The sequence below is a fragment of the Coffea arabica genome, chromosome 7e (genome assembly GCF_036785885.1).
Source record: "Coffea arabica cultivar ET-39 chromosome 7e, Coffea Arabica ET-39 HiFi, whole genome shotgun sequence".
NCBI classification, from domain to species: Eukaryota; Viridiplantae; Streptophyta; class Magnoliopsida; order Gentianales; family Rubiaceae; genus Coffea; species Coffea arabica.
In genome coordinates this window covers 11,661,439-11,731,671 of record NC_092323.1, presented here as the reverse complement: position 1 = coordinate 11,731,671, position 70,233 = coordinate 11,661,439, and the positions used below count along the sequence as shown (strand labels likewise).

Genomic DNA, 70,233 nt, shown 5'->3' with positions numbered 1-70,233 from the left:
ATACTGTATATACTACAACACTTTATGACGTGATGTATGTGAGATAAAAAAATAATTAAAACTTGTAAAATAAATTATTTTATCTCAAATCATTTTCATCCGAGCACAACGACAGAACCCCTCACAAATCACGGTAAACCAGACGACTTGTGACGACGACGACTTGGAACGTAAAACCAGGTCATGTTGTTTATTAACGTGGAACAACGAGTGAGAGGTAAGTGTGACAAAGACCTGGAATATTAAACCACCAGATTCTTATTGTGGTGGGACAAGTGACTTTGGTTTAGTAGTACATGCAACCATTTTAGAAATCCATTCCTCACTAGGACCGGTAATGAATGATGACTTCGATGTAAATAACGTCTATTTTCTTTGCTACTTAAAAATCTTTCGTTGCGGATCTTTAAAACTCTATAGCAGCAGCATAGTGGACCAGGGGGGCAGTCTAGCAAGGCAATATGCTGGACTACCGATTTGTGAAAAAAACAAAATACCATCAATCAAATTGTTGTGAAAGTTTTTCAATTGTAAACAACAACTCAGCCTCTGGACCACTGCATGCCAAGACTGGATCAGCACAAGTGCTGCTCCAAATCGCTGGTAATCGACAATAGGCTGCAATTGCTATTCTACATGTGACAATTCAAAGGGTTGAACAGCAGCCACGCTATAAAGTATAGCCGATATTTCAATGATCTTGTGATTACCATTGAAAGGCCTTTATGAGGAGCATTTCACGTTGCGGGCAACTGATATGTACAGACAAAGCTAGGGTTAATAATATAAGAACGCCAGCACCTCCACATAGACATACCCTCCACTGCTACGTATCCCTCCCTCCTCGCAAATATAAAAAAAAAAAAATTGGAAGACTCTCACCAACTACAGGCAAACTTTTAAGGCAAATAAATTAACTTGTAGTCAAGCATCATCTAGGAAAGATCGAGGAGGAATGCATGAAAGATGAAGAACTCAAAGCTTCTTTTTATCTCACGACGGCTCATTGTCTGCATCCAGAAGATAGATAGGGAAGCAAAATTATTACCAATTTAGTTAGAATAAAAAAAATACAAATAATAGGATATTTATTCATCAGAACAATTGTTTGTCAAGAAGCTGAGAGTGGAAAAGTTCCTATCAAGAATGTGCGACTAAATGGCATGCGTCTTTATGGAATACGAAAACATTTTAGACAAGAAGCGAATCGACATGCAGGTAACTTAGCTGAATCAATAATGTATGCTTGAGGACATAGATCTAGGGTAAAAACACATACTACTATTTATTACCTGCTCCGAAGAAAGGAGTCCTCTGAGTACCTAAGAGAAGAGGCTACATGAATAGCACTTCCATCCGTATCAGGTAAATAGCCCTGGATATGGCACTGTCAACCAATCTTCATAACCACTTCTGCCCATTGTTTCAGCACAGTGCACCGCTCCATAAACTGTGGCGTACTCTTGGCTGGTGCAAGCAAAGCAAGTTGTTAATCCTCAATGTTGAAAGTTGAAGACCTTTCAACAGGCTTCTACCTGCTCCAAATTTAGCTGCTTGAGATCCAGTTGATTGCTGCATCTTTGAACGATACCAGAAACAGTACTCTGATCATAGGTGGTGTTGCTCTTGAACCTTTACACACACACACAAAAAAAAGCAGTCTAAAATCATCTATACATTCTGGTCATTAATAACCCAAAAAAAGGAAAAATTTAGAATTATTTATCAACTACAGGTTTAGGTGATTTATGTGATAAGAGTTTCTGTCTGTTCTAGTTTTAGCTCTTCATTACCATTTACTGACATCCGGACCCTCTCCAACTATGAACGTAGCTCTTCCAGTTTCTAAAAGAAAGTCTGTGGCGTCCTCCTTTTTCCTAAATCCAGACTTTTGCTAATCAAAATATTCTAATGATGGAATTCCTTTCTATGAAACTTTTTCCGATCTCATCAAAATTGTAAATTACCACAAGAAAGATTAAGTTCAATTCACAGCATTCATACCCCTACAACAAAAATTATCGGTGTCCTTATCATGTGTTCTTGTACTGGAAAGTTAAGATAACTTTTAGTCTCAGAATTCTAGAAGTTTAGCGTTTAAAAATTGTATTCTCAGAAGTCACTAATTGAAAACTGTATGCTAAAATATCCCACCAAAATGCACCAAACCCGAAGGAATGCGTGAAAATCAGAAATAGGACAGCAATCTTGCTTCAGCTGGGTACCCGAAACTTGATACATCTGCAGAGATTCCTTGCTCAGCTTCATGGCAAAAACCATAAGCTCAATATATGTCCAGCTTTTGTCTAACCACAGATCATATGAATATAGCCCAACACAGATCCACCAATTTTGACATTACATCCAGGAATCCCCATTCAACTACGTTGTTTCTCATGTCTTATTCAGCATCTCAAATCTCACTTTACCATACTATGTTTGCTATGGTCATTCCACGGTTCAAAACTTCAAGTTAATAGAATGATGAAAATATAATAATACGCACAGACAAAACCTGACGTGCCCTTTCTTTCAAAGAGAGGAGGACAGGTTATTCACATTTCATTCTATGGTCAAAGGCGAACTAAAAGCTAAGCAGTGGGAATTCTGAAGATTCCCACTGTTAGAAATATTTACTATTATTAGTTAATCATGTTTATTTGTTTTGTTCTACCAAATTAGTGGAATTAGTAGAATTAGTGGAGATATTGGAGTAGTTAGTGAAATTAGTAGAGTAACTAGTGAAGTTAGTAGGATAGTTAGTGAAATTATTTTGAATTTTATAAATAGAACAATTTCATATTATGAGTTGAGAATTAGCTTTACAAAGAAATAAACTCTTGTCCTTTGCTTCCCTTATTATTTTTCTCAGTCATTGTAACAGTGACATCAGAGTTTGATTCGTGAGTTAAAACAAAAGTAAGTTGTGAAAATTGTATTGGTAAGTCACGATAGTCACCGACAATTTTGTGTATCCAACAATTCCTCGTTTTGATAGTCACTATGATCATTGAAGTATTCTAATGGAAAACTTCTTGAGGTCCAAGGAGTATTGGTAGATTATCGAATTTGGAGTAATAGAGCTAATAGTTAAAGTAGTATTGTCAGAGGTGCAGAAAACGGAATTAGAAGCATTGAAATTGAAAGATCTTAAAGTCAAGAATTATCTTTATCAAGCTATTGATCAAGCCATCTTGGAGACAATTCTTAGCAAAAATACCTCCAAACAGATTTGGGACTCCATAAAGAAGAAATATCAAGAAAATACGAAGGCAAAACGGGTACAGTTTCAAACTCTTCAACCGAATTTGAGACTTTATGCATGAAGTCAAGCGAGTCGGTCACAAATTATTTCGCAAGAACAATGGCAATCGCTAACAAGATGAGGATCCATGGAGAGAATTTGGAGGACGTCACCATTGTCGAGAAAATCCTTCGATCAATAGCAGCTGAGGATGGTTATCTCGGGTTTCTCCCAACCCGAGGTTACATTACCTCGTCTGTCATGAGACCAAGATGAGGCCCGAAATCCAGGATCCCTAATGACCTCGGATAGACCTCATCTCAGACCCCGTATGACCTCAACCTATGTCCTTTAGGCAGCTCATCTCGGCTGCACGCGGATGATGTCAACCTGCCTGACACCCTATTGAGAGCCACTGCTTTATCTGAAAAGCTGCAGAGACTTTGTCGGGAATGCCCCCATACTTTCTGGGAAAAGGCCTAGGTTGTTACTACAGGAACAGAGCAGCGCCGTAATACATAGGTGGTGGGGCCCGGTGTTTAAACCTCTTGTCCTTCCCTCCAGACTCGCCCTATAAATACCCTTCGCTCTCCCACGCAAGTAAGCACACTGTTACATTGGTATTGATTATTACTCTCCATTTTCTCTCACTAAACTGACGTGATCGTCGGAGTGATCCCAGGGGACAGAGCCCCGCCTTTCACTTCGGACCAACGAACCTGTCTCCAAACTTCACTTCATCCGAGAGGTGACTGTCCTAGGTAATCTCAGCTATCTAGCCAGAAATCACCTCTTCAATTGGCGCCGTCTGTGGGAATCGAGATTACTCTCAAAATGAGACCTACGCGCTCCAGGAGTAGGAAGGTTCCCTCAACCGGAGCTGAGCCAAGCTCAAATGCTCAGTAGAATCATATCTCAGAGGAGCAAGGGTCCTCGAGTGCCCACCCCGCAAACGAAGATGCCATCGCCCGGATGGCCGAGTTTGTAGCAAACAACCTCAACATTTTTGAGGAACTCGAAACGTATTTCAAAAGGCAGGGCAAGGAAAAAGCCAAATCTTCTAAGAGAAGGTCTGCAAAATCCCTCGAGATGCCTTCCGGAGAAGATTTCGACGATGGGCACCTTTCCCGGAGCACCTCAAAACGAGCCTCCTCCAAGGCAACCTCCAAGATTATCTCAATTTTCAGGGTGTTTTCCCGGGGCTTACTGGGAAGATGGACGGAGGATGCACATCGGCGCCCTGAGGGGCTGGCAACCGATTACATGAGGGCTTCACCCTTCACTGACGACATAAATGGGGAGAGGGTTTCCCCCAACTTTAAGCTTCCGGTGCTGCCACCTTACGACGGACGAGGTGATCCCGATGATCACCTCCGAGCCTTCATCTCGGCATTTCGTCTGTATTGCATCCCCGACGCCGTAATCTGTCGAGCTTTCCCCATCTTCCTGCAAGGGACTGCCCTAAAATGGTTCTGGAATTTAGAATCTAGGAGTATCTACCGCTTTGTGTCGTCTCGGCCAGTGACGAAGACATCGGCCTACCTGCTAAACATATAGCAGACCTCGGAGGAGTCCCTGCGCTCGTACGTGCAGAGGTTCCATGAGGAGAACATGCAGATACCCGACCAGAATGAGTAGGTGACCGTAGCTGTCTTCACGAACGGGTTGATAGCGGGCACCTTCAACACGGAGATAAACCGGGAGTACCCACGATCACCTCGGGAACTCTGGGAAAGGGTTGACCGAGGAATCCAGAGTGGGAATTTAAACCGCATGAAGAGAGAAGCCCAAACAGCCCGCGCGGGGCAGGAGCTCCGAAAGAAGAAAGAGTCCGACCGAGGTGATCAGGGCCCCAGCGGCCCTTCAAATTAATTTCGAGATCGCCGCAGTGTATTTGAAAGAATCGCTAAGGGGAGACCGTTGGTCTCTGAGGCGGAGCTCACTCCCCTTAACACTATCAGGTCCCATATTCTAGCCGTCATGGAACAAAATCACCTCGGTCGTACCTCTCCACAAATGCTCGGGAGGAGGGAGAAAAGGAACTCCAACCTCTACTATGCCTACTATAGGGACGTCGGGCATGAGACCGAAGATTGTAGTGACTTGAAGAAGGAAATAAAGAACTTGATCAAACAAAAGTACCTGAGGTAGTTCATCCGCAAGGACGGAGGCTTCAACCGGAGCAACTTTCACCGCGACAACCGAGGTGAACCACTTCGAAATGACAGGCGGGAGCAGAAAGGCCAGGGCCGTGGTCTCGGTGACCACAGGGAATTCGGAAGACCCCCCAGAGATGGATCCCGAAATTACAGCCCGAACATAGTCGGGGTCATTAACACGATCGAAGGTGGTCCGACGGGAGGAGATAGTCAGAACTCCCAAAAGAGGACCTAGCGCCAAGCTAGCCTGGACCCTGCCGAGCCTAGCTCAAGACTCTCTGACGTGATCACCTATGGTCCCAACGACCCCGTCCCTGCCGGCGCCAGTAACCACGAAACTCTCGTGATTGAAGTCCTAACCAATAACTACCTTGTCAAAAAAGTCTATGTAGATCCCGGTAGCTCGGTAGATTTCCTATACTGCCGAACCTTTGAGAACCTGAAGCTGAAAAGAGAACAACTCACCCCTGTCAGGACTCCGCTGGTAGGGTTCGGGGGACATGTAGTCCACCCAGAGGGGATAGTCTCCCTGATGGTGACTATTGACCGTCATTCCCGCTGCCGGACTATTCCCGTTAGTTTTGCGGTTGTCAAAGTCGATTTCCCCTACAATATGTTAATAGGACAGCCCACACTCAACGCCCTGAGAGCCGTATACTCCACCTACCACCTGAACTTCAAGTTTCCGACACCAACTGGTGTGACCGAGGTGAGTAGCGATGTGAACGCGGCCAGAAAATGTTACCTCGCCACCATACAAGCTACAGTCGCCACCCGAGCCGAAGCAAAGGCTGAGGGGAAGAGGCCGAATGTCCTCTCCATAAACTGCATTGATCCTCAAAAAGCCGAGGAACCTAACAGGTTTGAACCTGGGGATGAGGTGGAAGAGGTAACCTTGGACGATGTGAGACCCGACCAAGTGGTACAAGTGGGGACAAGCCTTCCCTCCCTCCTCAAAGAAGAAATGATCAGCCTGATAAAGGAGCACCGAGATGTCTTTGCTTAGACTACAGATGAGATGATCGGAGTACCCCCCGAACTCATGATTCATCGACTTAACGTCGACCCACGGGCCCGTCCTGTGAAGTAAAAACGAAGGCACTTCGGCCCTGAACGCAGTCAAGCAGTTTCCGGAGAAGTGGACAAACTCTTGCCCGCCAAGATGATTCGGGTAGTCCAATACTCCACCTGACTGTCCAACCCAGTCATGGTCAAGAAGGACGCCGGTGGGTGGAGAATGTTTGTGGACTTCATCGATCTCAACAAATCCTGCCTTAAAGACTGTTACCCATTGCCGAGAATAGACATCCTCGTCGATTCGACCATGGGATATGAAATTCTCTACTTCCTAGACGCCTTCAAGGGATACCACCAAGTATGAATGAGTGAGGAGAACCAGGAGAACACTGCGTTTTACACTGACCAAGGCATTTATTGTTACACGACGATGCCCTTCGGATTAAAGAACGCTGGGGCAACCTACCAAAGGCTCGCCAACCGCATCTTTAAAGATCAGATTGGCTGCAATATAGAACTGTGACCGCAATATAGAGGTTTATGTGGATGATATCCTCCTGAAAAGGCAAACTACTTCGATCTGACTACCTGATATGAGGGAAGTGTTCAGCATTCTTCGAAATACCAAGATGATGTTAAATCCGAAAAAGTGCGTATTCGGTGTCATTTCGAAAAAATTCTTGGGATACCTAGTTTCATACCTAAGCATTGAGACTAACCCCGATAAAGTGAAAGCCATTCAAAACATGTCCCCACCTCGAAATGTCCCAGAAATTGAAAGATTAAACGGCCGTCTGGCCGCCCTAAACCGCTTTTTGTCTCAATCTGCCAAGAAGGCTTTACCCTTTTTTAAGGTGTTGAAGAAGGCCGACCACTTTACCAGCATCGAAGAATGCCAACAAGTCTTCGACCAGTTGAAAGAATACTTGCACCACCTTCCCACCCTCGCTTCATCTCGTCCTGAGGAAAGACTGTACATTTACCTGTCCGTGGTGGACGAAGCGGTTAGCTCAGTATTAATCCGAGATGGGAGGACTCAAATACCCGTTTATTAAGTCAGCCACGCATTTCGCGGACCGGAAATACGGTACACCTAGGTGGAGAAACTGGTGCTAAAGTTGGTACATGCAGCTAGGCGGTTAAATTCTTATTTCCTGACCCACCCCATCTCCGTCAGAACAGATCAACCTATTCGACAGATACTGGTGCGTTCCGAGACTTCCGGACGTCTTACCAAGTGGGCTGTCGAGTTGGGAGAGAATGATATGTCGTACGATCCCCGTACAGTTATCAAGGCTCAGGCACTGGTAGATTTTTTGGCCGAACTCACGTTTTCTGTGAGCCAAGACGCCACTATAAATGTGTCCGAGCCACAGCAATGGACGTTGTATGTGGACGGGTCCTCTAACGATGATGGCAGTGGAGCCGGGCTGTTCCGAGAAGATCCCCATGGAGAGGTGTACTCATACGCCCTTTGCTTTGATTTTTCTGCAACCAATAATGAAACCGAGTACGAGACCTTAATTGCGCGTCTTCGGCTAACCTGCAAACTTGGTGCTCGGCGGGTCCAAATCCGTAGTAACTCCCAACTCGTAGTACGCCAAGTTCTTAGTGAATATGAAGCCAAGGAGGAAACTATGCAACGGTACCTCTCTAAAGTTCACCAACTCACTACATATTTCGAGTTTTTCGAAATCCAAACAATACCCCGATCGCAGAATAGGCAAGCCAACGCATTATCCAGGCTAGCTTCCACTTTGTTTTCAAATCTCAGCAAGACCGTTCTCATAAAGATTTTGGCCGAACCGGGATACATGGAAGAGACGGCCTACCCTGTGCATTTGGGGGGCACATGGATGAGTTCACTTTTCTTATTTTTGAGCCAGGGAATCCTTCCCTAAAATCGAACCCAGGCACGAAAAATACAACGCAAAACTGCTCGATACGCTCTTCGAGAGGACGAGCTGTATAAACGGTCATATCTTGGCCCATGACTGCGATACATTACACTCGAAGAAGGCCATCGCATCCTCCAAGAAATACACGAAGGCCTGTGTGGGGCCCATGTCGGCCACTGGATATTGGTAAAAAAGGCTCTACTCCTCAAGTATTTATGGCCTACTGTCCGACAGGATGCTCAAGACCTCGTTCTCAGTTTCTCTTCATGCCAATGCTATGCTCCCGAGCATCACCAACTTGCCCACTTCATGGTCCCCACAACCTCACCCTGGCCCTTCGAGCAATGAAAAACATACATCATCGGTCCCTTCCCTAATGCTGCTGGAGGATATGCTTTCCTTGTAACAGCGGTGGACTACTTCTCGAAGTGGGTTGAGGCCGAACCTCTCAGGACCATCACAGGGCTAGCTGTTCAAAAATTTTTCTGAAAATGCGTCGTTTGCCTCTTCGGAATCTCTCGAGTAATCATCTTGGACAATGGGAAGCAGTTCGCTGACAAACCGTTCAAAGGATGGTGCAAGAACCTCGGCATCAAACAGCATTTTACCTCAGTAGGCCATCCTCAACCAAACGGTCAAACAGAAAACTTTAATCGAACTCTCTTGCTCGGCCTCAAGACCCGGTTACACCAAGTTGGATTATTCTGGGTAGATGAACTTCCCAACGTCTTGTGGTCCTATAGGACCACGCCGAGGTCGGCTACGCAGGAGACTCCCTTCTCCCTGACTTATGGGTCCAAAACGGTCATCCTGACTGAAATCCTTATACCCAGCTCTCGGATGGTAGCATACGCAGCCGAGATGAACGAGGAAGAAAGAAAGATGTACCTCGACCTCGTGGAAGAGAGAAGGGACACAGCCTCAGCTCGAGTAGCCTCGTACAAGCATACTCTGACTAGTTATTACAATACCCGTGTTAAACACCATCGATTCTAACCTGGAGACCTGGTCCTTAGGAAAAATTCTGGCAGTCGAGCTAAATCTCAAGGAAAACTAGCTCCGAAATGGAAGGGACCCTACCGGGTTGTAGATCTAGCTTAAGGGGGTATTGTAAGTTAGCCTACCGAGATAGGTCTCTCGTGCCAAGGACTTGGCACGCCAATAACCTAAGAATGTATTATCCTTGAGAATTTTAATGATTCGTCAGTTATTTCATCACTTAGTTATTTTTTAATGTCTTTCGGGTGCGAATTAAAAAATATGGGGGACAAACAAGAAGACGAAATAAAAGAACCGACGTGAGGAAAAGAAATTTCATTCATATTACGAAATAAAGTACAAGAACCGAGGTCAGGAATGCTCCTAAATATTTTCCACCTCAGTATTCCCATTACCCCCCACGACCTCCTCGGTCCTTCCGTGACCGGTCTTCCCCCCGCCTACTTCATTTCCGCCGACCTCGCCTTCTTTGCCAACCTCTTCCTCCTCAAACTCCAGGTCGAGCTCGGACAGTCATTTGTTGAACTCGTCTCGAACCTCGCCCAAATTCTTTCCAACTTGGATACCCTCGGCCATCCAATCACATAATTCCTTGGAGTTTTCGTTGTAATTGTCTTTGTTCTTAAAAGACTCCAAATCTTCGGCAAAAAGAAGAGAAGCCACCTCATTTATCACCGAGGTATAGCCGAACATGAAGCTCGGCAGGGTCAACTCACCGAGGTCCTTAGTAAATTTCTCGGACCTCTTAAAAGCCTCTACTACCGAGGCGCTGGCTCCCTCAAGCGCTTCCTGGTGTGCTTTCTTCTCCTCCTCACTTCATGTCTGCTCTTCCTCCAATGCCGACCTAAGGCTGTTGATGGTGGCCTCGCTCTCCTCTTCCTCGGCCGTGGGCTGATCGAATCGCTCTTGGTGTTGGGTCTTCTCGGACTCAGCCACGGCAACCTTCTTCTTCAACTTGGAGATCTTGTCTTGCAACTTGTTGGAGTCTTGCTCCTCGAGCGTGTCGCTGTACCGGCGTGCCATTTCGGCCACGTAAGCCATAAAAGAGGCCATGGACACCATGAGGCTCTGAATCACCTCGGGAGGAGTCAGTTTTCTTGTAAACTCCGCATCCCTCGACAAGGAGGAGAACATGATCAACTCTTGTGCCGCACGAGGGTGGGTGCACAGGTCGTTGACCGAGAGTTCCCAGTTTGGGCACCAATGCCCGCTGGGGTGCACCCTGTTGTCCCCGGCAAACTAAGGTGCGCTATGGAAGCAGTTCCACAACAAAGACCCCATTACCGGAGCAGCCGAAGACTTGATCTGCTTGTCTCAGCCATGTGAAAGGGCGGCGATGGTGACCCCTTGAATTGCCACTTCTTCTGGTACAGACGAGGTGGACTCTTTGGCAGTTGGGGCCGAGGTGCTCTTGGATGTCGAGGTCTTGACGACGGGGACTTGTGTTGTCTTCTTCTTCGGTGGCGGCGCCGATGTTTCCCCCGAAGCCTTTCTCTTCGGTCTCTTAACCACAGCTGCCGAACCCGAAGTGATGATATCAGAAACTCTCACCACTGCACAAAAAGTAAACATTATTATTTAGAATAACTGTGGCAAGGACTAAGGCTTTGAAAGAAAATTTACAAGGCTTTTTAAGTCTAGTGGAAAAGAACGGGGGTTTCTCAGGGTCAATAACAGCTCGGCTGATCCCCCCATCGACCAGCACCGTCTCGGGATAATCCCAACTGTTGATTCGGAGGCTTGATCCCATCAACGTCTGGAAGTCCTCCTAGTCCAGATCCCCTGGAGAGGGGTCCGGTTTCGCTTTAATGGGCCTCCACCAGAAGCCCCAGGGGAAGTTTCCGGCGGGGACGAAGGCAAAGTTGTGCTTCCAATTCTTTATCGAAGTGAGAGCATCAACTACGAGTTTCGGGATGGTGTTATTCCGATTACAGATGGAGAACCATTCCTTGTCTGTCCCATGAGCCTTGAGGGTGTAACATCGGCGGAAGAGGTTGATTGTTGGGGTCATCTCTTGGTTTCGGCATAACATTTCAAACCCCACCAAGATTCAAACCGCGTTAGGGACAAGTTGAGTGACCCGAACTCCAAAATGTTGCAGCACATCTCGGAAGAATCTTGTGGTGGGCATTCGCATCCGGCCTCTAGCTATTGCACGTAGACGGCCACAGTGCCCATTGGAGGCTGTTCAGCTGAATAGTTTGGTCCAGGCGTGTCGATGCCATACCCCCCTGAAGGGATACTTTCGTATTATCCTCTCAGCCTCGGCCATGCTGACCCAACTTCTAAAAGATGGCATTTGGCCGAAATCTATGGCAGAGAGATCCCTTGGGGCAACTGGCTCCAACACTCCCTCATCGCGGGGAATCTCTATTCCGAAATCATTGTTATACAAGATCTCGGAATCCCCCTGACTCGCCTCGGAAGACTCGTCTGCTTGGGAGGTCTCGGCAGTTTCCTCCCCTGAACTGGACGAGGTTCCCTCCTCTGATATGTTTGAACTTCCCTCTTCCGAGATGGAAGGCTCCTCCTCGGGCTGGTAGGTCGGTTTCACCGTCTTTTTGTGTATTTTAGCTACCCTAGCCATGTGTATAAGGACGAGATGAAGAGAAAAAGGTACTTACTATTTGTTAAAGTAAGCTGGGTTGGAGAAGAAAGGAAGTCTCATCTAATTTTGGATCTCGGCTAGGAATGTAATCAAGCTGAGCTGCTCGCGACCTCGGTCAAAACCTTGACTCGAACTCGGGTTGACCAAGTTCGAGTCGAGCTTGAGCGGCTCGATAAGCTAAACGAGTCGAGTTCGAGCATCCAAAAGCGATGCTCGAAGGTTCGTCGAGCCTTATCGAGCTTTTTAATTTTAATTATTTAATATATTATTATTATAAAATTACTCTTATACCTAAAAAAGTTGTTGAATTTACGAAATGTTTCAAATCGTATAAAAAATTTTAAAAGGGCAATAATATCTTTTCGCACAAAAATTATCAAGAAAATGAAATTTAGTAACTCGAATTCGACCAAACTCGATAAGGCTCGATTGATTTGAGCCCATGCGAGTCGAGGTCGAGTATTGCGAGCAAACTTCGACCTCGAGCTCGACCTCCAATAATACTATTCGCTCGAGCTCGAGTTCGAGCTCGAGTACCTTTCTTGTATGTCGAGTCGCCATACTCGAGCTCGACTCGACTCGATTACAGCCATAATCTCGATTACAGCCCTAAACTCGAGTTATAAAATTACTCTTATATCCAAAAGAGTTGTTAAATTTACTAAATGTTTCAAATCGTATAAAAATTTTAAAAGGGCAATAATGTCTTTTCGCACAAAAATTATCAAGAAAATGAAATTTAGTAACTCGAGTTCGACCGAGCTCGATAAGGCTCGATTGACTCGAGCCCATGCGAGTCGAGCTCAAGTATTGCGAGCAAGTTTCGAGCTCGAGCTCGACCTCCAATAATACTATTCGCTCGAACTCGAGTATCTTTCTTGTATGTCGAGTCGCCATACTCGAGTTCGATTCGACTCGATTACAGCCCTAATCTCGGCACCTGCTCCGAAATTTGCAATAGTTCGGCTGTAAAAAGGGAATTGGTGAAAAGTAATGCGGTGAAAAAGGCCCCTATTTATAGAGATTAGCGAGAATGCGAAGAGGCGGCAACAATAAAGTTAAAAAAAACGTGTCCCTCTCTCCTCATTAATGACTGCCTCTTCACTGACACATTACATGTATACACGTTTCCACTACTTCGCGTCGTTCCAGTCACCCATAACCGTCTTGTCACCCCACGTCCCTCCATTTGATCTGTCCACGTGTTATGCTCCGTGACAGCCCGGCACGATTTGCAATGACTCGCCCTTCTCACCTCAGGGTCTAAGCAATCACGGCATGAAGAAGCCTCGGAACCTTATGAAGCTCAGTGTTCCCGAGGCTTGGGGGGGCTTATTGAGGATGGTCATCTAGGGTTTCTCGCAACCCGAGGTTACATTACCTCATCTGTCATGAGACCAAGATGAGGCCCGAAATCCAGGATCCCTAATGACCTCGGATAGAGCTCATCTCAGACCCCATATGACCTCAACCTATGTCCTCTAGGCAGCTCATCTCAGTTCCACGTGGATGATGTCAACATGCCTGACACCCTATTGAGGGCCACTGCTTTATCTGAAAAATTGCGGAGACTCTGTCGGGAATGCCCCGTACTTTCTGGGAAAAGGCCTGGACTGTTACTACAGGACCAGAGCAGCGCCGTAATACACAAGTGGTGGGGCCTGGGTGTTTAAACCTCCTGTCCTTCCCTCCAGACTCACCCTATAAATACCCCTCTGCTCTCCCACGCAAATAAGCACACTGTTACATTGGTATTGATTATTACTCTCTATTTTCTCTCACTAAACTGACTTGATCGTCGGAGTGATTTCAGGGGACAGAGCCCCGCCTTTCACTTCGGACCAACGAACCTGTCTCCAAACTTCACTTCATCCGAGAGATGACTGTCCTAGGTAATCTCGGCTACCTAGCCAGAAATCACCTCTTCAGCAGTAAAATTTAATTTTGTTGCAGAGCTCTTTACTAATTCATGAGGAAAAAAATTAACCAATAAGAGAAAAAGAAGCAAGCATTGAAGATTTCAACAAAAAGTCACTCAACATGGAGAGGAGACAGAGGCAGAGACAGAAGCAGAGGTAGAGGAAACAATGATCGTGACAACTAACACAACAATACTAGTACTAAGAAAATCAATTTCAAAAAAGAAAATAAGAACGAGGAGGCCATACATTAACAATTCAAATGCTAAATCCAGCAGACAAGTATAATATTGAATGCTGCAAATGTCTAGGCATGGCTATTATCAATCAGAATGTCAAACTAATTTGAATAGGTAAAATGAAGAAATGACTAATTTTATAGAAAAAGAAGAAGAATTGTCTCTTTTGATGGTGTGTCACATGAGTGAAAAAATTCAACAATACATGTGGTATTTAGACACCGATTGCAGCAATCACATGTGTGGAGATAAGAAGGCATTTTCTGAGTTGGACGAGTCATTCCGTAATACTATCAAGTTTGGTGATAACTCAGCAATTTTCATTATGAAAAAAGGAAGGGTAACTATTCAAATTAAAGAAAATTCTAGTCATATTATTACTGATATTTTTTTTGTTCTAGACTTCAAGACAAATTTACTTAGTATGGGTCAGTTGCTAAAAAAGAGGTATGAGATTTCTATTAAAGATGGAGTATGTCGAGTTCGAAATGTAAAGTTGGATTTAATTACTCAAGTTAAGATGACGACAAATCGTATGTTTTCACTCTATTTGTAGAACTCGACTCATTCATATTTCTCAACAAAATCAAAAGATGTAACATGGTTATGCTATTTTTGTTATGGACACATAAATTTTAATGGATTAAAAACTTTATAGCAGAAAAATATGGTAGTTGATCTATTTTAAATTACAATTCCTTCAAAAGTTTGTGAAGAGTATCTCGCTGGTAAACAACATCGGGATAACTTTTCAAAAGAAAAATCGTGAAGAACAATGAACGTTTTGAAACTGGTTCACTCCAATTGATGCTGACCCATAAATCCACCATCTAATGATGAAAAATGTTATTTTATGACATTTATTGATGATTATAGTCAAAAAATTTGGATCTATTTTTTGCAGAAAAAATCTGAAACACTTCAGCTTTCAAAAATTTCATGACTCTTATCGAAAAGAAAGCAAGCAAATTCATAAAGATTCTTTGCAGTGGTCGTGGTGAAAAATATAACTCACAAGAATTTATGAATCTTTGTAAGGAACATGAAATTTAGAAATAGCTTACAGCAGCTTATATGTCACAGGAGAATGGTATTTCAGAGAGAAATAATCATACAATTTTGAATATGGTAAGAACTATTTTGACAAGAAGTGGTATTCCAAAAAGTTTTTGACCTGAACCTGTCAATTTGAACATTCATTTACTGAACAGAAGTCCCACACTTGCTGTTAAAAATATAACGCCTGAGGAAACATGAAGGGAATGAAAATCAACAGTGGATCATTTTATAATTTTTGATGCATTGTATGTGCTCATATTCCAGACTAAAAAAGAACAAAACTAGATAATAAAAAAGAGAAATGTATTTTTCTTGATGTTAATGTTAGTGATCAATCAAAGTCTATAAATTTTATAATCTTATCACTAAGAAAATTGTTATCAATCGGGATGTAATTTTTGATCATAGAGCAACAATGTTATTAAACAACAAATACCTGCTGATTTTGATAAAATTGATAAAGAGAATAGGCAACAGTTGACAGAATAAATTCCACCAAATGGTCTAAATGATGTACCAAGTTCCCAAACAGTAGCAAAAGATAAAGGACGGCCTCAACGTATTAGAAAAAGACCTGCATGGATGATCGATTATGAGGTAACTGGATTTGACCAATTTGAGGACCCACTTACATACTTTACTCTATTTTTTGATTATGATCCTACAATTTTTGAAGAGGCTATCAAAGATTTAAAGTGGCAAAAGGCAATGGATGAAAAAATTGCAACTATTGAAAGAAACAACACATGGGAGTTAATCAATTTTCTTAAAAGACAAAAGTCAATTGGTATCAAGTGGATCTACAAGACGGAATTAAAGAAGAATGGAGAAGTTGACAAATTTAAGGCACATTTAGTAGCTAAAAGTTATAAGCAAGAGTTTGGGGTAAATTATGGATAAGTCTTTGCTCCAATCGCAAGGCATGACACGATTAGAATAGTGATTGCATTGGCAGCACAACATTCATAGCCTATCATCCAGTTGGATGTGAAATTAGCATTTTTACATGGTGATCTACATGAATAGGTATTCATTGATCAATCTCCTGATTATGTAAAGGTTGGAAGTGAACATAAGATATATAAAATCAAAAAGGCATTATACGGGTTAAAATAAACCCCACGTGCTTAGTGTAGAGGTATAGATGCTTATTTTTCTAAGGAGAAATTTAAAAAGTGTCCATATGAGCATACATTTTTTATAAAGATTGAAAATTGAGGTAAATTGCTCTTTGTTTGTTTATATGTTGACGATCTTATTTTTACTGAAATGATAGTACTATGTTTGAGAAATTCAAGAAATCTATGATGGCTGAATTTGATATATCTAATCTTGAAAAGATGCATTATATTTTGGACACTGAAGTGGTGCAATCTGTTGATGGAATTTTTATCTCTCAAAGAAAATATATGTAAGAAATTCTAAACATGTTTCAAATGAAGAATTGTAATTCTGTTAGTATGCTAGTTGAAGTGAATTTAAAACTCATCAAAGAATCTGAAAGAAAGAGAGTTAGCAAATTATGGGAAGTCTCATGTATTTGATAACCACAATACCTGATTTTATGCATGCAGTAAGTTTTATTAGTAGATATATGAAAATTTCAAGGGAGGCATGTCTTCTAGTTGCCAAGAGGATTCTTCGATACTTGCAAGGAACCATTGAATATGAGTTGTTCTACAAGAATGGTGAAAAATTAGATTTATTTGATTTTACTGACAGTGATTATGCAGGCGATTTTGACGATAAAAAGAGTACATCTGGCTATATATTCATGATGGATTCAACAGCTATTTCATGGGGTTCAAAAAAAGACCAATTATTACTTTGTCAACAATTGAAGCACAGTACGTAACTGCAAGTTGCAACAGCATGTGCCCATCAAGCAATGGTTAAGGAATATTCTTGAAGAATTCCATTTTCAACAAGAAAGAGCTACTATAATTTATTATGACAATAGTTCTGCCATCAAACTCTTTAAAAATCCAATTCTACATGGAAGAACCAAGTACATAGACGTAAGATTTCACTTTCTAAGGGAGTTTCAAGGAATGGAATAATTGATTTTCTCTACTACAAAAGTAATGATCAGATTATTGACATAATGACCAAACTATTGAAGTTATCCACGTTTCAAAAATGAAGGAAGTTGCTTGGAGTCTGTGCAATTGATAAGTTCTATTAAACTGAATGTTTGAAAAACTTTCAATTTAAGAGAGAGATTGTTAGAAATATTTACTATTGTTAGTTAATCATATTTGTTTGTTTTGTTCTACTTAATTAGTGAAATTAATGAAGATAGTGGAGTTAGTGGAGTAATTAGTGAAATTAGTGGAGTAGTTAGTGAAATTAGTGGGATAGTTAGTGGAATTATTTTGAATTTTTATAAATAAAGCAATTTCATGTTATGATTTGAGAATCAGCTTTACAAAGAAATAAATTCTAATCCTTTGCTTCTCTTATTATTTTTCTCAGCCATTGTAACAATTCCCACGTCGGTGGTGAAGATGTACAGCATGTTTGGGGTTTCTGGTCTTTCTCGGTTATAAAACAATGACAATGAATTTTCTACACAACCTACCTCCCTTAAGTTTAAGGCGTCCATCTCTGCAGGTCCATCATCACGTTACTAGCTGAGACCATTTTACCATCCAGTCTTCAACTCATTTCTACCATTTCTTCACAAAACTGCTGGGCCCTGGTTTTGTTCCCCTTCTCCAGATGACTCGCAATCAATGTTTTATAAGTGTGTGATCCAGGGATAAGTGATCTAGCTTTCAACAAATTTAAAAACTCATCTGCTTCTCTTACCCTCCCATGTCGGCAAAGAGCAATTATTAGGGAATTTAAAAATGAAGAACATGGAGAAAGTGATCTATATTCCATCTCGTAATAAAGTTTCAGAATCCTCTCCACATCACCAAGTGTCATATAGCCATTAGCGAGATGAGAATATGTGTTTTCGTCGGGAACAAACCCCATTTCCAACAAAACAGTCAAAGCTTCATCAGCCCGCTTTGCCTCCCCATCTGAACAAAGCTTACCAACCATCATATTAAATGCCAAAGGACTTGGTAGAAGTCCCATCTTGACCATTCTCTCACAAAATTTCAAGCTTTCATCCAAATATCCTGTTCCCGAACAACCTTCAATTAGATGATTAAATGTTTCATCATACGGCTTCATCCCCAAATCATCCATTTCTCGCATCAACCTCATTGCTTCCTCAATCTTCCCCTGCTTACAGTAAGCACCAATAAACGAAGTACTTACAAAAGAGTTCCCTTCAAAACCCCTCTTACGCATTTCCTCATATACCTCCCATGCGGCATCCAGATCCCCCATCCTCACCTTGGCCATTATAACCAACGAAAATGAAATGGTATCAGGAATTATATTCTTCTGCAACATCTTCTTCAACAAATTCATCCCCTCTCCAACTTTACCCCTGTCTATCAAACCAAACACCAAACAAGTATTCACCACCATGCCCGGTAAAGAACATCTCTTGCCATGAATCCTCTCCACCACATCCAAAAACCTCTTTAGCCTCCCTTCTTTACCCAAAGCACGAACCAAAATCCTATAAGTAACTTCATTTGGGTACATTCTCTTGTCAATCATATGCTCATACAAACTCCAAACCAGAGAAGTCTTCTCAGACTTTTGCATAACATGAAGCAAAGTATTATAACTAATAACACTCAATCCAAACCCACGCTCATCCAAGACTTTACAACCATCAACAACACTATCAATAATCCTCAGCTTAGCGCAAGTTTGCATAAACAAATCAAAGACAAAAGGGGTCGAACCCACAACTTCATAAGAACCAAGCAGTGAATCCAGAACATTGTTAAGCATTTCAACAGGACCATCATGCATGGATTTTTTGTTGACTAAAATTGATTCAACCAATGCCTTGGCATCCTTAAAAAGCCTAGCTTTAACCAAAATGTGAATTGTAATGCAATAAGAAGACATCCCATGTTGCAAATTCATATTATGAGCTGACCAGTGGAAAAATTTCAATGCTTGCTTTGCATTAATGGGTTCTTTTAGTTGAATTAGTACCTTTTCGACTTGAGGGATGGTGAGATGAACTGAGCTGAACTTTTGGGTTAAAGAATCCCAACTCAGGCCATCTTTGCTTAAGGAGTCACATATGGACGTCAAGATTGCATCCTTATCATCTGCAGGCTCTGAACAACTGTGTGTAAATTGGTGAGCGTGAAGTAAAAGTTGGGCAGGTTTGATAATTGAGCGATAAATTGGAGTTTGAACTTTGGAAAGCAAGAGCTTTGCCATTCTCTTCCAGAAAACACCTGAGGCAAAAGAACAAGAGAAATTCAATATGATCCAACGACGAGAACAATATGAAATGCACAAAATCATGCCAAAAAATGAAATGCACAAAATAGATTCTAGGATTGTTAGCCCGGTGAAGCAGGGGTTTATTCCTCAGGGGGCGATTTCAAGATCAGTCAGTAAAAAGCCCACGTCGGAGCTTCTTTGAACAGGGGGCCTTCCAAGGGTCCATCTTAAAAATATCAGGCAGCATAAAGCCCAAGGCAATCAGGCCTTAGCAAGTTCATCACTTGAAAAGGCAGCATTGACAATCTCATCCTCAGCCCAAGGAAAATTCCTTTGGGCCTTTTTTTTTTTTTTTAAGATGTGCACCAATGATTCCCCTAGTGGTTCTCCACTTGCTCACTTTGATGACTCGAATCTATGATCTATCAATTGTAGCTGACTCGTTTTATCAACTATACTATGCTTCCTTGTCATCCCTTTGATCCTTGAATTACAAAGAACCAAAGGCATAAGCGTGGAAAGATATTTAAAAAGTCAGAGCATCCTTCAATTATCTCAAGTCGAGTTGTGGATAAGGGAAGGCGAGAACAAGAGCTATTGCAGACAATGGTGGATGGCAAGAACACCTGCAACAATATAAAAATTTAGTGAATGGCAAGGATTCTAGCTACACTACTAAAAAAATGGTAGTTCCAATGACTCTTGTGGGTGATCACACCCCTAGAGAATTTTCTATCTAATTCCCAATTGGGCGTAGACAAGATATGGTGTTTTAGGAGCTAATTTAAGTAATGGCATGTTAGGTTATGTTAATAATACAAGAGAAGAACAATTCTAAGAATGACTTCCCTCATTTATCTTCTCTATTTAGTTTGATGGCGAGTAGCTGGAGAGTGTTTGCTGAACCACTAGCTAAGATGAGATTAGAGTATTGATGGACTGTGATTGATCTAGTGCGTTTGGTTCAACAGAATTGGAATTGAATTGGAATTGAAATTCTATAGAATTAGAATTCTATGAATTGAAATTCCAAAACATTGGAATTCTTTTGTTTGGGAAATACATAGAATTGATAAAGAATTCATTTGGAATTCCAAATTCTTCGTTTGGATGGGAGAAGAATTCATTAAGAATTAGAATTGTTTCCAACTAACATTTCCTTACATAAAAAATTTCTTCTTTTTTACTATATAATAATTTTTTAACATTTAGCTAATTGTTACTAAAGCTTTAAGGAAAAAGCCAATTAGTGCCTTTAATAATTTATTTTTTTTCTTGCATTTAACTAATTGTTACTAATGCTTTAGAGAAAAAAAAAAAACAAATTAGTTCCTTTTCTACAAAAAAAAAATTGATCAGAAAGCCAGCAAATCAGCAATAAACAGCCAATCTAGCACTAATCAATATTCAGAGTGCCAATTTCTTATCGCACAGGTACAAATATACCAATATGATTGTGTTCCATTCTTATAATCTCAAAAATCAGATAGAAAATAGCTGAAATACTCCCTAGAATCTTTCTATAATCTTGTTTTGATCCATTACATAAAAAACAAAGAACTCATCAGAATTTAAAAAGTCATGGATACACGATGGAGTAGTAACAACTTCTACTTTCTCTACTTGGGCGTCCAGCAATCAGCTCAACTTCTTCTACAAAAACAACTTCAACTGAAGATTACCAAAAAAAAAAAATCAATTACCAATGTGGATCAGTAGCCAATCCTTTTTTAAGTCATCTCGGAGACCAGAAAAAGTGTCATACTTTGTCCTGTCATTCATAAGTAAATCAATACCCTTCAACAATTGAAATCTATCCAATTCAATTTTAGATAACTCATATCCTCATTGAGAATGAGGATACAACACAAATCTCACAGGTTCTTAATATCTTCACAACTCATAGCACTTCTCCTATTCAGTTATGAAAATGCATATCATAGAATCACATGAAGGAATTCAGTGGTGGAGGCCATCGGAATGCAAGTTCATTTATGTTAGCCTCTACCGAGTTTAAGAAGTGGAAGGTTCATGGTGATGCCTTGACCAATGCGGCAATTTAGAATATTTTGTGCATGTCATGTAGATGGTGTAAGATGCTCTAATCATTGTTTGGTCTCCTTACACAAGTCCTAACTCTAACCCCAACTCTGTATGGAGGAGCTTTGACCAGCAGCAGTAATGTTGAAAATCTACTACTAGTCTAACCTTGGATCAGTAAGAGCATAATCATTTATATCCATTTACAATGAAACCAATTGTAAAAAGCACTTATTGAATTAACTCTGCTAACTTGGTAGTGATTATAACCAATTACCAATCCAAAACTAGTAGCCGTAAAATACAAAATAATGTTATTAAACTAACAGGAACAGAGAGTGATTAAACTAGTAGTTCCAATAATGTTTGATTAGATAGAAACAGATGATTCTCTAATCATGCCAAAAATATGAAAAGCTATCTGACAGTTGAATTAAACGAGGAACAGAACCACAAGTACCTTACGTAGTTTGCAACTAAGATAGGATCAAGGTCACAGCGGGCATCCTTTACATCAGGTGACCATTTTTCCGTCAACACCCCAGTGACAATACATCATCTGAAATCAAACTTACGCAGATCATTTACATAATCACACCACAAATTCTCATATTCCTGTGACATATTTCTCTGGTATTAAAACTGCGTAGTCATCATATACTTGTAAGGAAAAAGCTCTAAGTCAAGATCAAAATATTTATGCTACTGATTTATTTTTCTTTCTTCCCTTTTGGCCTGACTTCTCTTAGGAAATTCTTGGAAAGTTGGGTGCTCCCCCAAAGAGTGACGTCCCTGTGATTACTCCCCATGAACTCCCTGAAGCTGATGCATTCATATTTGGCTTCCCAACTAGATTTGGGATGATGGCTGCCCAATTCAAGGCATTTATGGATTCAACTGGTTTCTTGTGGGGAGCTCAAAAGCTGGCTGGAAAGCCTGCTGGCATTTTCTACTCCACTGCATCTCAGGGAGGCGGCCAAGAAACCACCCCGTAAGTACACGAATTACGTGAAAAGAGTGCTCTCTGATCTCAGGGGCAACAGGAATTAGATGATTTCTGCAGAGTGCTCTCTGATCAATGGGGTACTCTGGACATAAGTACACTATCACCAAGAGTACCAATGGTGGAAGTGTGGAATGCAGTGAAAAACATACTAGAGCGACAGTGCAGATTATTGTGGATAACACAGAAATAAAGGCAAGAAAGGTGCTTCACTACTATTCTCGTCTTACTTGCCCGGCTTACTTTGATATAGTTGATAAACTTGGACTCGATTTAACTAACTGAATTCAAACCCACTCCAGTCACAACACAACAAATTAGTGAGAGGAAGCAGAAACGAAAGCAGGCCTTCAATCATTAAGAAATGCACAACTTGACTAGAAAGGTTAAAATATCAATTATCAAGATAACTAACAGCTCATACAGATAAACACGTCAATTCAATCCCAGCTCATACCACTAGAAACATGAAGAAGATGGTATCAAATTGACGAGTTTCCCCAATCCAAAATATACCTGCTTACCGGAAAAGTCAATAAAATTCTCAAATTGAATCATATTATCCAAAAACCCCAAATTAGAAGCTAAACAAAAGATAAAAGAAGGTCGCGGAAAGTCAACTGTATACTGCATACCCAAAACATCTGAAAACGAAGATGGAACCCATCATTCCTTTCACAAATTCAAGTAATGGGTCATTTACGACATAAAGAAGTAATCAAGTAGGAACCTTGTCGGATTCTTCCTCCGCTCCACTTCTATCCGGATTGCTGCTGTCTTCAGGTAAAGAATTCGGCGAAGAAGGACGATCTTGAACTAAAGTATCATCAGCGGAAATATCATTAGATGGAGCTGTGGAAGCAGCCACCGCAGCAGACGGAGCCTCCGGCAGCTGTATCGTCTTCCCAAACAGCGTAAATGAAAGTAGATGTTCAATGCTGGGAAAAGGCAGAGGAGGAAGATGAGTAAGAGGAGAGACAAGACGTCAGAGATGGAAGTATAGGTGGTGGCAGAGGAGGAAGTATGGGAGGACTGAGGAGGCGGAGAAGGAAGATGCGGAGAAGAAAGAGCTACAAAGAAACGGTGGTTGGCCTGTGACGAGAGAGAGAGAGAGGGGGGGAGGACTTTCATTTTCAGTTTTGTTTTTGTTGATTATATGGAGACCCGTTTTATTGATTTAATCCACTTAGGATCCGCGTACCAACCCGAATAGAAGGTGAAATTATGGAATTGGAATTATGATTCTTAGGTCTTACCAAAGAATTGAATTTGTAGAATTGATGGCCCATAGAATTCGAATTGAATTCTAATTCTCTGGTATTGCCGGTGTCCAAACTGAAGAATTGGAATTGGGACCCCAATTCCAATTCTAAACCCCAATTCTATGGGAAACCAAACGAACCCTAAAAGAAGTTGCAATCTAGGCAGGAAGGACTCTTAAAGTCTCTCCACTATCTAAGTTGAGGATTCAAATTCTGCGTCTGTGTCTAATGGTTACACTTGGATTAGGGATGTAATCGAGCCGAGTCGAGCTCGAGTATCACTATACTCGAGCTCGACTCGACTCATACACACAGAGGCTCGAGCTCGACTCGAGCTCGATCGAGCCAAGAAAATCGATACTCGAAGATCGACTCGAAGAATTTCCTCAGGCTCGAGACTCGACTCGATAAGGCTCGATCTTTAATCGAGCCTTATCAAGTCGAGTCTTATCAAGCTTTTTGACTCGATTTGACGAAAAAAACAGATCAAAGGTGATGTTTTGGGAAGATTCAAAGGCAAGCAAGTAGCTATCAGCTGGAGTAAATGAGGCATAAAATCCATGATTCATCAATACAAATACAACTAAAAGTATCCACATTCTACCTCCCATGAAGGCATGAAGGTAGTAAGACATCCAAAACAGCAAAGTGTGGTCTAAGAAGGAGCAGAAAAAGAAAAAGAATTTTTACAAGCCTAATCAAATATAATTACCCAAAAAACTTAAACCATAATACTAAACCCAATAACATAAACAAATTAACAAAAAATATTAAGCCACAATTATGATCTAAAGTCAAGAATTAATTTATCCCAAAAAGTCATATAAAATAGGCAAACATAGGATTAAGCTCAAGAAAGGCAAAATGGATTTGATTTTTCCAAATTTTGAGGCTACGGTGAACAAGGGGGACTTGAGGGATTAAAATGCAACAAAGCAGGGACCTAATTAAGGGACTTATGATGGTGTTGGAGGCAAATATGAAGCTCAGGAAAAGACAGGACCAAATCACTAAACAAAAAGAAAACGGAGGGACTGAAATTGCAATTTTGGACAAGTGATCATCTTCTCCAACGAGCAAATATCAATTACCATTCAGCAAGACAGCAACCAGAAATCTGGCTTCAATTTCTAACCATTCCAACAAACAATGAGACTCACAACACTCCCTCTCATAACATCAATTCGAATTCACTCGACCGGAAGCATAAGGAGCAGAAAAATGTAAGACATCAACACACCAAAAATTCTTAGATGCGAGGAAGTGAACTGGCCGACTTGGCCAGTATTTTTCATGTGCAAAAATGCAGACCAATCACCCTTCAACTAAAACTTTCAATCAAGCATTTTGTCGAACAGTAAATGGGCATTAAAATTTTGCCGGATTCTCACTCAAATTAAAGCAATAACTAGCCCAAAAATGATCATAAACCAAGACATTCAGCTCAATCAACGTATGCGGCATGTATATTCAAAAGCATGAGGCCAATCTTTCTAACGGGTAAAAGGTGGAATTTTTCCCCAAGGCCTTAACTTTTAAAGGCTGCACAACTGGAGAGAGCTTCTTGTGTATAAAATACAAAGCTTATGTTATATCACACCTAATCTAAACTACTACAACAGTTAGAGTTTGCAATTGGAAGCTCAGATTTCGTCCCCTTATCAATTCAGGATAACAAGTTTCCTAGTCGATCTTGGCCCATTTTAATGCCAGAGACACAGAGCCAAAAACAGAGGAGCACTTACCTAAGTGAGCCAGAGATGAGCAGTGATGAACCAGCGATGAACTAGTGAGATCTTGGTGCTTTGTCTTCGACACTCGGCAGCGATGAACCAGCACGGCAGGACACAGCCGACAGGAGACGTACAGCGCGGCGGACTGGCGGAGGCCGGAGAGGCAGAGAGCAGCTTCGATTTGGGACTTGGGACTTGGGACTTGTTAAGGCGATGGCGATGGCGATGGCGATGGAGTCTCACAGATGCGGCGAGCAACGGCGTCGGCGACGAACGGAGTGAGGGTGTAGATTGGTAAAGTGAATTTTTTTGCTAGGCTTCGAACAGAGAAGAAAGTCGCACAGTCGGCACAGAGAACTGAGAGAAGGAAGAAAGTCTTTTCTTCCTTTTTTTTTAGACATTTTTTCTTTTTAGTGTTTTTTACAATTATGTTATTACTTTTTTGCCATTATAGGATTTTATTATAAAGAAGGTAATATTGTAAATTTCATATAACTTATACCCATAATAGTCATTTTATAATTATAATAAATATATATTATTTAAATTATAAATATTTTATTTAATTAACTCTGGCTCGTCGAGCTACTCGACGAGTCACGAGCTCGGAAAACGAGACTCGATACTCGACTCGATTTGAAGTCGAGTTACTCGAAACTCGATTCGAACTCGGTCAACCCGAGTTCGAGTCGAGTTGTTGACCGAGCTACTCGGCTCACCAACAACCCTACTTGGATATGCGGAGGGGTGAGACGAATAACATTTTGAAAAAAAAAATTGCAATAGGGATGAGTAGGAATTCGTGCTAAGATCAATAAAATGATCCAAAACCAAAGCTTCTCAAAATTTTCACCAGCCCAAACCATTATCCAGAAAATCAATACCAAATTAAATTGAACCAAGAAAAACAAACGAAACAAACACACTGCCTCTGGCCGGTCCCCACTCCCCACCCCGAGTGATCGCTGGTCACCTGGTCCCTGGTCAGTCAGCGAGTAGAAGTGTAGAACCCAGCAACTCCCAAGCCATGGACTCCACCCTAGCCCCTGCCCCACCCATTAAAGCCTCCGCTTCTAAGCTTCCCATTAAACGCAAAACCCCCGATCCAAATCCCTCCAGCCACTCCAACCCCGACCCCGACCCGAAATACTCGTCCCCGGTGCCCGATGGAGATCCTAGGCCTCCGCCTTTCAAATTTCACCGGATATGGACAGAACCCGACGAAATCCGATTCCTACAGGGCCTCCTCCATTGTGCCTCCGACAACCTCTCCTTCCCTCGAGACCTCAACATTTTCTACGCTCGATTCTCCGACACCATGTCTCAGCCTTACACTAAATCTCAGCTCTCCGAGAAGCTTCGGAGGTTAAGGAAGAAGTTCCGGGTCATTTCCTCCCGGATTTCTAAAGGGTTGGATCAGTCTTTCTTATCGCCCCACGATCGTGCTCTTTTTGAGATTTCTAAGCGGCTCTGGCACCCTGATTATGCTGACACGTCGCCGTTTGGTGGAGTTAGTGGTGGGAAAGCTACGAAATCGGATTTAGTTGGGGTTGAAGTCAGCTTTTTACCCGAAATTTTGTCGGGTCTGGATCCTAATGAAGTTGAGAATTTTGAGCTTAAGTGGGAAAAGAGTGATAATGTGGTTGAAGGTGTTGATTTTGGGGATATGGGTTTTGATGGGGAGGTGAAGTTGAGTGAGGTGAATGTGGAGTTTGAAAAGGAGGAGGAGGAGGCAGATGAAATGGGGTGGCGGAATGGTGGAGAAATGGGGGCGGAGGAGGTGGCTGTGGCGAAGGCGGTGATTGATGCGTTTGATAAGTCATTGGAGGAAGTTAGGATGGGGGTTGTGAAGGATGGGGGAAGCCTGAATGGTTGTGAACAGGAGGAAGGAAAAAGATGGGACTTTGACAGAAGGTGGAAGGAGCAAAGGGTGGCAGAATTGGATGTGTTGACTCGCAGAATGAGGTTGGTTTTTGAGCAATCACTTCTCCGAAGGCAATGAGTAAATAGTTCTAGCAGGAGTAGTGACCTTTTCTGCTGCTTTGGTTAGATCAGTTTAGTATTGTTAGTGGAATTTTGAAGCCTCTCTTGCTATATTGATATTTGATGTTTCTCCTTCCTCGTACCTGCTGGTTAAGAAGATATGTACATTTGGTCATTGGTCGTGTATTGCAAAAAAAGAGGGGTTTTTTTTCATGTCTGCTTTGTGCATGCTGACTAAGTTTAGAGGATGAGGGGCAAGTGTTGCAGTTATATTTATGTCTCTGAATTATATTTTCCATAAAGCTGACATTTGTAATGCCATTCAGTTGGTCTGCTCATGCATATTTTAGAACAGGAAATATCTGTCTAGTCTCGTGCAGAATGAGCTAGCCCGCCTTCACTCATTTTGCTCATTGGTATACTAGATGTTTATTGCTACGACACCTCCAACATTTTCCATCCCGCCATAAAGGAAATATTTCAGGTTGAAGCCACGACTTGGTTGACACTTGACAGTGAAAGTAATTCATGAGATCTACTTTATGAATTCGTGTTGGTTTTGTAAGATTTTCACCCAGTTCATTGTCCAGTGACAGGCTCGTCTTGGCTTTTAAGATTTGTTGCCTAGGCTATGGTGCGTTGGAAGGCAACAAGTGACGTGAATTGTTAGTGCATGTTGTATTGTATCTTCCAGCTAGGCCATTTCCAAGCGTGCTAGCATGTTAGTGAATATGAAATCAAGTTATCAAATATAAATCAGTAGTTATCTTGGAAATCTCTCTCTGAATTCATTTACATTGTAGGGATAAAGTTAAAAAGTACTGCTTTGAGCATGTAATGAATTGTCTGCAAACTTCTCTGGATAGTACCGCCCTTGTTAGTAAACTGGAGACGATGAATTTGTCCAATTGATCCTACCGCCCTTGTTCCCCTGGGAGAGCTCTCCTACATGGAAGACTCGTTAAACAGATAAGAAGCAAAAAAAGTGCAGAGACGTTTTAAGCTAACAAGTTTACTTGTGTAAAATCTTCTCCCGTTATCAACACATGAGAGCTTTCATTCCCTTTAATGTTCGTGACCGTGTCTTGCCAACTCATTTCCTTACCTTGTTTTAGCTCCTTGGATTCAACAAGAAATTCTTGTGAAATTGGGCATAAGAATGTTTCCATTCCCAAATGAAAGTAAAATCTTTGAGCTGTTACCAGAGAAAGTAGTCAAAAATTAGCATGCAGGTTAAAGTCAATCTGCTGTTGCGTGGTGCCTGGAGTAGAGTTTTGCCTTGGCAGACTTTGGCTTGAATTACTTGTCTTTGCGGTCGCTATGCTTTGCCAATTCGGATCTCGGATCCTAGAAAAAGAGGGAACTTTCAACTATGCCCCTCTTGACAAGACTTGCAAAAACTCAACGAATTTGAGCTTTGTTGAGCCTCCGAGTTTGAGTTAGAATACAGCAACATATACCCAAAAAAATCGGATCGGATGTCCGAAGCAAATATCTCAGGTAAATTGCTGGTTTCTACAAATATATTCACGGCTAATTCCTTAAAATATACGTATAAAAAAAAATTATCCGTCAAATGCACGTCTGACTGAAGGACTTTCTTATTCTATACGGGCCGTGCTGACTCAGCACGGACGAATCACAAAAAAATCTACCCGGTCAATATCCAATTTGGGCTGAGCATTTGTGTCAGCGGACGTGCTGACTGGGCACGTCCGCACCTGACACAAACAGGTTTGTGTCAGGTGTGCTGACACAAAGGTCTCTCGCACAACATTTAAAAAAAAAAAAAGTTTTAGGCTTTAGGATTTTTAGAGTTAGGGTACTTTAATTTGGTACTTTAAAATTTGGTACTTTAATTTTCAAATTAACCTGATTAAACTAAATTTTAATCATAATCCTAAATATACTTCGTTTCATTAATATTTAAAATAAATACATTAACCTAACCTCATGATTCATGTCCCTAGATGCCTTTTCCACATGTATTATTATTAAATTATTATTAAATGCATAATAGTTGTTAATTAACGAACGATTCATGTATTCTAATAAACAGGAATTAATTATTATAATCGCTTTGTGATTGTGATTGGCATACATAATAATACAACCAATTCGGATAATTATTTTTTTGAGACAACATTTTTGCATCTATATTTTTACTATATTTTAACTACATTTTTAACTATATTTTGGATAATTATTTTAACTATATTTTTACCTTGCACGCAACATATATGATATCTTACAAAAGTCCTACTACGTACATGAATTATTCATCTACATCAATATCAATCCAAAATTTTTTTTATTAATATTTGCATATTACTTCATTTTTTTATGCAATCCAAAAATTTCTTATGTTTAGTTAATTAATATATTTTATGCACGTAAAAAGCAATAATTTTAATTAGATATTTCTAGTATTCCTATATGAATTATATTACATAGTAATTCGCCAAAAATTATACGATTAAACAATAAGTCGTAGTCGACAACACTATATCACTATATACACTAGTTAACTCTTTTTTAACACTTCAATATTGTAAAATTATAAATAAATTATCACACCTTACATTAACTATTAATTAATAAGCTATAACAACAACACACAATGCAGAAAACAAGTTTAATTAATGTCATTTGATGACAGTATAATATAACATGTAAATACATAAATAATTAACATAATTATTTAACATGTTTAATTAACATAATATAAATAATTAACATAATTATTTAACATATTTAATTAACATAATATAAATAATTAACATAATTACTTAACATGTTTAATTAACATAATATAAATAATTAACATAATTACTTAACATGTTTAATTAACATAATACAAATTAATATTATTATCCACCATTCAATCTCAATTTTTTAAAAATTAACTAATCAAGGTGACGAAGCACAGATGAACCTGATGGAGCTGCCTGAGTATACTTTCTGCAACCTATCAAAATTAACGAACAGAAGTTGTACTACTACCACCCTATTAAATAAAGTTTCGGCCAACAAATTTTTTCAAGCCTTCATCGTCTCTGTCTCCAGCAAAACTGACTAACCACGGGCTGCTTTCAACGACTCCGCACCTGACAGAAGGAACGAAGCCAAGCAGTGGCTGCTTTCACCGAATCCGAAGCCAAACTGAAGGAACGAATGCAAGCAGGAGGAGGAGCTGCTATGCTATACATGAGACAGAGAAAGCGAGAGCAGCGAGACGTGCCGACTGGGCACGTCCGCTGACACAAATGCTCAGCCCAAATTGGATGTTGACCGGGTAGATTTTTTTGTGATTCGGCCGTGCTGAGTCAGCACGGCCCGTATAGAATAAGAAAGCACCTCAGTCAGACGTGCATTTGACGGATAATTTTTTTTTATACGTATATTTTAAGGAATTAGCCTATATTCACATCCTTCTTTCTTTCTTTTTTTTTTTATATTCTCTTTCTTGGTAGGAAAATATCAACATCCCTTTGGGATTATCTTATCTACAATCCTTCTAATATTAGCCACTGAAAATTAGTAAATGTTAATTTTGTTTGTCGACTAGCAACCTCGTGCGATGCATGGCTTCAGGTAACTTCTACATTTTGTTTTTTCCCAAGTGTATTTCGAGGTTCATATGAGCTTATTGGGGATGGAGAAGCTTCTTTCCTAGTAAAAAAAAAGAACTTTTCCCTAAGCCCAAGCAAGTCCTAAAAATTTTAAAATAAATGAGATGGGCAATTTTTTTTTTTTGGAAACGATGATAAATGAGATGGGCAATTGAATAATCATTTTGTTGGTTCTGGGAAGCTGGAGCCCGCTGCCGCTGGTGATGGATGCCCGAAAGCGCGTCTCCACCGTTGGGAGTTGGGACCAACTAAGCTTTCCAAATATGGTAAGCAAAACAAAATTACGAGGTAGTGATGTCGATTCATGAGAGAAAGACAATAAAAGAAAAGAGGGAAAAAAAAAACGACTTGCGTATTGTTCATTTGTAGATGAAGGCATTGGAATAGATTTTCTTTCTGGAATAGCAATCCTTCCCAAATTTTCTCCGCCCCGTCCCGCTGCCTACCAATTATCCCCACCCTACCCTGCTTTTTCCGAAGGGTTAATAAAAATTTATTATATAATTTTATGATAGTTAAATTGTAATAAATAATTAAGTACTAAAATATTAACACATCATCAAATTATTATTTATTATAATTTCACAATTGAAACTCATAAAAATAATCAAATAAAAATTATTTAAATACAATTCAACATGATGAAATAAATACAATTAAAGTAGTCAAGTTTTTACTTTTCACACAAATACAGTCACTAATTCATTATTGTGCTTGTGCTTTTTTTTTTTTGAGAAAAAAGTGTTCTTGTATTAAGTGTAATTAGAAATTTAGTATAAATGTACTAGTAAATTTAGTATAACTAATTAATAATTTCTATTAATAAATATATATAATTATTAGTATAATTGATAATATCAATTATATTACATATACTAATATACATTATGTAATATATATAATTAATAATATCATTATCTTGAGTTTATAATTAATTAAATTAAATATTATATATAATTGTATACATATATATATTTATATATTTATTTTTTTACCCCGTCCCCGTTTCTAAACAGGGGGAAAATTCCCCCCCTCCCCGCGCGCCCAGCCCCATTAGCCCCTCACGCGCGGCCACCCACCCCCCACGCGTGGCCACCCGCCCCAATTGCTATTCCTACTTAAAACTGATAGATGTTTTGAATTTTCCAAAATGAAAAAATATGGGTTTTTTGCCTCTTTTCTTTTTTTAAATTTAAAAAAAAAAACTAAGGTAGGTTTCTTTGGATAGCAAATTATTTCAAATAATATTTAGCTAGTATCATAAACACATTTTTCAATCTACTTTTTTAAATTTTTAATCATTTTTTATCTCATATACACCACATTATAAAAAATACTATAGTAATTATTACAAATAATAATCTATCCAATTCTTGATCTTGCTTATGTGTTTGATAAGATATCCAGACGTTCTAAAGAAGGGAGGACTCGTCATCCAAGAAAGTGTTCACACTCGTAAAATAAATATTGAATTTGTTAATGCAATACTATCAAATTTGCAAATTGCACTTCTGCATATGATATGTTGGGTGCCGTGCAATTACGTGGAGCCTTTTTGTCAAATAATCTAGAACCAGTTGACCCCAATCTAGTTTTTTTTTTCCTTTTTATTTTTTTTGGGTGGGATAAGGGTTCGGGTGTTCACTTTGTTCTCCAACTCATTTTCTTTTCTTTAGATTCCAATAACAAAGTGAGAATGATAGAAGGGAGAGGTGTTAGTGCGACTGAGCTCTAGTACGGTTAAGTTCGATTATTATACTTTTTATATTATTTGATATATTATTATATTTGAAATAAAGATAATATATATAAATAAAATATCTAACATATATTCAGTATAATATTATGATATATTTATGGGTTAAAAACAAAAAAGTCCCCTGTGATAAACCTAATACACAGAAAAGCCCCCCATGGTTTCAAAATATACAACACGACCCCTCATGCTTTGAACTAAATTGTAAAGGTGACGGAATCCGTTAAATTTAACGGAAATGACATATTGGAACCTAAAAAAAATTTTTTATACCTAATTTTTATCAAATATACCTATTCTACCCCTTAACTCTCAATTCTCTCTACTTAGAAAATAAAATAAATGATTTTTTGAGCTGTTTTTTTGTTGAATTATATCAGGGTATTTTGGTCATTTTGACCATTTCCGTTAAGTTTAACGGATTCCGTCACCTTTACAATTTAGTTCAAAGCATGAGGGGTCGTGTTCTATATTTTGAAACCATGGGGGCTTTTCTGTGTATTAGGTTTATCACAGGGGGCTTTTTTATTTTTTACCCTATATTTATATATCAAAAATTTAAATGTATGTAATGACTGAATGAAATTATACAAAATATAATTATACTGAATTCACGTCCAATAAAAGGTTTCCTGAAAAATTTCAACCAACTTGTTATATTTAGACTCCTAAAATTGAAGTTACAATCTGAAAGTTTTGACACTGCATTAAAGTTTGGCCCTAATGCGGCTCATTTCGACCAAAATAGGGCAATGGAAATTTCGCGGTTTTTGGTCAAAATTAAAAAATATCTGGGATCTTAACTGTTCGGTTGAAACTTCAGTGACCAATTTGGTCAAAATCAGAAACACCAAAGACTAAATATATATTTCTGCAAAAACTTTAGGGAGTATTTATGTTGCACCAGAAGTACAAAATATATTGTTAGATTCTCAAATTCGTCCTTCCTAACAAAAGTACAAAACTTTCTTCACATCTTTTTTTTTTTTTTTTTTTGCTTTTTGGGTAAGACTTCGTCACTTTTTGAGCCCTTTGTTTCTCGATTCTTTTGATTGCAAAAGATCCCTTTGTAGTTCTCCTGGGAAAAACGAGTTCAGCGTGAGAATCGTTTTTGATGTTACATTGGTGGGGGAGAAAAGGACAAAGAATAGTCGATGCTAAGTGTGAGTGGGTCTCCAGTCTACAAGCGTACATTAAACCAAAAAATATATATATATTTCAGTTAATACAAATATACGATACAGTACACGGTAGGCATGAATTGAGAAAAGGTCCCTCGTCCAACAATTTTTTGCTGGCTTTTTTCATTTGATAATATTTTGAGAAATTCATCCAATTATTGATCTCATTATTATGGTCTTTCTTTTTTTTTTTTTTTTGGTCCTTCGTGTCTCGAATATCTATATTGGATATCGGATCAATATGTTTGGATTGTAAGTTATTTGAGATATTTTTACTGTAGTACTTTTTGTGATGTGATGTATGTGAGATAAAAAGATAATTGGGAAGATAAAAAGGTGTATTGAAAATTGTAATGATGATGTAAGCAAATATATTTGGACAAATAACTTACAATCCAAACACACTACAGAAATTGTTTTCTATACCATTAGTGCACATGATACAGTGAAAAAAATTTTAAGGTCCTTTCAAGGAGCCATTCTCTAAGTGTATATTCCTCAATGACAACCATTCTCTGACTTGTATATTTCTCGATGATGATATTGGTTTATATTTTAAATAGAGTAAATTTTATATACACTGTCAGTGTATAATACATTATCACGATTGGATGGATGACATATGAGCAAATTTAAATTTTTCATATATGTTATATATCTAATAGTGATAGTGTATATACTAACAGTGTATATAAGATTAATCCTTTTAAATATTTGAAAATTTCATAATCTAGATGTTAAAAACACTTATTTCATCATTCAATAAAAAATTAGTTTGAATGTATAATATTAAAAAAGAACTATAAAATCTCCCTTAAGGTGTATAAAGTGTGAATTTAGAGTTATTTTGTTTTTAAAAGTTTAAACTTTTTAGATAAGATATGCGGGGTTAAGTGATAATGTTATAATTTGATAATATGCACACTCCATCTTTTTTGGCGTAACTATCTGCGCAGAGGATCAAGATGGGTCTAATTTAAATTCTGTGCAAAAGTTCATATTTTTCTATGCTAAATGTATCATGAAGTCACGAATTGGGGAAATAATATTTAATTAAGCTTTGTATGCAAAATTGTAAAATTTTCAAAAGAAAATAGTTTGAAACGTGCCTCACAAATTTCTAAATGAATTTTTTTTTGTCCTTCACTTTTAAAATTGTAACTTTATGTTTCGTACAAAAATTAGGTCAATAAATTTTGACCCCGATCTAAATTTTCGACCACTTTTTATCTTGAATCCATCATGTGACTCGTGCATATGAGTAAAATCTTATATACAGTGATTGTGTATAAACTATTATCGTTAATCCATAACATATGTGCAAAAGTTAAATTTTAAATTCAAATTTTGCATAGTTACCATTCATTCAAAACTGACAATGTATATGAAAAATTAAATTCTACTTGTGTTCATTTTTTTTAGGTGCAAAATGGTTAAATCCTATTTGCAATTAAACAAATAACCCGATTTTATTCATTTTTGTCCATAAATAAGTAAGATTTGACCAAAACCGTATTTATTATTTTCCTAAAAGAGTGAAATTATACCCAATCAATATTTATTTTGTCACGAAAAACATAGGATTTGACTTTCTTGTACATAAAAAATGATTGTATGTGAGTCACATGTTGATTTTCAGACTAGAAACTCATTTTTTAGATTGAAACCAACTATGGCTAATTTGAATTTGTAATGAATGTAAAGTTAACATTTAACTCCACACAGTTAATCGATTAACTTAACATAATCTGAGTTGGATTGAGATTTGGTTTAGTAAGGGATGCTTGACAAAATTAGATAGAGTGGAATAGAAAATAAGATACGATGTGCGATAGAAGATCTATCATGGTAAATTTTGAGATCTGACATACATAAAGTTAGAATTGGCTTTAAATTTATTCACTTGTGGAGTATAAAATAAGGCATGATGTGCGACAAAAGATCCACCATGGTAATTTTTGAGATCTAACATACAAAGAGTTAGAATTGGCTTTAAATTTATTTATTTGATGGCTGATGGTACATGGACAGGAGAAATTCCATTGTCCTGTTGGTAATTATGGTAGATAAAGTCAAGATGTTTAATTACTAAAGCTAAAGCAATTAATATTTACAAAATCAAATCGTTAAATTTTGATTTCAACCTAAATTTTTATCACTTTTTTATCCTGAATGTATCGGATGACCCATATATGGTTATTTTTTTTATGGGCAAAAATATTAGATTTCATTCGTGGTTAAACAAATAACTAGATCAATTTTCATTTTTTCCTCTAAAAAAGTGGGAGCTAACTTGAAACATATTCATTTTTTTCTCTAAAAAATGAGGCTTGGCATAATCCATATTCATTTTTGCTACTAAAAATTGAGATTTGACCTTTTCTGTAAAAAAAAAATGACCGCATATAGGTCACGTGATGATTTCAAACAAAAAAAATGATCGAATATTTAAGTTGGGGCTAAATTTTGTTAACTTTAATTTGTAAAGAACATAAAGTTAACATTTTAAAAGTGAATGATGAAAAAATTCATTTGAAAAAATATGATGAACATTTTGAACAATGTTCCATTTAATTTACTACTACTCATGACATCTGGTATACTTTTAATTAAGAGTAAAAGATTTGAAAAGCCCCTTAAATTTTAAACCGTTGTCCACTTTTGGCTCTTAATCTATTTTTGTCTTCAATTGACCCCTAAAAAAATGCATAGTTTAAGGATTTCTAATCATTTTAAATAATTGGAACTGAAGGGCATTTTTGTCCAACCTTAATCAAAAGTATCGGGAATTTAATCAAAAGCGTCAAGAGTAGAAGTAGAAATCCTGAAAAGAGAAAACCTTTCATCTTTCTTAAACTCCACATCAGGTTTCTCTCCAAAAATTTCAAATTCATTGATTTCATACCTTATAGGGACATGAAAAATCCGATGAAACTTTAGCCACTTAAGTATGAAATCAATGATTTTGTACGCATACTCTCAAGTATGAAAACTTTAGCCACTTTAGCCACTTAAGTTTTCTACGCATACTCTCAATGATTTTGATTAAGTTCCCGTTGCTTTTGATCATGGTTGGACAAAAATGCCCTTCGATTTTTGCATGACTTATGTCTGAAATGGCAATAAGTCCTAAACTATGAACTTTTAATTGTTCAGGGGTCAGTCGGAGATAAAAAAAATAGATCAGGGACCAAAAATAGAAAATTAATTATCTTGGTGGTCCCTATAGTTGTTCTTTTTTTTTTTGTTGATTTATTCCTGGTCACATTTGCTTGGCGAAGATTACAATGGAATATTATGTTGGAATTTGACAATTAAAGTGTCAGCGTCAATTTAGTTGAAGTTGAATGGTTGAAAATATTCATTTTTACCCCAGTTAACTTCATCCTTACCTTGATTCTGTTCCAAAAATATTTCATTATCAGTTCAGCACAAGATTTCGGCAATGCAGTCCCAGAATCAATAGACTCCAACTACAAATTAGTATTTGAAATTTCCAACTTTTTTGTTTTAATTTTAGAATTCACCAAGTGTGAAATTTCAAGATTTCAAAACGTGACCATTTGCTTTAGCATTTTCCGCGTAATTGGAAAGATATTCGCCTAAAGGACTGAAAAACAAACTTGAGAGCAAGTTTAGATAATTTCTCATAGGCGTAAATAAAGTACTACAAAGGAAAGGGTGCAAAAATGGTAGAACACAAATGTTACAAATCTTTAGATATGGTCTCCATTAGTTGTTAAATTCGGATAAAAGTAACAACCACCGTGCATTGTCTTTATCTATAATTTCTTTTCTAGGACACACACTAGTGACGAAATCCCCTTTTTCAACAATAAAATCTAATGGCTTACTTTGCCTATTTTTACTTCATCACGTGCATTGTTTATAGTAGTGTGATATCAGAACCGGAAGAATTCAATTTTCCTGAATTTGAAGACTAACTTTTACGTGTTGTTTAGCTGTCAATTCTCCTAAGGCTTGTTGATTGTGTCTGGTTTCCAGAGATGGATATCCAAAACTCTTCGATATGTAATGTAATTAGGAAATAAATATTACAGTTATTACTGCATTTTCGAGCATTCAATGCAGCATTAAATATTTTCCTTCTAAAAATTTAATGTAAACTAACTATTAGTACTAGGTGCAATAACGTAGACAGACACTCATAGAAATGGACAGGTTCGTGTGAAAACAAAAGGTAGCCTCCCAGTCTTGCACGTAAGATGCTGACAAGGACATAAATTATACCATAGGATTTTTCTGAGTAGGTGTCCAACGGGTATCGTTAATATATAGATATTACACAAATTTTACTATGTTAATATATACAATTACAATTAATGCATAGATTTCTATGTGTTAATTTGGTACAGTTGAAATGGATTTGTACAAATTTTAGGTGTTAAGTACGAAAATGACCATGATAATCCAAAACAAATGCTTCAAGGTTCACAAAGTTCCACTCATTTTACTCTTTTGCCCTTTGTTGATCCTAAAAATCACTATATATGCCATGATTGTTCTCCTCCCCCCAAATTCTCAAAGTTCTCACCACAGTGTAGATCTTATTCATTGTGGTTGGTCAAGATTGGGAGCTGGAAATGAACTATATTGACTACCTTCTCAGCTTTTTAATCCTTTTTTATGTAGCCACTATTAGATTAGAACATGTTGGATTGTGATTTTTCATGAAAAAACCTTTACGTTTTCAATCACTTTTTTATTTCACATATATATATAATCGTTATAATGCAATTTTTTTAATAAAAATTCCTACCATTTGGTAGCCCAATAGTCCTAGCTATATACATTCTCAAAATAAATCAACAAGGAGACTTTGAGGCCAAGATCCGTGAGGATCTCAAGGTCATTTACAGATCAAGAAAATGTTGGAAAGGCATCACTCACTAGCTAAGCAATTTATGGAGTTTTTGCTTTAAAAAAACAATTTCTTTTAAGAAAAATATGTAGCTAAAATACATTTTATTTAATTGTGTCAGGAGATAAAGTTTGATCCATTGCAAAATCCTACCTCATATGCAATAGTTTGAAAAAAAAATGTTGTGACTGTTTTGCTGTTAGCCATAAATATAAGGGTTAATATTTTATACATTGACAGTATATACACTCTCATGATTAGATGCATGACACATAATCTGAATTTGAATTTGATATCTAAATTTTATATATGTGTTGTGTATCTAATCATGATAGTGTATACACTATCAGTGTATATAAGATTTACTTTAAATGTAATCATAAACGAGGCGGTCATGGTGAACTTCCAATTTAAAGAAGCATTTCACAGTACCATCTATACTGTAAAAAATATTTAGACAAATAGCTATGAAGGGAGCTAATAATACCCAAAATGGGAGTTTATCCTCAAATCAGCAAATTTAGGTGATGATTAAACTCTACTTTTTTATACACGAAATGCTAGAACATTTTCCCAAAACATCATGTGTCAGGACCAGTTATATATCATGGTCCAATTATGTTCACCTACACATTAAGACTAATTGCAAATATTCCAACATAGCAAAGTGAAAAATATGCTACTAGATGGCAAAGTGTTTACCCGTACGATTTTTATGAGGAGAGTATAAATCAAATCACTTTGTTATGTGTCTATAAATAGTGGTGTACTCAAGACTATGATCAGTGGAAGTAATAACCAATTGTGTCAAGAGCAATAAGTTGCGTTTTGTTTAATGTATAAAAACAGAAGTTAGTATGAAGCAAAATTATTAAGTTTTTCAAAGTCTTTTTCATTCAAGTAAAGTTTCAAGCAAGATAAAGCAATACATAACGTATAAAGGAATTTTACAAAAATTTAGGAGTACAAATGTAAAACAAAAGCTACTTAAAAAAGAAAAGAAAAGAAAAGAAATATATACTTATTTGCAAAGCTTGTATCCACTTTCCATATTGAGGGCGCAATGACTCGCCCTCATTTCAACGTGGATAACCAGTACTCAGTAGCCACGATATGTAACATGCCATGCCACAGAGTTTGAAAACAAGTCTTTATGACAATAAGTCAACTGGCAATCTGCAGACTTTAATTTCACATTGACTGAACTGTTTGTTTTGTCATTTGCTTTTTGGTGCTATATAACCGTTTGTTTGGATTGGGCTTTATTTTTTCAAATTTATTAACTTACCTCATCATTACAATTTTCAATACACCTTTTTACATTCTTAATTACTTTTTTATCTCACATACATCACATCACAAAAAGTGTTACAGTAAAAATATCTCTAATAATTCACAATCCAAATAGACAGAAAATTGTCACCGCCCAGCTTGTTACTCTTTTTGAGCAGCTGAAAAACTTTAAACACAATTGATAATGGTAATGCGAAGAAATGCATAATGATTGATAATTTGGTAAAAGATATATTTGAAACACCTTTTGTAATTTACTTATGCGTATATCCACTAACTTGATATGACACAAGACTAAAATATTTGAAAATAATCATACTTAACCTTGTCACGTCGACGGTGAAACCTAACTTAGTTGATATAACATTCACTTGTAACCTACGAAAGTAAATAGAATCGAGTCATCATCAAGGAAGTAAATGAAAAACTACTACTCATCATCTTTATATATATATATATATATATATAACTTGTCATATTTTGGGTGGACTTCATTCCTATAGAAATTATATCCTCTCCTCTAAAATAACAAAGATGATGCTAATCCTATTAACCAAATGAGTAACAATTTTTTTAAGAGTAATAGTGATGGGTAGATCTTTTACTTACATTTCTTACCCTCAAACCATCCAATCTATCTTTCCCCCCAAATGTGTAATAGTTTTTTTATTTTGAGATTGTAAAGAATAATACTTTGTTGTGATGAAACCAGGTTGAAAAACAGTCACCAGCTTATAAATGCCTTAGTTGTGAAACAAAAAAAAAAAAATTAGGTTTGCACTGCCATTTTTCTTCAAAATTTTTTTACATTTTTTGTGAACATATTTTTCAATTACTTTTTTATCTCATGTCATCAAATCACAATAGTATATATTTTTTAATAAAATTTTCAGAAAATAGCAATCTAAACAAGTCAAAAGTTTTTCATTTGCATTAAATACTAGTCACTTAAATTAGTTTTACATACTAAAATATATCTTTGTGCAACTTGTTGAGCTGCGGGACCTATAAATCTCTCAATTTTTCATTAGATCATCTTTTACTTTCCCAAGCAAATCACAAACCATAATCCAAGTAGGGGTGGACAAAGATATCCGCTAACTCAAAAATTCATTATACCTGATCCGATCTAATCCGAAAATTAGGATATTCAATTCATATTATTTTGTTGGGTCAAAAGAGGGTCGGCTACGCTTTTAGATGTGAAGCAGGTTAAGGTCATGTAATTAAAAACTCGTGGGTACTCGACTTACCTAGCATATATATATATATATATATATATATATATATATATATATATATATATATATATATATATATAATTTTTTTACACATATTACAAAATAATATTTTTAGAGTTAAATAAGCAATTTCATTGAATAAATTACATTACAAATATGGGAAACTGTAGTTTGTTTACCAAATTCATTTGCAGAGGTTATGATCTTATGTTTTTTAGAAAGAGTTTAATTAATGTGAAATATATATTTAGAAAAAAGGTAATACTTATTTCAAAATTTCATTGATTTTTTCTTTTTTCTTGTATTCTTTTTGTATGTTTGTTTCTTGGTGTGAGATTTTTTTTGAGAAAAAATCTTTATTAAATCTTAGATGAATATGTAATATACAAAATTATATTAAATAAATTAATTTTTTTAAATTAAATGATAAGTGGAATGGAGGCGGGTACCCGAATAGCTGCTGATATGAGAGACGAATAAGGATCAGAAAATGACTGACTCGTAAGGTGCAAGTTAGATCAGTCAAGTGATATACGAGATGGATATTCGACCCGTACCCATTCCTAAAGCCAAGGGAAAGTTAACTCCCAATCCACCTAATTTTATTTTTGTTTTTTAGAAGGGGTCCAGCTATTTCTTTAGCCCCTGATTAAATATAACTCCACTATTATGATTTTATCTTATCCATCGTAATTTCATAACAGATGCATAATCATCAAACCAAAACCTGCTTCTACCCGCAGCCAATTCCTACTGGCACCAACCAACCGATGCAAGACAATTGCCAATGCTGTAATTTCGCAAACAATCCAAGGTCAATAGGATAACTCCAAGCTAGCTCATAAGCCCACGTGGACTATTCCTCTATCCGATCTCAGCCCCAATTTGGCCCGAACTCGGCCCTCTCCTCACCTAATATATATCCCCACTCGTCTTCCCCATTGCTAGCGAGAGGGACACATCGCTGAGTAACAAAAACCAGAGAGAGAGAGAGAATAAAAGCTCCCAAAATTTTATTTTAATTTTTAATTTATTTTTTTTTCCAGTTGGAAAAGGATAAATCGAAATCTTAGCCTCTTAGGTAGCTGAGAAAGAGGAAAAGGGAAAGGAAAAGAATTTGATTTTCCATTTTTTAATAGTTAAAATTTGCAGCTTTAATTAAGTGAGGAAAAAGAGATGGAAGAGAATTCAAATTCCATTGCTGAGATGAAGAACGGAAACGACGATCATGGTTGGAAAACGGTGACGTATCAGAAGAAGAATAAGAAACAGCCGCAAAATCAGCAGCAAGTGAGGTCGGCTGCGGCGGGAGGAGGAGGTGGAGTTTCCGATCGACGGAGCGATGTTTTCCGGGTGATCGAGGAGCACTCCGAGGAGAGACACCGGAAATGGCTGGAGGATCGACAAGCCGCCGCCGCTGCTATGGAGGATCATTCCGTTGTCATTGACGACGTCGAGGAGGTTAGCGACGGTGACGAGGCTCCAGTGCAGAATGGCGCCCCGGAAGAGAAGAAGACTAAGCCTAAGAAGCCTAAGAAACCGAAGGTTACTGTTGCTGAGGCTGCTTCGAAGATCGACGCCGCTGATCTCACCTCTTTCCTTGCTGATATTTCAGTAAGTAAAAATTATGTTTTGGATATTTAGGGCTAAAACAAATTTTCAGATATTTCTGAATCTGATCTGCTACTACGTTCAATTTGTGTGTTAAAGTTTGGGTTTTGAATCGAATTGCCCAAAAAATTGATGGTTTTGACTTTTTATTTTGGTTTATTTTAGGTTTCCTTTGAGACGCAGCAGGATATACAGCTGATGAGATTTGCAGATTATTTCGGACGTGCATTTGCTAAAGTGAGTGGGTCCCAGTTTCCATGGATGAAGATACTTAAGGAATCTCCTGTTGCAAAGATGGTTGATGTGAGTTTTTTTCCCCTTTTTCTTTAATTAGTAAAAATTTTGGAAAGTCAGTTTTTTTTTAAAAAAAATTAAATAAACCAAATTTTGGTGTGTAACAGGTTTAACAATGATAAGAATCGAAAGTTGTTGGCTTTTTATGAAGAACAACTGCGTTTTAATAAAATGTGGTTTGATGCGTGCGCAGACTAGAGAAAGACTACTATTTTTCATGTAAAAAGTGTTATATGATGTGAATTAGTCTAGATGACTGTCTATGACGTGTGCGTGGATCGTTTGTCCTACATTTTTAGATATAATGTAATTCAGAAGTTTGATGTGTTAATTACAGTATTGTGTCGGATATAAATATGGCTGTCCCTTGTTCCTGGAGCTTGCAGACTGCGGTAATATTTGTCATGTAGATCATCAGCTTCTGTTTCTCTTGTTTTTGCTTTTAACTTTAAAACCTGTCTATGCGCAAGTTTATTTAGCATTACTACTACTGAGCGCTGGTTTTGTGTCAGTATATGCACACTTCTGAGTCAATCCAACATGCAGTTTTAATAGTATAAGTCCATTTGAACTTCGTTGTATCTCTTGATTGGGTGTTTTTTCTGGTCAACTTTGTTCTTTTCTTTCTTTCTGAGAAGTGTGTTGAATTTGTGAATACTTGCTAGGTTTTTCACTTTGTTGAATCTATTGACTGGGTGTTTTTTTGGTCCACTTTGTTCTTTTCATTCCTTCCAAGAAGTTTGTTCATAACTGCTGAATGGTCATGGTGATTCAAGTTACCTAAATCTTATAGTGGGTAACGGATTATAAATTTGGAGTTAATGATGCACTCAATTGGTAAGATTTTGTGGCTTTTGTGCAGCTCCCTCTCTCCAACGTGTCTGAAGATGTGTACAAGACATCAACAGATTGGCTTAACCAGCGATCTGTCGAAGCGCTTGGCTCTTTTGTGTTGTGGTCACTCGATAGCATTATATCTGACATTGCACTTCATCAAGGCTCCACCAAAGGGGCTAAAAAGGTTGTTCAGCAGGCAGCTTCAAAATCTCAGGTAATTGTTCTTGGTCCTGCCTTCCTGTTTAGTTGAACAATGAATACATCTCTCTCTCTCTCTCTCTCTCTCTCTGAAGTCTAATTTTTAAGCTGCTTAGAACCTTTTTTTTTTTTTGTCTTCTTCTCCTCTCGCCTCTGCTTCAGCAAGGAGTAACTATTTGGGCATCATTACTCTCTAAAGTAGAGTCATTGTCAGTGATTTCACCAGAATAAATCAAAGTCAAAATCCCATCTTGTGTGGTTATTAGAGGCCAAATGGAGCTAAATAGTGTTTACTAAGGTTGCGATAATCCTTACTAATGTGAGACCAGTATTTAGTAGAAATGCATGCTCACAATTGTTGACATAAGCTGGACTGGAAGTGCTATATTTTGCCAAAGTTTGGTTCAACTGTTTCTACACCCTCAGGCGAGCTGAAGAATTTATAGTTTGATTTAAAATGGGGTAATTTTGTATTTTGCCCATCTAAGGTGATCACTCGCTCTTGGAAAAGTACTCCAGTGGACATTAGTACTGCAGAGATCATGTGGTACTGTAGATTGAGTGATCAATCTTCATACTGTTTCACCCATTGGAATGTTTTCTCCAGTAACAACAGCACATGTAACTCTCAGTAGAGGGATCAATACTGACAGAATTACGACTCAGTTACTCAACAAGAATGCAATTAAACTGGCAAATGGTTGGATAAGCACTAATATAAAGTTAGGCTAAGCTCACAAGTAGTTATTTTAGTTGTTGATTTATTTTAGATTGGAAAGTACCTACGGAAGTGGTCAGTTACTTTGAGAGTATTTAAGTATTATTCACGTATAAAATGATTTACCTTCTTTGATTCTAATGGCATGTTGTGGATAAATCAATTACATAATGGCATTATGGTGCAGGTTGCCATTTTTGTCGGCTTGGCAATGGTATTGCGACGTAAACCCGACGTCTTGATTAGTTTGTTGCCATCACTGAAGGAGAATGCTAAGTATCAGGGGCAAGATAAGCTTCCTGTTCTCGTGTGGGTTATCACTCAGGTATTCTCTTGATAAAATCTGATAGCCAGATCCTACAGTGTTTGATAAAAGATTGACATTTCCCTTTCTTTCCTATCTTATTGATTTGTAAGTGGAAAAAAGGTATCCCCTTTAATAATTACTCAAATACTGCAGGCTTGTCAAGGGGATTTGGTTGTTGGACTGTTCCTGTGGGTTCATTTTCTTTTCCCTATGCTTAGCGGGAAATCCAATTCTAATCCGCAATCCAGAGACTTAATTTTGCAGGTGGTTGAGAGGTAAATAGCCTTTTTTTTAAATTTTTTTCCCTTTTGTTGTTACTGTAGTCAATTTATGGTTGATTTTAACTGAACTCATTCATTTCTTTGCTAAAAGCTTAAATAAGTTCTGTTTGGTTTTGATTGCAGAATTACTTCCTCACCAAAGGCTCGAACCATTCTACTTAATGGTGCAGTCAGAAAGGGAGAACGTGTGGTTCCTCCATCCTCACTTGACCTTTTGATGAGAGCCACCTTTCCAGCAAATTCAGCCAGAGTAAAGGTCAGCACCTTGAAGCTAGAAATAATTGTATTCCAAAATATTTTTTGTTCTATTTATGTATGTTGGGTTCTGAGGTGTTTGTTTTTGCTTTTGCATTCAGGCAACTGAGAGGTTTGAAGCTGTGTATCCTCTTTTGAAAGAGGTAGCTCTTTCTGTTTCCTCAGGAAGCAAAGCTATGAAGCAAATCACTCAGCAAATGCTGCCCTTTGCCATTAAAGCTGCCGGAGAAGGTATTGTAAAATTTAAATACCAATAGTCTTCAGTCTTCGTTTGTGCCTTCTAAGAGCAGTTGTTGCCCTACCAAGGTCAGTTTATGGCTTTTGACAAGGTGAAAGCTTTTCAGGTATTCCTGAATTAGCAGGAGAAGCGAGTAACTTGTTTATTTGGTGTTTAACTGAGAACCCTGACTCTTGCAAGCAATGGGTAAGTTCAATAGAGTTGTAGCCAAATCATCTCTTATCTGCTTGTTGGATGCTTTCCTTTTCTATTTACTCATTATCATTTGTGATTCAAGCAGGATAACATCTATATGGAAAATCTTGATGCAAGTGTTGTCATTCTGAAAAAGCTGTGTGATGAGTGGAAGATTCATGCGGAGAAACATTCTGTGGTTGACCCTCTAAAGACAACTTTAAGAAGTTTGATAGTGAAGGTAAGGCTATGCTTTAATTTGCATTGGGGAAATCATTTTGGTTGTTCATTGAGTTCATTCTGAAAATGATAAATAATTGAATTGGGTAATTAGATGCGTGATCTACAATAATCACTAATCATGGAGATGATGCCATGTGCTGTGGTATGTAACTAAGGATATTCCTCTGGCAAATAGAACATATGTTGGTTGTGCGTGTATTTTCTTTTCCTGAATCAACAAAGTTCTGAGTGGCCTTTAGTTTCGCACGGCAGTAATTTTGGATCATTGGTCTGATGGTGGTTTACCAGGTGTCATTCTCTATACAAAATCTGAACATGTGTGCTGCTTCGATGTTGGCTGGTTGTGGCCCTCAGTTGCCTAGTGTCTCTGTTCCTAGGATAAGCTATCTTTTAGTATTTTAACGATGCTTAGTTACAAGTAATAAACTTTCTGCAACCAGACCTAAAACACTTGTGCTGTGGATTTGCAGAATGAGAAGGCATTGGCTAGTGATGAGAAGGATGCTGCTCATCAAGCGACCTTGAAAGATGCTCAAAAGCACTGCAAGATACTTCTGGGTCGGGTATCACGAAGCAATGGATGCTTGAAGGCATTCGTTATATTGAGTATTGTAGTGGCTGTTGGTGCAGCTTTTGTGTCAAATGACTTGAAGTCATTTGACTTGAAGAAACTATTGGTCGACTTCAACTTATCGTAGAATTTTCCTCCCTCTTAAAATGGAGGCATACTGGCATATAGTGGTTCATGCCATTGTTACATGTCTAAATTATACCCGGCATAGAGAAGCTAGACGCCCATAACAAAATGGGTAAGAGATCGAGATCCTTTTAGAACCTTCCTTCAACCAAATCTTGTCGAGTTCAGGGAGCATAGGTATAGAAAACTAAGAAACATAATTCGTGTTGTTTTTACTGTAGTCGTTTAACGGTGTTGTCTCTCTTATGTTCATTCCAAATTAAATTGAGAATTGAATTCTCTTGACATTTTGTTGATGTTGGCAATGTTACAGTGGTTTTCCTGCTTACTGAATTATTCATATGTGCGCTGAAGAACTGTGGAGATCAACCCGATTTGATTTTTTTTTTTTTTAAACTATTACTTCTCTTCTTATCCATGTTGCGTGTTAGAAGTACCGCAATTGCTCATCTCTGTCATCAACAAGTCTATGTACCTCCTCCTAGTGCTAGAGATACTTGGTGTGCTCTCTCTGCATTTGTCATTTGGTGGCCGAGATTCTGCCTTTCATTCATAAAGTTTTACCGCACGGCGTTAGCAGCAGCATGTCAGCTGTAATTGGCTGCATGGAGCTGTTATTTTTTTTTTTGGTGCGTTGGAGGGTCATTGGCCCTTTCCATTCAACTACTTTGGGGAAAATAGAGCTGTTATTTGTGTTGTCTCTACAACTAGAAGTTTGGGATCCAGGAGGAGGACACTAGTCCTACTCATTTATCTTCTCTGTTCTTTTATAACTTGGATCAGGAGTTACTGGTATGTATTGCGTTATTTGGCACCTAAATTCTTTACCAAGAATGATTTACCCATTATGTTTTCACAGCTTCAGGTTTATTATAACTTTTCTTGTCAAACATTCGTGTTAAAAATCAATTCATAGCATGAGCGAACTGTAATTCTTTTTTATTGAATGGTTATCATATGTTCATCTTCATCTTCTGGCAAGACTATTTGGAGTCAAGATAGAACAACGCCCATTTGGCTCTGGAATTTGACGTTCGACCTTGGGTTAGCTGATGGGGTTGAGAAGAATCACGTATAGATATCAAATCAAGCAACTCAAATTAGATATGTTAAAATCTATTATTAGATTGTTTCTCCCAACTGAAAGAAGAAGATCATAAAACTTTTTTAAAATAAATAGTGATTCTTTTAAATTACTATTTCCATCTGCTGCATTTTTTTTGGGTGGACAGCACTGCACCTATCCATTACTTTTGTCAGTTCTGTGTGTTTAGACATACCAACCAAGGGTTCATCATCATTCACTCATGATTCAATTGGGGAGTGCTCATTTTTCAGGGTAGGCATATCTAAATTTATAATAAAGATAGGATTAGATTGAGAAATTGATGAGTTATATGGTTATGGACGCTATCTGTGATGTCGACATTTTCCTTTTACCTATTAGTTGTCGATTGTCAATTAAAAATGCTACTTACCACTAAGAAAGAAACAAAGTCAAGGATATATTAATGTTTAGTTGCGACTTGCCAATGAAAGTTGTACTAATCAACAAACAAAACAAAAGACAATCGTCCGACATGTGAAAAACTCGACAGAAATGACACTCACAAGCAGAACAAAAGACAACCTGCCGACATGTTAAAACCTTGACAAAAATGATGCTCCCAAATTAACACAGCAGTTTTAAAACAAAATCGTTACACGATATATCAGGCGGCAACCAGTCCACGACGCCTTCACCACCTCTTTTCACGATGATTATTTTTTGGTATCATACGGCGAAATTACATTTCCTGTGTCAAATTTCAATGTTGGCGGCTTAAAGAATGCACTTTATTTCCCTATTCTGCAATCATCCTTCTGTACATGTCCTTGATAAATCTTCTATATATATGTGTGTGTGTGTGTGTGAATTCAACTCTTACCACTTCTGGATTAGCATTATTCTACTACCTCACTATTATAGTTTTACGAAGAAATCTTAAAAGAGAAAGATGGCATTGGGTACTCGTGCCTGCAATGCTAGTCGGTTCTTGATTTTCTCATTGCTTATATATATTTATTACCTTTTCCAGTGTAGCTGAGGTAATGAAACAGATTAGTTTTTCTTCTTTTAGAACTTTTGCTCTAAGAATATGTAAATATTCAGTGGATAATAATTGTCCCTTACATCTTCTTTCTTTGTTGTTCAGTTTTTGGATTTTTTTTTTCCCTTTCGGGGAAGGGTTACAACCAACTTCGTCCACAGGGTATGTTTAATTTCAAATTTTATTCCCTACAAATATTTTAATTTTGTAAAAATGACATTGTTTGGAATATATTGTAATTAAGCATCTGTTTTTTTCTTTTTCCCTTTGATAACATTGTGCAGATTGCAGGCCAATATGTACATATAGCTGCTCGGCGGCATCCCACAAGAAGCCATGCATGCATGTTTTTCTGTCTTCAATGCTGTGCAAAATGCTTGTGTGCGCCTCGGGCTCTTCCGGCAACAAACAAACTTGATCTCGCTACAACAATTTCAAGAATAAGAACGGAAGTCCCAATTGCCCTTAATTTTTGTAGCCTACAAAGCGAGAAAGATGAAGAAGGTGGAAGAGAGGAGTCCCTAGCCTTCCTTTTTTTTTTTTTTTTTTTTGTTTTCCATCTTACAAACTTGGCTTCTCTCCGGTGGATTTCCACTCCATTTCTCGTAGTACACATATGGATGCATGACATGTGTCTTTATTTATTAACATGGATTAGGATTAGTCAAATTTAAAATGATCATGTCCCTTTCTAATAAATGAAAACACATGTCATGCGTTCAGATATATATTGTGAAAAATGAAGAGAGAATCCACTAAAAAAAAGCCAAATCAGTCTACCCCTCTTATTAAGATTGTAGAATGTTCTTGCAAATTATGACCTTTGTCTGGAATGTGAGTAAATATATCATGTCAATTGCTTAATGAACTTTGGCTGTCTTATGTAGAGTTGAATTAGGTTTTTTGGGTGTTCTAATTGAAACACGTGAGTATACTCCTTCCTTCTGGGGACATTGATCCAAAGCTCGAGTACGGTCCGTGCACTATTTTTCTTCTCTACCATGACGAATCGATTGATTTTGATGTAGACATTGTTAAGCAATGTGTCTCGCCCCATGAATTGCAGCCTGAGCTCTCAGATGCAGAACACCAAGAGAGCAGGAGATTTTCGAACTCAATTTGTCTGAACTCGACGTCAATTGCCCGTACCAAACTACTGTTGTTATCGCCTCGAGACGTCACGTCTGTTGGGTTCATCGTCTTTCTTTTGTCCATCCTCCATTTCGTGCCCTATCACTAGTAGTTACTCCTTATCCAAAGCACACCTTTTCCTCATTTTACTGTTAATTTCACGGATGAGATTAAAATTTGCCCTCATATATGGTGCTTCTCGTCTCCTAAGTTGTAAAAAACCAAACCTCCCTACAAGTAAATTTTCGTTCAGACAAGTTTTAATTCTTTAACGAACTTTTTCGATCAGATCTTCAATAACTTAAAAAAAAAAAAAAGACACGCGTGCGCGCGCAGAAGTTGAAGCTGAGATATTAAGCCCAAAGGTTAGTTGGGCAGAAGATGCTCGGATGATAGCCTAGAAGCCGTAGACCACGATGAAAGTAAGACCCTAGTAGATAAGTCCAGCTTAGGCGCTTCAGGCCCAATTGTTTTTAGGAAGCGATGAATGCTAGAGAATTATTTGAAATTCATAATAATGCATCACTTTTTTAATAAGGTAATGTATGTGAGATAAAAAAATAATTATAAAAAAATTACAATCATGTTTACAATGCAATCAAATAATATTTTTCAAATAACAAATTATTCAATCAAACTTGTATTTTGCAAACTAGTGAGTAATTCTAAGCTCATTAAATCACACAGTAAAATTTGCATATGGTAGGAAAGACAGTTAATTTGAGACAAGTTAAAATAGTAGTCTGGGAAGAACTCTTAAATTTAAACAGTGAAAAAATTTGTACGTATGGAAATCCTTAGTTTAATTTTTGCGATCCAACTTTATTTTTAATTGCTTTACTAATCTACCCACCCGGCTTAGTTAGGTTTTGAAAGTAAATTTTTTCACTTTTTATGAGAGAGATTGGCTGGATTTGAAATTAACTTTTACCAATTGGCCGGATTTGAAATTTAACTTTTACCGACGATTCTCTCTTTACCATGCATGTGTTACAACATACAATAGTGCTCGTCTTCTCCATTAACAGGTGTTTGTTACCACTTACCGCCTCTTACTGCTACTAGCATCTGTGGTTTCTCTGCATTTGTAACTCGGTGGCACGGATTGTGCCTTAGTTCAGTTTACTGCAACAACGTCCGCAGCAGCATGTGAGGCGTAATTGGTTGCTTGTATGTAGTTGTTCAATTTGAAGATTGGACTTTGGCTCAGTTGATAAAACCTGATTGATCAATCACTCTCTTAATACATATCATATGCTCAAATTCCAGTATTGATGTGAGAGCTACATGTGAAAAATCCAATAAAGATTACGTTGGTAAGAACTCTTACAAGTAACCTCTAATTGCAGAGCATACTACTCCTGCTTGTAAGTATGAGCGAAGTCGAAATTCATCCAAATGTTATTCAACAACGAGCATAACTTGTAATAGTAATCGAAACTAAATCCATTCAAACTTTATTCGAAAAAGAAAAAGTTTGGGATCCTTTGGAGGTCACTAGTCTACTATAGTTTCACCTGTTTGTCTATTTCAACTGCTTTTTAACAACTTGAATATAGGGTAACGTCTAAAATTATCTTAACAGGAATGGAAAATTTTCTTTGAGCTATAAACGAAAGTACCGTAGACTTTCTGCTTTGTTTTTAGTGATCTGGCAACTCTTTTTTCCCTTGTTTATCTGGCGGATGCACAGTGATATTCAACCAATTTCTGGGGACAGATAGTACTGTTCACACTCCGAAATTTTGGACCAAAATCTTTGTCTAAAAAGTCCATATAAATGAGATTTGTGATTGTTTTACTACTTTCTTGGAAAAAGTCTGGCCACCAAGGCAAGCAAGTAAAATACTAGATCCTTTGTGTCGGGCAAGGCTAAAGGCGCAGCTCAGGCCCAATCGCACGAGGAGATTAGGTACTTTAAATGGTAAACTGGGGCGTTTAAAAGTTAATGTGACCCATTTCCAATAGCGGAGATATCTTCTAACCCGGGAAATCAACATCCAACCTATGTTTTCAGAACCGGACCGGGTATCGACTCCGCCGAAGTCAGGGATCAATGGGTTCGACTGGGGGTCGATAGGAATCGAACCGGATGACGTCATAAATAAAAATTATTTAAAAATTAAAATATTATATATAAAATATCAAATAATATGTTAATATTAATAAAGGTATATTCATATATATTTAATGTTTCAAATATATTTAACAAGAAAATACAAAGAAATTAGAACAATCAAGTAGCAATTTATGTTATTTAATAAATATTAACAAGTTTAGAATTAAAATTATGAATTTAATTGAAAAATAACATCAAATTTTAGGACAATATTTATAAAGTATGAAATATTTGAGGTATATTAATAAATTTTAACAATTTAGGGGGCCAAAACATAATATTGAAAAGATTGAGTTTTTTTTTAAAAAAATGCCCATTGAACCGGAAAAATCGATTTTTTCCCGGTCAAATCCGGTTTTTGACCGGACTTTAAATTTTCGGTTTTTTACCATGATTCAGATCGGACACTTGGCCGGTTCTCGGTTTGATCGGCCGGTCTGGTCCGAGTTTCAAAACAGAGCATCCAACAGTTGGTCGAAAGCCTTTTCAACTAATAGCTTTCATATCCTTTACATAGTTCTACAATTTACCAATTCTATGTAAAACTATGCTCGTTACATCACATAGCAAATCTGCATATAGTAATAATGTGGCAGTAGCAAAAGGTGCAAGTCTGACGAGGACAGCTAGAATAAACTTCTGGTGTCTTTTTTTTTTTTTTTAAACTCCCTCTCTTCCCTGTCCCTAATTCCTCCTTATCTCAAATTTGGCTGCCAAATTCGAATCCTGATCTGTTAGGCGAGACATTAGGTCCTGAACCAAAAGCCCCATGACTGTCGCTTAACTTCTCCAATGTCTTATTGAACTTTGCCAAATTCGAATCCTGATTTGTCATGCGAGACATCAAGTCCTGAACCAACCATCCCAACTAGATCTCCGATGTAACCTTGTGAAATATTTTTGTCACAAGTTGTACAATAATTTTATGTGATACTTTGAGTGTTCCCTCTTACATCAGGAAAAATGAAAAGGAATGATTTTTCCTTTTATAAATTTGAGGCTTGTCAACTAACAATTATTAATAATTTCGACTTGAACATTTTAAACGTACAATTACAGTGTACAGTCCTTACGCGGGTGGGTGGAAACGTATCGTGCAATTGGGCAATTTTTAGACCTCTCCAATGTCCAGACTCTATGGTTGGGTAATTTTTAGAACGAGTAACACCAGACACTGAAGTTATTCAATTCTGCATATCACATTAATTATATATAGGCTAACTGCTAAACTAACCCAATATATTGTTATGTTAATCTACTTTGCTTACTTGAGTTTTGGAAATTGTATTTTTTTTTCCATTACTCATAAAAAGATCATTAATGAATCTTCACTTAGTTCCTTATGATTTGAATTTGTATTCCGTCAATTACAATTTTAGTAAGGTGATAGCATGGTTCAAACCTGGAATTTTGTGTACGCTGGCGCTTCAATTTTTTTTATTCCTTGGACAATTGATATTTTATCTGATTACATGCACTGGCTTATCCATTCCTTCAGAAGCCGACACTTACAGGTCCCAGCTCGTTCTTTTTTTTTGCAGAATTTTCTTTGGAATTAATTTTGTTGTATCCAAGGAGTCATGAATCATGAATGAGGTGCTAATTAAACGGAAAGTTTTTCCGTCTTACCGTATTAACTGCAGAAAGTGACAGAGTATTTGTTCCCATCCTAGTTTTGGAGTCTAGCGTTGGCAATTGACGCGCCACGAACTTAGTTTGTGGTTGGAATTTCTTGCGATCTTTGCAATTTCTTGGTCCTCCACAGTCCTTCAGCCTTCAACCCCTACCTATTACAACTGGAATGCTGTAACTTAACTCTGACAAATATATAATTCCGCTGTATTCTCACACTCCTGAGTCCTACCTCCTCTCTTGATTGTAATCTCCTTTTTGACCAAAGGGTGAGTGCCACCTAAACTGCTGCTTTTCTGCACTTTCTTCCACTATTTATTAACTGTTGACATTCCAGACGTTTTAGTTGAACCTGCTTAATCTCTTCTTTGTGGGTTTTGTTTATTCTTCTCAACTAGTTCTTGAAGATTAAAAGTCGAATAATGCATTTAAGAATTGATCGTGGCAATTTAGCTTTCTGTTTGGATTCTTGCAACCCTGTTTGTCTGTCTGGCACCTGTTTTTATGTGAAGCTTAATTGTATTTAGACTAGTATAATATTTGATTAGGCTAATATCTTTAATTCCTGGGAAATCTTTTTTGTAGTGGATTTGACTATCTTGGTTACCAAGAGATGTGAAAATTCTGTCTTGTAATAAGACTAAGGATATCTACTCAGTAAAGAAGATATCTTAGTTGATTGAAAGAAGACGATGAAAAGAAGATTTGGTTGCAGTTATGGTAATATTACTAGCGTATTACCACATCTCATGTTGGATTCTAGTTAACCTACCTTTGTTTTGAGTATTCAACGTCTTTTCAGTTCAATTTCTCGAATGTCTGCTCGGAATTGTGGCATATTTCATCAGATAAATTGAGATTTCTACTTAATGTGTCAAACTTTGCCAAATTGTTCAAATCGAGAAATACTTCCAGAAAATAGGGATTTGGAAATGACTTCAGCTAGCTTTGATAAAGCCTAATCCTTAGAAAGATATCAGGAGACTACAAAGAGTTTTCACCATATCAAATAGTCAATGCCTGAACTATAGCGTCAAGTTGTTTTGCAGTTGATTTCAAATGCCGTTAAGATGCTTGTGAAATGCTGCAAATTCTACTAATGAGCTTGTAAAACAAATAATGCTTGTGAAGATTAGTGTCAACTTCTCTAAATTAAAATTTCTGCATTTTTCCTTGGAGGTGAACTGTAATTCAATTTTTTTTTCATTTGTTTCTGCTTTTAGGTTTTGCTGGGGAAAAGGCTATCTTGAATATTCTGCTTGCAATCTCGTCATCTCTTGACTACTGTGGTGACATAGGTCTCAACAGGGTTTTCATTACCTAATAGAACTATGGCTTACAACGGCATTGCTTATTCATCTGTACAATCACCACAGCATAGTAAATTATCCGCCATTAATCAAGAAATTGATCCCAGCAGACGAAGCAATGGACACCTCTCTCTTTTTAAAATGACGTTCTCTAGCAAGGGCTTCTGGCATTTACGGGGAAAGCTAAATAATTTTGTTGCCTTCTCCCGTGGACATCCTATATCATGCCATTCAACAAAAACTTGCAATTCTGAAACAAGAGAGCGTGTCAGACACTTAGATGATTGTCCCGATGTATGTAGGTATGAATGGTTTATTTCCATTCAGATATCCTATTTAGCAGTCATCTATATTGCAGTTCTGCTTCTTGATATTGCACTCACAATTTGGGAATTCATGTGACTTTCCTACATAATTGCAACTTTTGATACATGAACAAAATAAATACGGTCTCTTTTAGCACACGTGACCCAGTATATAATCTATCAGATTTCAGAACTTTGGGAGGCTTTCCACCAGACTATCAATTGTCCCAGATGTGAAGTCAGTAGTCACCATTAGGCCAATTTAATCATGAGATTGTCGTGCTTGGATCGTCTAAAAAAAACATCTACAAATTACTTGTCAGATTTTGGTTGCATTGACATTCCATTCTGCTTTTCTAAATTCACAGTGTTTAGATACTCAATGAGATAATTCACCTTTCATGTTGTCAATGAAATTATGTAGGAACAGAATCTCAAAATGTATGTAGTACTTGTACTGTTTCTCTTTCTTCACCCCTATCCAATGTCACGGTTTTATTCTTTCCACATTTTCGATTTTTACCATGTTCAGTGTAGAATCAATTGTAAATTACTTTAATTCTTATGTATCAGAGAACGAGTTGAAGATGACCATCCTGTTGGGCTTCGAAGAACTGTTTCTTCAAGTCAGGGATTAGCTGAAGCCTGCAAATATGTTTGTAATGATGCAAAGTTTGTGAATGAGAGGGCTAGAAATGACATTGTATTGCTTTCTCGGTAAATTTAATCCCCAACTGTTCTTGGATAAGCTTTTGCACAACAATTGTGGGTTCAATGATCACATAATTTTAACTCTTCTTTATGTAGAAGTGTTGTTTTCAGGATATTTCTTTTATTCTATGGGGAGTCCTGTTGTTTTCTTCCTTATGCCTAAAACTTTACACTATTACTAGTTCAAGGCTCTGAGATTCGCATTTCAGAGATACATAAAATTCAGTTTTCAGAGATTGCATTGGCATAGTCATGGTTAACTTAGAATCTTGAAACAATTCCTGAGCTATCTATAAAAGATAAAGAGATGACTAATATTTGATCAATATTTTTTATGGAAATCGGACCAGCAAATAAGTCCTTATTCTTCATTTCTCAATATTGAAGGGTAGATTGAATTATTTGAAACGTATCAAACAGTAACTTTTTGGTAGATTTTCTCCAACTTTTTGACCATATTCTTGCATGAAATATGTAATACATTTCTGTTCACAAGCTATTAACAATACCTAGCATTCAAGTGAAGCGCCTGCTGACAGGATTTTCTTTCTGTTAGAGGCATAATGAGATTGGATGCCCGTGCACGCCAAGACATTGCTTTTCTTGGGACAGAGTTCCTCAAGCTCGATGGTAAAAGTTCCTCAGCTGTCCCTTTAGCTCTAAGTATGATGAAGAAGAACAAACACAGCGAGTTCTTCACATCACTATCTTCCCGTGTTGATATCTACTAGTTTATGTAGGAAAAAGAGGCTTAAAAGACTGTTTGAATTGATCTTTGTGTGTTGACCATCTGAAATGTTGCCTTTCTCCCTTTGTTGTACTTACTCTTCTATTTTTGGTTTCTTTACTTGTACAATTTGGTTGCATTTAGGAAATTTCCTTATTACAAATGCAAGGACCGAATTCCAACATATTGAACTTTCTTCCTGACCAAAAACTAAAATGAAAGAAATATGTCAAGAAGAAAAGGTCACTGTGAAGTTTCGTATGCAGGATTGCTCAAACGAAATTCATGGTCCATGTCAGATTTGTCATTAATTAAGTAATCATCAGTGTATTTAGAGAGTTGACTTCATTTCTTTGATAGCTCGGGCCAGGGAAGGTACTGAGAAAATTGACCATGACGTAAAACGTAAAGCTGAAAGGCTTCATCACGTTGCCATGGTAAGGGATTATGATCCGTCAAATTGTCACTGAAATTAGGATTTTTTTTATTACTGGAACTATCTTTTCCTGGGTAGATTTCTGAGTTGTTTATGTTTTCCTCGCCAGATTCTGAAAAACAAAGCTCAATCAAAGCTAAAAAGTGCTGCCGATAAACATTGGAGTGATGGTGCTCTAGAGGTTTGCCTATTGTCACTTGCTGCAATCTTGATTTACGGTGTCAATGTTTGGGGGGTAGCATATTGTGATTGTTTATTCATATTGGAATGGATGGTATAATTAGAAGGGCCTCTTTATTGTCCCAAATGGTATCCTCCTTGCAAAGGAGGCATATTTAGTTAATGGGATGCAATATTGCGGCCACATTAGCTGCACTACATCAACCGAATGCCTATCTTTTTCTGACTGTGTCCTTGATCTAAAGTCAGTTTTTGTCTTTCCTCTTTGATGTCGCTTCGCCAAATGTTGTTAGGTGAACTTATTCATCTCACAAATTCCTGTGATGTTTTATTTATTATATGGTTAGCATTGTTATAAGCACATATAGTTACTATTTTTCATACTCAGGCTGATTTAAGGCGTGCTGACTTTGCTGCCAAGCAGCGAGCTATGGAAGATGCACTTATGGCTCTGGAGGTATTCATTCCAATCACCATATATTTTCAGATAAAGTGACTGGTATACCAAAATTTTCCTCTAAATTAAGATTGCACTTTTCCCCTTTTAATAGTTTTTTTTTTTTTTTTTGATAATTTTGCAGTTGGTCATGAATATTCACGACATGATGGTGAGCAAGATGTACAAGTTGTAAGTTCCCTTGTTTGTATCTCAGCCTTGCAGTAAGTTATTGTCATAAAATAACTATCAGAAGTTAATCATACCTTGAATCCCCGCACATGTTCACTCTGTGGAAGGCAGTCCTTCAAACAGCAAAAGAGATTCTCTAAACAAGAAGGCAGAGCAGATAACTCTTGAAAAGAATGGAAAAACCCTTGACTTCCTCCCTGGTGAAATATCTGCAGATCGTATTACTGCTATTCAGGTTATTTCTGAAACTTCTGAGTTTTGACTATCATTTTAGAGAACCCTCTTTATGCATGTCACTCGTTGATGTGAGGAGAAGGTTATAACATGTATCACTTGAGATCTTCATGATGGATGTACAGGATGCTTATTTGAGCATAGCATCTGCACTGTCAGAAGGTGATGGAATTGACTATACTGATCCTGAGGAGGTATGATGTACGGGATTGCTTGCTTTAAAGTTGTTAATGTGCTTGATGGAGTTCAGACAAATTTCTTAGCCATGTACGTCCTATTTTCTGTTTGGAACAGCTAGAGTTCTTGGTTGCCACTCTGATAGATCTGGACGCAATGGATGGCAAAAGCAGTGTCTCGCTGTTGGCAGAGTGTTCAAGCTCCCCTAATGTCCAAACCAGGTAATGATAGCATAGGATCAATTGAATTACAGTCCATCATTTCATTTTTGTGGTGAAAATTCTACTTTTGCTATGCAGTACCACTAGGAGATTAAAAATTCTACTAGGTTCTAGCATGGAGAGGGAATATACTGCCATATTAAAATGTTTTAAAACAGTTTCATAATGCATTCAGCTGCATATTCCCCATCTTCTAGAAAAAATTTGAAAATAGTCCTGTATTTATATTTGTACAAGTATATGTGTAGACAATCAATTAGGACGCTTAGTTTTCGGCATTTCTAGAGCAGTCTAAGCAAGGTGGTGGTTGAAATCTTAATATCGTGCATATTATTAGAATAACAGGTCAGTTCATCTATGCTGTTAGACAATTCTTTAGCTTGATATACAGGATCTTGCACTAATGTAGCTTCATTTTGGGTAAGTTTGGTTTAGTCCTTGGCCCTTGTGATGGTTTGATCCAAACAGCTTATGCAGTCTAGAACGTTTCACCTCTTTTTTGGCTAATCATGTAACTCAGAGTCACTTCCCCTGACCTCTCTACCATGACTTTGAACCATTCCTTAAATTCATTGTTTTTCTATTCTTTATTGGACAAGAGTTTCAGTTGCTAGTCAGCTTAATTGTTGGTTTATACTCTCCAATTTCTATAATCAAATCGAAGTCTCTTAGCCCGTAAGAAATATGTCTACTGCTAGGATCCAAGTCTGCCATCACCATAAATTGATAACTGAAATGCATCTAATATACCATACATTACAGCAAATAAGAGCAAATTGCCCGAGTAGCCACTAAACTTTTCGAATAGCCAACTCAACTATTAATAGTATGTTAGTACTCACTAAACTATCAAAAGTGTAAGTAAATTTTGGGCCATTCCATCTAATTTCACCATTAGTTCTATCATACCTAACTATTCAAAGTATGTCTCGTGAATTGTGCAGACCATTAAATCTGGCAAAGTTAATGGTGGAATCAGACGGAATGAACCAAAATTTGTACGTTTGATAGTTCAGTGGATAAAAGCATATTATTATTAATAGTTGAATAGCCAAATCTTAACTATTCAAAAAGTTCACTGGGTACCTGGTTAATTTGCTCCAGCAAATAATATTCTGAGGGAATTGACTGGTAGTTGAGCAACTCTGACAGTAAGCCTCAGTGGGGAGTAGGAACTAATTTCAAGCTTACAATTTGTTCCTGCTTATATTGATTCCTAATCTTTTGTTTGTATTCTCGTTACAGAATTTGGTTTATTTAGCTGTGATGATAGTACATTTCTTTATTCTTCTGAAAATTCTGACGTACAGGAAAGCATTAGCAAATGCATTATCAGCTGCTCCATCAATGTGGACTCTTGGAAATGCAGGGATGGGAGCCTTGCAGGTATTTTTAGCTTTCTTCTGGCTGCTTCCTTCCCCTTCTTTTCCTTTTCATTCTTTTAGCCATCTCATACGTCCACATCCTATTAAGGGTCCTTTTATTCTCCCGCCTACAGAGACTGGCTGAAGATAGCAATCCTGCAATTGCTGCTGCAGCATCTAGAACCATCAATGAATTGAAAAGGCAGTGGGAAATAGAGGAGGGAGACAACTGGAGGTTCATGGTGAACCAAACACCAGGAGAGGAGCCGGAGAGGAATGAAGATAATACAGATTAGGGGGGATTCTAAATTCTTACTCTAGATAGTAAAGGAGCTGCTGCATCGTTGGTTGATCATAATTCATAAATTTCCCCAATCAAGTCTAGTGGTGTAAGGAGTGACCTGTTACCTGTGACTTTGGAACTAATATACTGAGATTAAAAGAAATAGAAAGAAAGGTTTTCTCCCAAAAAAAAAAAAAAAAAAAGGGAAGGAAAGAAAAAAATTAAAGAGGGAGGAGGGTGAGGGGTGGCAAAACTATCTTCTATATGTTGAATATTGCTCTCGAGTACATGGACAGCTAGAAGATTAGGAATGTTTTAGTTCAAACACCCATTATGAGAACAAAACTTAACTACCTTGTATATCAAAAAGCCGTATTAAGTCACACAAACGTGCATTTCATCATGTAAAGCAAAATAACTAACCCAAAATTATCTTTAAAAAACTCAGCCAATTTGTAAAGAATGCGAACCGTGTGTTGGTTTCAACTTTTCATAATATCATTGAAGTGACATGATTTAATCTTTAGAAGTAAAAATTAGATCACGATACAAAGCTATTAGCAGCAAGAAGGTGAACAACCATGGTAGAGTTCTTTTGGCAGTTACTGTATATTGCATTTGGAAAGAACACATGGCATGGGTCGGGTACCATTTGGCTGATTTGACTCGTATCTTCCGATTAAGTTATTTTTTGATCCTTAGCTATTTCGCATATTAGTTGGTATCTGATTATCGGATACCTGTTGTTGAGATATGGTTAGGTTAACGGTATCCTTCTCGTCCTGCTGGTTATTTTTTTAAAAAATAATTTATATTAATTTAATTTTATATTTTACATATTCATCTAAAATTTAGCAAAGTTTTTTCAGAAAAAGTCTCTTGCCAAGAACAAACGTGCAAAGAGAATATAAGAAAAAGGAAAAGAATTAAAAGGATTCAAAATAAATGAAAATCTAAAATAAGTAGTACCTTTTTAAAGATATATATATATATATATATATATATATATTACATCAATTAAACTCTTTTCTAAAACACATAAGATCATGATCTCTATAAATAAATCTTGTAAACAAACTATAATCTCTCATATTTGTAGTGTGATTTATTCAATGAAATTACTTAATTAGATCAAAAAAATATTATTTTATAGTATATTATAAAAATAAAAATAAAAAAATATATATATATACACACAGGAGGGTCGAGTACTCACAGGTCCTTAATCCTGTGACACAATTCTACCCGCATATAAGCATGTATCAGTCTCTCTTTTGACCAGGTCAAATAATACGGATCAGGTACTCCATTTCTTGGATCAAATCGGATTGGGTATAACGAGTTTTTGGATCCACATGTAATTTTGCCCACCTCTATAATAGACCAATTAAAAAGCAGAATTTTGAGTGAGTAAGATATTATTAAGTTGTTCTCCCTATAAATTTAAGAAGAACAACGCAAACTAATGGCTCCAAGGGGTTTGGTTATCACCTCATCAGATTTTTACCTATTAAATGCTTCAAGTTGGGAGGTTTTGATAATTAGTTTGTGAGAGACTTGTGCAATGATAAAATATGCGTTTTGTGAGTTTCTGGTTTTGTGCCTCGGGCACGCCTTTTGTATTCTGTATTTGCATCTCATCAGGCACTGATAAATCCTTACTCGCCCAAACCCAAACCCAAAAAAAAAAAAAAAAAAAGAAAAGAAAAGAAAAGAAGGTGAACAACTTATTTCACACGAAAAACTTTTACAGATCAATCTGAAATTGTTTTTGCATTGGCTCCATGTATACATGCTACTTAAGCGATAAACATTCTTGGTTCTGTTTATATTTTATTTCCAAAAACCCAAACTTTCAATCAGTTTCTTTTAACTTGTTTATCTGATTTTAGCCAAATTTCCATCCTCGAATGAATGTATCTTGCCCCCCAGTGTATTATGCTACCTTCATTTCCCTTTATACTTCTCTTCTACGACAAATAATAGCCTCAACTTAAAGCGTTGTTTAGGGTAAAGAATTGTACCAAAGGAATTAAAATTTAGAACTAATTAGTCACACTCAGGACAAACCAAACCCCTTCATGCAATGCAATTCATCCAAAATTGCTTCCTTATGCACGTCACCAATCCAATCCATCTGAATCCTCCATCAAATGATTCTCACCCTCCAATGCTTTTCCTTTCCTCCAATCTCAACCATCCACATTCTCCCAATGGATATGACATTATTTGGAAAAAATTGTTTGAAAGAACGGTGTAGCACTTTTTTTTATATATTATAATGTATATGAAATAAAAAGATAATACAAAGTGAATAGTATTTTTTTATGCAAATTATAATAACCAAATAGACTCCTTATTTTTTCTTTGATTTTGCAAATACGAGTATACGTAAGCAAGGTCCTTTTGTACTATATTTTGATCTCGAAATGTTAATTTTTGTACTTTAATTAAAAAAAATTATTGTGTCATTAGTACAGAATAGAGTTCATGGAATAAAAGTATATCTTTTATAAATTAAAAGAATTATTGGGACATTAAATTTGAATAAAAAAGTTGAAAAATCTAAACAGTGGGTTCTATCATATTTCTATGTCACATTAATGATTTTGGCAAAATTGTTTGGAGAAAGTATATAGGTGATAATTAGGTGATAAGTTTTTTCTGAAAGGAATTAGGTGGAAATTTTAATGTCTATTTTAGTGGGCTTAGCCCGTTTTGTCCGGGCATAACATAAACTAGAAAACCCCCAGCTAAAAGAAATACCTATTCCACTGTCTTCTCGTTTTGGACTCTTGACAAAATTTACACACTCCACACACACACACACACACACACTCTCAGTCGGCGAAGAAGCTGTTTCAATGGCGACTGAAGTTGGTAAACCTCCCTCGCTCCCTTCATACCCACAGGTAAAAGAAAGCCACAACCCAAATCCAGAAAATTCCCCATCAAATTTCAAAATTTTTTGCCCCTTATTCTTGTGCATGTACTGCTAAGAAATTGAGCTGACCCCTTTAGTGTGTTTTTAATTTCACAAATCTGCTAAAATTTCGTAAGTTTTAGGTTTCTTCTTCTGATTTCCAGATGAAATTCGTGTAGGTTTTTCAGATTTAAGGATGATCCCTTTTTTCTGTCTGATCTTCTTTCCATATTTAGGGAGAAAAAGCAAAAAAAAAAAAAAAAAAAAGATTGCTGTTTTATCTTTCGTGCTTGGATTTTTAATTTTTTACCTGAATTTTGCTTTTTCTACTGAATTACTGTTCTTCATCCAAAAATTGAAAATGGATATTTTATGAAATTTTCTGAAAGTGGGGGAGAGAAAAAGAAAAGAAATTCCCCTTTTTTTTTTTTTTTGTTAAAGGGGAACTAAAGAAACGATTTTTATGTGACCCTGTTGCATTTGCAGCTAAAAATGTGTGATGTCCAACTCTAAAGTTGCTGGTATACCGTCAGTTTGGACCACTCCCCAATATTTCAAATTTACTGCATTTTTCCCTTTTTCCTTTTCCCAAGTTCGATTAAAAGAGCGGAATTTCTGTCGCAGATGATTTTTGAAGCCATGAGTGCATTGCAGCAAAAAGATGGTGCGAACAAGACAGCAATTTCCAAATACATAGAATCAAGATATGGAGACTTGCCAGCTGGACATTCGAACTTGCTTTCAGCCCATTTAACCAGAATGAAAGATACTGGTGAACTTGTTTTCTTCAAGAACAATTACCTGATTCCTGATCCCACTGCCCGTCCGAGGCGGGGCCGTGGCCGGCCCCCAAAGCCTAAGGATCCTCTGGCTCCAGGGGCAGTGGTGCCTTCTGAGCCAAAGTCTCGTGGCCGCCCAAAAAAGGACCCCAATGCAGAACCTGCTCCTAAGAAGCCGAAGCCGGTTGCCCCTTCCGCTCAGCCTGCTGTGTCGAAAACTGGGAGGCCTAGAGGTAGGCCTAGGAAGGTGCAGCCTCAGTCTGCAGGTGGTGGTGCGGAGGAGAGCTGAAATTTGGTTTATCTGATGAGATGCTGATGATATTATTAACAATAATATTATTATTATTTGGAGTTGAGTTGAGACTTGAGAGCGGCCTTCTTTTGGTTCCGAGGGAGGTTGGCTTTCAAGTTTCTGTAATTGGTGGTGACTTTTGTCGTCGTCTTTGTAGTTTAATTCTTAGAATCTTAGATGCATGTAAATTGGGAAGTAGTACCTGGTATTGCTACTGGGATCAATTCACCTAACCATTAGGAATCATCCATTTGCCATTTGGTACTCGTATCGTATGCCGCCTATCTTATCTAAGGAATTGGCTTGCAGATTGGTTCTTTCTTTTGAATCTTTTGTTTGTTCCTGTCGCGATGATCCTGCCCGATAATTGTATGTAAATTTGCATTTATTCTTTGGCAACTATTCGATTTCCTCCAAGTCCAAGCATTTGTTTGATTGCGGAGAATGGAAGTGGAATAGATAACGACTAGGATGATGTTTGGACTTTGAACAGTTTGAACTGAGGTTTCAGTAATCACTACTATATGTAAAGCCAATGTTCGGACCAGTATCTCTTTGCGGATGGTGCTACTATTATTCTGTACAGACTAAAGCAACAGACGGTCAACGAAGAATGACTGATGTCGGTTGCTACATCTGGTGTTTGTCGTCGAGAACAGTTTTCTGGGAAAAATACTACTACTTTTTTCTTTTCTTTTTTTTTTAATTTACGTAACTGCACGTCTAATTTAACATAACCTACTGTTACTCCTGCTCAGAGGGGAAGCCTATTCTAGAAGATCGGAGGAACTTACATTTAACCTAATCCAATCTACTTCTACTCCTACTCAGAGGGGGAGCCTACTCTAGTGGATCGGGAGAACTTGATGGGATTGAACCACTACTAGGGGTTGAAAAATACTGACTACTACTTGTTAGCTTCAAGTATAATCGTTGATTCTTTTGGATAATGGGTGAATCTTGTGATATTTTAGATAAAAGGTTGATTTGCAAGGAACTTGTAAGGTTATAATTTGCACGGACCGGGTGGTCTGCAAAAACAAAGTGGATATGGTATCTCCATCCGGGAATTAGTCTAAACAGCCTGATTATGGATGATGGTACTATATATGTCTTTGTCGGAACCACCAAGAAGACCCCACTTGGAATCTTTGGTTTACTAATAACCGGCTTTTCATCCCTAGATTGTTGGAATCTGCTTCTTCTCCTCCAATAATAAATAATAATTCTTGGAGTGCGAAAAAAAAGATACTACTACTGTTAGTACGTAGTGCTGATGATGAAGCGGGATCCAACCCAAATGACTTTCGGAATTGGCATAAAGAAATACTACTAAGAAATAAAACAGTAGTGCAATCTGCCATTGTGAAGGGTTTATTGTTTTGGGAAATGTATTTCCTCAGGAGATATCTCTCTGTTTCAGATAATGGAACAACACTTGGCTTACAACCAACTGGATGCTAAGCCTTGGCTTACAAACAGTCTTTTGGATATTATTGCCTTGGAACACAAAGAACTCCCCATGCAGTTGAGTAAAGGTCACTAACTGCTGCTGCAGTATTCAAAATCAATAAAACTCTACAAAATGGACCACGTAGGTTTGTTTGGATTGCTTCATATTTCTCTAATTTTATTTGCTTACATCATCTTTACAATTTCCAATACATCTTTTTATCTTCCCAATTTCTTTTTATCTCACATACATCACATCACAAAAAGTGCTACAATAAAAATATCCCAAATATTCCCAAATAACTTACAATCCAAACAGACCACAACAGGTTTTTTTTTTTTTGAAGCAGTGAATTTTCTGTCTCATTTTTTGTAAAGTGTCGATCTTTGTCACATTTTTTATTATACTATTATTTTTTTATAAATATTATATTTTGATTCTTTTTTTCTTTCTTTAAAATCTAATAATAATTAATTGAGTAAAAAATAAATACAACAATCTCAAAAAATGTAATATATAATAAAAAAATAAAAAATAAAGCAAAAAATTCATTAAAAATCTCATTTTTTATGCATTTTGATTTTTTGAGTTTGTTTAATTTTGTGTATTAATTAATTAATAGTATTGAATCTTAAAGAAATAAAAAAAATTAAGATATGATGTTTATGAAAGAAAAATAGTAATACAATAAAACGTGGGACAGAAACGGATGGAAACTCTACTATCTATAGGAATTAACTCCAGGCACTCTTACAATTTTGAACAATTACTCCTGTCCATAGGAAATAACTATTAGACCCCTTCAATGTCTCTAGTCCTTTTGCCTCTAATATTTTCTAATTCAAAAGTGGTTTTTTTTTTTTTGGATAGATCTAATTCACAATTGTTGCTTGAAAAATTGTACGAGTACATTACAGAGAACAAATGAAATTGATAATCATGCGGGACTTTTAATGTGGCGTGTGCATGGGGGCCCAGCCAAACAAGGGATATTAAAGCACACAGCCCCAACATAAAAAAAAAAAAAAAAAATCATTTCAAACATTTTGCCCAGCAAAGTAGATGCCTTAATCCACGTCACCGATCCATGTTAGCCCAGAATCAAACAATCCTGACCATCCAATGATTTTCCCTTCCTCCAATCTCAACCATCCGATTTCAACTAGAATGCACAAACCTGAAACCTCTTTACTTTGGTTTCTTTATATTTTCTTTTCAGTCCCTCTAAAATGACCAAATAAATAATAGTGTGTCGATAAGCTCTGTTCCCCTCACCAAGGACTCAAGTTTTACTGTTCTTTTCTCTTCGCTTCGGAAGCTGACACTCTCTTAACAAAATTACACACACTCACACACTGCTCAGTGCTCACTCACAGGGCGAATCAAGTTTCAATGGCGACTGAAGAAGTTGGTAAACCTGCTTCCCTCCCTCCATATCCGCAGGTAAAAATACCAGGCATGAACTAAATTGTACAATTCCCTATTCAAGCCTGTTCAGATTTTACTATTCTATTTTTTTTTTCAAATCTGCTAAATTTTCTTTATTATCAGATTTTTTTCTTTAATTTTCCAGAAGAAATTCATGTGCCTTTTTAAGATTTTATAGATACCCTTTGTCTGCTGTATGATTCTCTCTCCCAAAAGCAAAAGCTTGGTAATTTACATCTATCTATTCGTGGATGCACAATTATGTTTTTGGCGAGTTTTGCCCGAATTTAGATGTTCTTGCTGCAAGAAAAATGGGAATTTTATTTTTTTCCAAAAATGGTAAAAAAAAGCACTTGTTTACTTTTATAAGGGAAAAATAAAGAAACAAATTTTGTGTAACCCTTTTTGTCTTTGCAGCTAAAAATGACTGGTTTCCAGCTCTAAAGTTGCTCAGTACCATTTAGTTGGACCACTTCTGACATTTTTTTAACTAGAAAAGCAGATCAGTTCATTTCCATTTTTCCAAGTTGAATTCAAATTTTGAATTTTGTTGCAGATGATTGTCGAAGCCATTGATGCATTGAAGCAGAAAGAGGGCGCAAACAAGTCAGCAATATCCAAATACATAGAATCAAAGTATGGAGATTTGCCAGCCGGACACTCCACCTTACTCGCCGTTCATTTAACCAGGATGAAAGAAAGTGGTGAACTCGTTTTCTTCAAGAACAATTACCAGATGCCTGATCCAACTGCCCCGCCCCGGAGAGGCCGTGGCCGTCCCCCGAAGCCGAAGGACCCTGCTGCTCAAGAGGCAGTGGCTTCACCACCGAGGCCTCGAGGCCGCCCAAAAAAGGACCCCAATGCTGAGCCTGCACCTAAGAAGCCCAAGCCAGCAACTGCCCCGCCTGCTGTTTCGAAAACTGGAAGGCCTAGAGGTAGGCCTAGGAAGGTGCAGCCATAGTCTGGTGCTCAAAATGGGGGTGGCATGGAAGAGAGCTGAATTTGAATAGGAAAAATGGAAAGTAGAGTGGGGGAAGTGCTGGTTTTGTTGATGATGTTAACGTAATTTTTTAGTTGAGTGGTCTTTTGATTTGGAAGGATGTTGTCTTTAGCGTTTATGCGATTGGTGACTTTGTAGTTTGGGTTTAGAATGTTAGGTGGATGTAAATTAGTATCATTATTGTTACTTGGGTTAATTGATGTTTGCTGTCTTTAGGAGTTAACTTAAATGGTACGGTACGAAAATCTGGTTGCTGCTAATATGCTTTGGATGATTATCGTTTCTTGGCTCTTTGTTTGTTCCTTTGGTGATCAGTGATAATTTGCGTAGTTTTGCATGCATTATTTAGCAATTATTCAGTGCAATAAGAGGAGGTAACAGTGAAAGGGTAGGCAATAAACTCAATGTCCTGGCAATTTATAATTGCCTGGACTATTCGGACTAGGGATAAAGATAAAGAGTAGATAATGACCTTTGGTGGTTGTAAAACTTGTAATGGTGGCTTTTTCTATTTTGTTCGTAAGGTTACATGTTAAGCACAACAAAATGAGAGGTAGGCTTACTGTAGAAAGTGTAAAATTTTGATATTAATATATCTTTTGCAAATTAACCACGCCTTTTATCCGACACTATAGAGGGATTATTTGATTATTAAGTGGGATGGATTTTGAGTCCATTATCAGTTTATAAATCCACTAGATACCCGGGATGAAATTGTGAAGTTGATTGATTATCTTGAGCTGCTGGTCCAAGAGAAATGGAGGGAAACAAAACTTGGGAGCTTCAAATTTTAAAAAATTTGGATAAAGGGTGAATGTTAGGGAATTTTTTACGGTTACAAGAAAGACCTGCAAATAATACTAGGTGAAAAACCAGGTATGTGGATATGGTTTATCCATCCACGAATCAGTCAATTTCATTATGTGTAAATTGTATCAATGTCGACATGTCTTTGACCTGTCAAGAAAAGGAAAAAAAATGTCATTTCTTTGTGCAAGCGGACCCCACTCGGAATCTTGGTGTCCCCAGATTGTTGGAACCTTCAGCTCCTCGGACAAAATGAAATGAGTGGGGAAAAAAGATGCCGTTAGTGCTCAAAAGGTTGTTTGCAATCCCTGTAGTGATCACTGACCGTAGACATTGGCATAGGGAATAAAACAGTGGAGTTTGCCAAATTTTTGAACGTTAAGGTTATTTAATAGTAGTATTTACAGAAGATTCTATCTACTGTCGGATAATATGTACAAGAGGATTCTGAGCAATCAAGAAATCCGAACACCTGTCAACAAGATTTGGGTGCTAACCCAATTACGGACTAGCATTCCATTAATTGACCTCAGTCTGAGAATCATAATACTTTTGAAGATTCGCCCATGAATAAAAGGGATGAGATTGGACCGATTTTAATGGGAATTCAGGAGTTTGAAGAAGCACTTCATGGTTCACTTTAGCATTCATATTCAATAAACTTACATTTCCGGTATTCTTAGATGTT

At 37.4% G+C, this 70,233-nt stretch overlaps 8 protein-coding genes and 1 long non-coding RNA gene across 16 annotated transcripts; 6 read left to right on the top strand and 3 right to left on the bottom strand.

The window, feature by feature from the left end:
- Positions 1-706: 706 nt before the first annotated feature.
- Positions 707-1,789, bottom strand: LOC113697854 (uncharacterized). Its single transcript, XR_011818652.1, has 2 exons — positions 1,293-1,789; positions 707-1,010 (listed from the first exon to the last, which is right to left on the bottom strand). It is a non-coding gene; the product is annotated as an uncharacterized lncRNA (long non-coding RNA).
- Positions 1,790-17,578: 15,789 nt separating this feature from the next.
- On the bottom strand, positions 17,579-25,984 carry LOC113699503 (putative pentatricopeptide repeat-containing protein At1g31840). Of its 4 annotated transcripts, XM_072059194.1 has the most exons (5): positions 25,507-25,984; positions 23,230-23,437; positions 21,957-22,055; positions 21,160-21,227; positions 17,579-20,082 (listed from the first exon to the last, which is right to left on the bottom strand). In XM_072059194.1, the coding sequence occupies exon 5, from the start codon at positions 19,535-19,537 to the stop codon at positions 17,801-17,803; it is 1,737 nt and encodes a 578-aa protein (XP_071915295.1). In that variant the 5' UTR covers positions 19,538-20,082; positions 21,160-21,227; positions 21,957-22,055; positions 23,230-23,437; positions 25,507-25,984; the 3' UTR covers positions 17,579-17,800. The 4 variants fall into 4 exon arrangements, with proteins under 4 accessions (XP_071915295.1, XP_071915294.1, XP_071915297.1 ...); XM_072059193.1 differs by lacking the exon at positions 21,160-21,227 and having other exon boundaries at positions 25,507-25,983; XM_072059196.1 differs by lacking the exon at positions 21,160-21,227 and having other exon boundaries at positions 17,579-19,467; positions 25,507-25,975.
- Positions 21,406-22,491, top strand: LOC140011225 (quinone-oxidoreductase QR2-like). The gene is made up of 2 exons (XM_072059988.1): positions 21,406-21,510; positions 22,246-22,491. Exons 1-2 carry the CDS (start codon positions 21,406-21,408, stop codon positions 22,489-22,491), a joined length of 351 nt encoding a protein of 116 aa, XP_071916089.1.
- A 374-nt stretch (positions 25,985-26,358) lies between the features above and the next one.
- LOC113698336 (uncharacterized) lies at positions 26,359-27,819 on the top strand. Its single transcript, XM_027218120.2, has one exon. The coding sequence runs from the start codon at positions 26,522-26,524 to the stop codon at positions 27,494-27,496; it is 975 nt and encodes a 324-aa protein (XP_027073921.1). The 5' UTR covers positions 26,359-26,521; the 3' UTR covers positions 27,497-27,819.
- Positions 27,820-42,419: 14,600 nt separating this feature from the next.
- LOC113701810 (uncharacterized) lies at positions 42,420-47,602 on the top strand. Of its 2 annotated transcripts, none has more exons than XM_027222627.2 (10): positions 42,420-43,076; positions 43,239-43,376; positions 44,230-44,418; positions 45,308-45,445; positions 45,581-45,702; positions 45,832-45,964; positions 46,065-46,194; positions 46,308-46,387; positions 46,482-46,616; positions 47,089-47,602. In XM_027222627.2, exons 1-10 carry the CDS (start codon positions 42,639-42,641, stop codon positions 47,314-47,316), a joined length of 1,731 nt encoding a protein of 576 aa, XP_027078428.1. In that variant the 5' UTR covers positions 42,420-42,638; the 3' UTR covers positions 47,317-47,602. The 2 variants fall into 2 exon arrangements, with proteins under 2 accessions (XP_027078428.1, XP_027078430.1); XM_027222629.2 differs by having other exon boundaries at positions 46,907-47,156.
- Positions 47,603-50,176: 2,574 nt separating this feature from the next.
- LOC113700508 (small ribosomal subunit protein uS12m) lies at positions 50,177-50,421 on the bottom strand (the record flags this gene model as incomplete). Its single annotated transcript, XM_027220994.2, is given in 2 exon segments — positions 50,177-50,271; positions 50,274-50,421. Coding segments are annotated over 2 exon segments (243 nt in total), but the record flags the coding sequence as incomplete, so codon positions are not given.
- A 3,995-nt stretch (positions 50,422-54,416) lies between these two features.
- On the top strand, positions 54,417-61,147 carry LOC113701899 (senescence-associated protein SPA15, chloroplastic-like). 4 transcript variants are annotated; one of them, XM_027222788.2, is made up of 14 exons: positions 54,417-54,556; positions 54,873-55,007; positions 55,511-55,899; positions 56,476-56,619; positions 57,170-57,243; positions 57,701-57,777; positions 57,886-57,957; positions 58,345-58,413; positions 58,538-58,584; positions 58,696-58,819; positions 58,944-59,012; positions 59,113-59,216; positions 60,527-60,602; positions 60,715-61,116. In XM_027222788.2, the coding sequence occupies exons 3-14, from the start codon at positions 55,619-55,621 to the stop codon at positions 60,874-60,876; spliced, it is 1,299 nt and encodes a 432-aa protein (XP_027078589.1). In that variant the 5' UTR covers positions 54,417-54,556; positions 54,873-55,007; positions 55,511-55,618; the 3' UTR covers positions 60,877-61,116. The 4 variants fall into 4 exon arrangements, with proteins under 4 accessions (XP_027078589.1, XP_071915691.1, XP_071915692.1 ...); XM_072059590.1 differs by having other exon boundaries at positions 60,690-60,959; XM_072059591.1 differs by lacking the exon at positions 56,476-56,619 and having other exon boundaries at positions 60,715-61,147.
- Positions 61,148-63,608: 2,461 nt separating this feature from the next.
- Positions 63,609-65,185, top strand: LOC113698464 (HMG-Y-related protein A-like). Its single transcript, XM_072060511.1, has 2 exons — positions 63,609-63,775; positions 64,411-65,185. The coding sequence occupies exons 1-2, from the start codon at positions 63,728-63,730 to the stop codon at positions 64,852-64,854; spliced, it is 492 nt and encodes a 163-aa protein (XP_071916612.1). The 5' UTR covers positions 63,609-63,727; the 3' UTR covers positions 64,855-65,185.
- A 2,378-nt stretch (positions 65,186-67,563) lies between these two features.
- Positions 67,564-68,998, top strand: LOC113698328 (HMG-Y-related protein A-like). The gene is made up of 2 exons (XM_072058400.1): positions 67,564-67,753; positions 68,295-68,998. The coding sequence occupies exons 1-2, from the start codon at positions 67,703-67,705 to the stop codon at positions 68,697-68,699; spliced, it is 456 nt and encodes a 151-aa protein (XP_071914501.1). The 5' UTR covers positions 67,564-67,702; the 3' UTR covers positions 68,700-68,998.
- The last annotated feature ends 1,235 nt before the right edge of the window (positions 68,999-70,233 follow it).

Coding starts and splice junctions, on each gene's coding strand:
- LOC113699503 (XM_072059194.1), bottom strand. CDS start 19,537: ATGATTTTGTGCATTTCATATTGTTCTCGTCGTTGGATCATATTGAAT.
- LOC113698464 (XM_072060511.1), top strand. CDS start 63,728: ATGGCGACTGAAGTTGGTAAACCTCCCTCGCTCCCTTCATACCCACAG. Junction 63,776..64,410: donor CGCTCCCTTCATACCCACAG/GTAAAAGAAAGC, acceptor TTTCTGTCGCAG/ATGATTTTTGAAGCCATGAG.
- LOC113698336 (XM_027218120.2), top strand. CDS start 26,522: ATGGACTCCACCCTAGCCCCTGCCCCACCCATTAAAGCCTCCGCTTCT.
- LOC140011225 (XM_072059988.1), top strand. CDS start 21,406: ATGAAGGAATTCAGTGGTGGAGGCCATCGGAATGCAAGTTCATTTATG. Junction 21,511..22,245: donor GTGATGCCTTGACCAATGCG/GCAATTTAGAAT, acceptor GACTTCTCTTAG/GAAATTCTTGGAAAGTTGGG.
- LOC113701810 (XM_027222627.2), top strand. CDS start 42,639: ATGGAAGAGAATTCAAATTCCATTGCTGAGATGAAGAACGGAAACGAC. Junction 44,419..45,307: donor AGGCAGCTTCAAAATCTCAG/GTAATTGTTCTT, acceptor ATTATGGTGCAG/GTTGCCATTTTTGTCGGCTT. Junction 46,388..46,481: donor CTGACTCTTGCAAGCAATGG/GTAAGTTCAATA, acceptor TGATTCAAGCAG/GATAACATCTATATGGAAAA.
- LOC113701899 (XM_027222788.2), top strand. CDS start 55,619: ATGGCTTACAACGGCATTGCTTATTCATCTGTACAATCACCACAGCAT. Junction 57,958..58,344: donor GGAGTGATGGTGCTCTAGAG/GTTTGCCTATTG, acceptor TTTCATACTCAG/GCTGATTTAAGGCGTGCTGA. Junction 58,820..58,943: donor ATCGTATTACTGCTATTCAG/GTTATTTCTGAA, acceptor ATGGATGTACAG/GATGCTTATTTGAGCATAGC.
- LOC113698328 (XM_072058400.1), top strand. CDS start 67,703: ATGGCGACTGAAGAAGTTGGTAAACCTGCTTCCCTCCCTCCATATCCG. Junction 67,754..68,294: donor CCCTCCCTCCATATCCGCAG/GTAAAAATACCA, acceptor ATTTTGTTGCAG/ATGATTGTCGAAGCCATTGA.